The 72,089-nt window shown below is 42.9% G+C and overlaps 3 pseudogenes; all 3 read left to right on the top strand.

The window, feature by feature from the left end:
- LOC131518031 (immunoglobulin heavy variable 3-23-like) overlaps positions 1–4,218 on the top strand; it is a 4,516-nt pseudogene extending 298 nt beyond the window's left edge.
- Positions 4,219–31,559: 27,341 nt separating this feature from the next.
- On the top strand, positions 31,560–33,841 carry LOC131518289 (disintegrin and metalloproteinase domain-containing protein 21-like; annotated as a pseudogene).
- A 31,236-nt stretch (positions 33,842–65,077) lies between these two features.
- LOC131518288 (immunoglobulin heavy variable 1-69-2-like) lies at positions 65,078–65,522 on the top strand (annotated as a pseudogene).
- The last annotated feature ends 6,567 nt before the right edge of the window (positions 65,523–72,089 follow it).

Below are 72,089 nucleotides of genomic sequence, written 5' to 3'. Positions count from 1 at the left end.
CTCACATATATTTATGATGATGGAAGTAGCACGTTCTACGCAGACTCAGTAAAGGGCCGACTCCCCATCTCCAGAGACAACTCCAAGAACACGCTCTATCTGCAAATGAACAACCTGAAGGCCGAGGACAAGGCCACATATTACTGTGCAAGAGACAGGGTGAGGGGACCTCTCTGGGAGCCCAGACACAAACCTCCCTGCAGGAGGCGATCAGCACCACCGGGGGGCACACACTATGGATAATTCTGCTTTGTGTTGCCAGGAGCAGGTGAAGATGGAGGTTACAGGCAGGTTTCCACTCAGGGTCTGGGGCTTCCTGTCCACACAGCAGTTTCTCCAGGGAGCCTCTCTGGACACAGGATTCTGTGTTTACCTATTACCTGTGTGAATTAGATCATTGTTTTCCTAGGAAATCTACCCTAACATGCACAAAGACACAGTTGTTTGCATTGCTTTCTCCTGTCCCTCAACATGAGTGAATTACAGATTTCCTGAGGCACAATAGCTGAACATTTACATGAGTCCCAGATGCACTCCCTGTGCAGCCAGGACCACAAGCTCCCAGAGCTCCCCATTATCTTCACCCAGCCCGTGTCCCAATCAAACAACGTGACACTTCCTTCATGGCACTTCGCTACTCAGGACTTTAAATGAGCTACAACTTTATTCACTTCCTCTAAACAAGAGATAAATCTTCTGCATGTATTAGTCAGGATTCCCTCGAGCAACAGAAACCAAAGCACATTGGTTTCCCTGACAAAATATGTTGAGAAGTCCCATGATCTACACTCACAAGTTGGGGAGCCAGGAAAACCAGTGGTATAAGTCTCGCCTGATTCTGAACTAGTGTCTAGTCTCAGAACCTGCAGAGACTATGATGTAACTCTAAGAACAAGGGCAGGAGGAGACCAATGTTCCAGTTCAAACAAGCACATGGGAAGTAAAAATGAGGGAATTCTTCCTCCCTCTGCGTCGGATTCTACTCAGAACTGTGATGGAATGGGTGATGCCCAGGCAGAAAGAAACCATGGATGGAAATGCCAATCTCTTCTGGAAACTCATCACAGACATACACAGAAACAGTTGTGAATCTGGACACCCCCATAACGCAGTCAAGATGACACATAAAGGTAATCATGACAAGTCAACATGCTGTAAATTTCGAGTTCAAAAACTGAAGATTTAGAAGTCCATGCCATCACTGGGGTGGACCCTGGTGGGCATAGCAGTGCTCCTGTGGGGAAGGAGCCCCGAGCCCATAGGGACTGCTGCGGTTTGAGGATCCCCTGGGTCATATCGGGTGGGACAGTTACCTTCTTGGAGTGCATTTGGGAGACAGGGCATTGCCTCTCATGGGCAGGAGAGCTGACAGACACCATTGCACTGCCCTGGTCATTAGCATAGGAGCCTCTGCCGAGAGCAGCTAACTGAACACTGCCTTCTTGTTGTTCTTCGCCATGAACCCCAAGCCCCTAGTGTTCATGCAACTGCCCTTCTGGGATAACCAGCTCCAACCACATCACAGCAAGACACTGTCCCTAAGGATCAGTGGGGTCCCTGTCACATTGAGTTCAACAATTTGGTGTATTCAAACCCAGCTAGAGCTCCTGAGATAAAACATAAGAGCCCTAAACTGCCAGGTGTGCCAATGAATTGGACAAAGGCAGGGTGAAGGCCGGGTTATGAAGGAAGCCTGGGACCCATGAGTACAGATTGTTCTCTCTATGTGAGGGCTTCCTGAACAGGGGTGGCTGGAAACTCCAACTGCAGGGACTAGAGAAGGAGCTGATGCCAATATTTCCTCCCACCAATTATCATGGACAGAATTCAGTGAGCAGCACAACACCCCCCGGTAGATACTGAGCCACTGACACCAAGACATACCCATCTTTCCTTCCTCAGGTGCTTCCTTACTAGGGAAAGAGTGCCTACAACCCAGATCACCATTGAACCCCTCCCTCCAAAGACCACCATATACCCCCACGGGCACCAAGTCTACTGACCATAGAGTGAGGCATTGCTTCACCTCTAGGGGAAATAGGAATTAGCCTCTTTTAATAAGGAGACCAAACTCACCTAGATAAAACTCACAACACTATGGACAAAGTTGAAAAACTCTCCCCTGGAGGCAAGGAGAACTCTGCAGAGGACTGACCTGAGGGACAGAGCAGCCAATACAAGACAGCACAGTGCACACAGCACATGCAAGAAATGCTTCCAGAATGTCAGGTTGTTAACAGTATGTAAACATTTCTCAAAAAAGACACTACTCTAGAAGCAGAAAACATAACAGGATTTTCCTAAAACACTTAAGAAAGAGGAGACATGGGCATACAGAGTGATAGAGGAATTCATGCCAAAAGAAAAAACCATAAAAGGACATTGCCAGGGATATAATTAAAACACATATAAATAATAAGACTCAAACAGAATTTAATACCTATCATAAGGAAACAGAACTTTTAAAAACTATCATAAGGATACTAGCTATGCTTGAGAAAGCCTAGAAGACATGAGGATACCCTGACTACAGATGGAAAAGACCTAAAACCAGGTCAGGCTGAAACTTTTAAAATGCTGTAACCAAGATGTGAACCTGATTGGATATAATGAACTCAAGGCAGAAAGAAGCAGATGAATGAGTAAGTGCCATGAAAGATAAAATTTTGTGAGAAATGAAGCAGGAAAGAAGAGGAAAATTAAAATACTGCATCACATACTTATACTTAGGGAATCCGCAACTCCATAAAGTGTAATAAAATTCTTTTCAAAGGAGTCCCAGAAGAAGAAGAGAGGGAGAAAAAGGGGAGAAGTTTTGTCTGAGTGCATTAGAGTGGAAAATTTCCACTAAATGGTCAAGGAAACAGACGTCCACATCTATGAGTCACAGAGAACTCCCATTAAAATTAGGGAAAAAAAGCAGGCCGACACTGAGACATAACATAGTAAAATTCACAAAATACACAGATTAAAAAAACCCTATAAGCATGAAGACAGAAGAGTTTGCTAACGAATACGGGAAGATAAAAAAAGACTATGGCAGAAGTGTCCACAGAAACCTGCAGGAAAGAAGGGAGTGGCATAATATCCTCACATGTTCAATTGAAAATCAGGCAGTCAATGGGGGAGGAGACAAGATGTCGGAACAACGTGGAAGATTTTTGTGTGTCTCGCGTCCATGAAATACAGCCAGACCAACACTAAACCATCCTACACACCTAGAAAACTGATTGAGGATTAACACAACAATCTGCACAACCTGAACCACAGAATTCAACAAGTACGTGGCGTGGAGAGGGGACCTTGGGGAGCACGAAGCTGCAGGAAGGGAGGTGCTTTTGCAGGCGGAGAGAGGACGGAGACTGGGGAGTGGGGGAGAAAACAGGAAAAGAACCCCTCCCCAAAAGCAGCTGGAGAAAACGTGGAAAATTGGAAACAGCCACAGGGACTCAACTAAAAAGGGAGAAAGGAGAGTATGTAAATTCCACTAAGACTGTAAACAAGGGGAGTGCAAAGGCTGCAACTCCACAGCTCGATACCTGGAGGTGCTCTGGTGGGAAGGGAGAATCCCAGGAACAGAGTGGGGCCGGGATGTTCTCAGGCCACACGGGGAGAGGCAGTTGCACTGCTGGAAGGACATTTGGAGGAGACTGCCAAAGCCCTCTGGTCCCAGCAGACCCCGGAAAACGGCCACATTCGCTGGTGCTGGAACAAGGTCGTTTAGGGTGAAGCCTGGTGCCAGACGTGTGTTGTGATTGTCCATAATCCACGAAACGCTGCTGCTACAATCTCTCGTGAACTTTTTCTGGGGTGGGCTGGCACCTGGCCACAGTCTCGGGGCACCGACAACAGGGTCCAGCAAGCGTTCCTAGCTGCAGCCGATATTCGGCCATTGCTCATTCGGACATTGCTTGGTGAGACCCTCCCACAGAGGGGCAGAACAGGTCAAAGCTGTGGTCCTTTGGATATAAGGGACCGGGGAAAACAGCCGCGTCTGTGACAAAACTTGGGAGAGAGGTGTGGCCTGGGGCCTGGTCACGGAGAGTGAAGGAGCGAGAAGTGGACAAGGGCTGAAGACAGAGGATGGGTGCGCGATTGCTGATCCAGGAGAACAGACTGTGTACCTGAGTGCCGCCATTTTCACTTCTCCAGCGCATGTGCATTCGCACCTACAAGCACCGCAACAATCCACCCCAGGAGCCTAAAAGTGCCATCTAGTGGAGAGCGGAGCCATTACACTGAGTCCCACCCAACTGGGCCAACAGGGCTCTTCAGGAACACAAGTCTCACTGCCGCTTACTTTATAGACTATAAAGAGCTACATAGACTGACATCTAGGGAATAACGAAGTAATTTCAGTCCTACTTCAATCTGTTAGCAGGTTCATCGAGTCAATTTTCTTTCTCTTTTTTCTTTTTCTCTTTTACACTTCTTTTCTTTTTCTTGAATGCAGAAACAGAAAAAATTATTTTTATTATCAATTATTATTAAAAATATTTTTCTTTAATTTTTATTACTATATTTTTTACATTTCTGTAATTTTTTTTCAAATTCTATTTTACTTCCATCATTTTCTTTTACTCTACTTCAGTGTATTCCCGTTTTCAAATTTCTAAACAGTTTCCTTTTTACTTTTTCTTTCTTTTTCTTTTTTTCTCTTCTTCGTTTCTGTAGTTTTTCTGGAATACAGAATGTGAAAAAACTTCATTTTATTTTCAATTTTATTAAAAATATTTTTCTTTAATTTTTTTACTATATTGATTGCTTTTATGTAAATTTTTTCAAATTCTATTTTACTTCCATCATTTTATTTTAGTCTACTACGGTGTATTCACTTCTTGAATTTTCAAATGATTTCCTTTTTTTCCTTTTTGTATCTTTTCTCTCTTTTTTGTTTCCTCTCTTTTTTCTAGAATACAGAAAAAGAAAAAAATCACATTTATTTTTAATTTTTTTTTATATTTTTCTTTATTTTTTCTACTATATTCTTTACTTTTCTGTATATTTTTTCAAACTCTATTTTACTCCCATCATCTCATTTTAGTCTACTTCAGTGTATTCATTTTTTCAAATTCTCAAATTATTTCCTTTTTTTTTCCTCCCCCTCCCATTTTTTTCTCTAATCTGTCAAACCACTTTCAACACCCAGACCAAAACACACCTAGGATCTAGCATATTCCATTCAATTTGTGTGTGTGTGTTTAATTTTTAATTTTAATATTTCTGTGATTTTATCTTTTAATTTCATTTTTGCGACCTCATTAATTCCTTTTCTCCCTTCAAAATGACAAAACGAAGGAATTCACCCCAAAAGAAAGACCACGAAGAAACGACAGCCAGGGATTTAACAAACACAGAGACAAGCAAGATGTCTGAACCCGAATTTAGAATCACAATAATAAGAATACTAGCTGCAGTCAAAAATAGATTAGAATCCTTTTCTGCAGAGATAAAAGAAGTAAAAAATAGCCAGAATGAAATTTAAAATGCTATAACTGAGCTGCAATCACAGATGGATGCAGCAGTTGCACGGATGGATGAGGCAGAACAGAGAATCAGGGTTATAGAGGACAACCTTATAGAGAATAATGAAGCAGAAAAAAAGAGGGAGATTAAGGCAAAAGAGCAAGATTTAAGAATTACAGAAATCAGTGACTCATTAAAAAGGAAAAACATGAGAATCATAGGGGTCCCAGAAGTGGAAGAGAGAAATAGGGGTGGAAGGGTTATGTGAGCAAATCATAGCGGAAAACTTTCCTAACCTGGGCAAAGACACAGACATCAAAATCCAGGAAGCACGGAGGACTCCCATTAGACTCAACCAAAACCGACCATCAACAAGGCACATCATAGTCAAATTGACAAAGTACTCAGGCAAGGAGAGAATCATAAAACCAACAGGGAAACAAAGTCCATAACTTACAAGGGAAGACAGATCAGGTTTAGCAGACCTATCCACAGAAAGTTGGCAGGCCACAAAGGAGTGGCGGGATGTATTCAGTGTGCTAAATCAGAAAAATATGCAGCCAAGAATTCTGTATCCAGCAAGGATGTCATTCAAAATAGAAGGCGAGATAAAAAGATTCCCATACAAACAAAAATTAAATGAGTTTGTGACCACTAAACCAGCCCTGCAAGAAATTTTAAGGGGGAATCTCTGAGGGGAGAAAACATGAAAATATATCTGTATAAATAAATAAATACCAAAATCAACAAAGGTTAGAAAGACCAAAGAACACCACCATAAACTCCAACTCTACAAGCATCATAATAGCAATAAACTCCTATCTTTCAGTACTCACTCTAAACGTCAATGGACTCAATGCCCCAATCAAAAGACATAGGGTAACAGAATGGAGAAGAAAACAAGATCCATCTATATGCTTTTTTTTTTTTTTTAATTTTTTTTTTTTTAACATTTTTTATTTATTTTTGGGACAGAGAGAGACAGAGCATGAACGGGGGAGGGGCAGAGAGAGAGGGAGACACAGAATCGGAAACAGGCTCCAGGCTCCGAGCCATCAGCCCAGAGCCTGACGCGGGGCTCGAACTCACGGACCGCGAGATCGTGACGTGGCTGAAGTCGGACGCTTAACCGACTGCGCCACCCAGGCGCCCCCATCTATATGCTTTTTACAAGAGACCCACTTTAGACCTAAAGATGCCTCCAGATTGAAAACAAGGGGATGGAGAACCATCTATCATGCTAATGTTCAACAAAAGAAAGCCAGAGTAGCCATATTGATATCAATCTAGACTTTAAAATAAAGACCGCATCACGAGATGCACAATGGCATTATATCCTTCATAATCAAAGGGTCTATCCACCAAGAAGACTTAACAATTGTAAACATTTATGCGCCAACTGTGAGAGCACCCAAATATAGAAATCAATTAATCACAAACATAAGGAAACTCATCAGTAAGAATCCCATAATAGTAGGAGACTTCAACACCCCATTCACAACAATGAACAGATCACCTGATCAAAAAATCAACAAGAAAACAATGGCTTTCAATGACACACTGGACCAGAAGGACTTAACAAATATATTCAAAACATTTCATCCTAAAGCAACAGAATATGCACTCTTCTACAGTGCACATGGAACTTTCTCCAGAATAGACCATACACTGGGACACAAATCAGCCCTAAGTAAGTACAAAAAGATCGAGATCATACCATGCATATTTTCAGACCACAATGCCATGAACTCAAAATCAACCACAAGAAAAAATTTGGAAAGGTAACAAATAACTAGAGACTGAAGGACCTACTAAAGAATGAATGGGCTAACCAAGCAGTTAAAGAAGAAATTAAAAAGTATATGGAAGTCAATGAAAATGATAACACCACAACGCAAACCTCTAGGATGCAGCAAAGGCGGTCATAAGAGGAAAGTATATAGCAATCCAGGCCTTCCTAAAGAAGGAAGAAAGATCTCAGATACACAACCTAACCTTATGACTAAAGAGCTGGAAAAGGAACAGCAAATAAAACCCAAAACCAGCAGAAGGCAGGAAATACTAAAGATTAGAGCAGAAATTAGTGCTATCGAAACCAAAACACAGTAGAACACATCAATGAAACTAAAAGCTGGTGCTTTGAAAGAATTAACAAAATTGATAAACCACTATCCAATTTGATCAAAAAGAAAAAGGAAAGGACCCAAATAAAAAAAATCAAGAATGACAGAGGAGGCAAGGGGAAAAATAGCAAAAATGAACTACTGGGACCTCATCAAAATCAAAAGTTTCTGCATAGTGAAGGCAACAATCAGCAAAACTAAAATTCAACTGACAGAATGGGAGAAGACATTTGCAAATGACATCTCAGATAAAGAGTTAGTATCCAAAATCTATAAAGAATTTATCAAACTCAACACCCAAACCAAAATCCAGTGAAGAAACGGGAAAAAGACATGAATAGACACTTCTCCAAAGAAGACATCCTGATGGCCAACCGACACATGAAAAAATGCTCCACATCACTCATCATCACGGAAATGCAAATCAAAACCCTAATGAGATACCACTTGACACCTGTCAGAATGGCTAACATTAACAAGTCAGGCAACAACAGACGTTGGCGAGGATGCAGAGAGAGGATCTCTTTTGCATTTTTGGGGGCAATGCAAGTTGGTGCAGCCACTCTGGAAAACTGTATGGAGATTTCTCAAAAAACTAAAAATAGAACTCCCCTATGACCCAGCAATTGCACTACTAGGCATTTCTCCACGGGACACAGGTGTTCTGTTTCAAAGGGACACATGCACCCCCATGTTTATAGCAGCACTATCAACAATAGCCTAAGTATGGAAAGAGCCAAATGTCCATTGATGGATGAATGGATAAAGAAGAAGTGGTAAATATACACAATGGAGTATTACTCGGCAATCAAAAAGAGTGAAATCTTGCCATTTGCAACTATGTGGATGGAACTGGAGGGTATTATGAGAAGTGAAATGAGTCAGTCAGAGAAAGACAAAACTCATATGACTTCACTCATATGAGGGCTTTAAGAGACAAAAGAGATGAAGATAAGGGAAGGGAAACCAAAATAACATGAAAACATGGAGGGGACAGAGCATAAGAGACTCATAAATATGGAGAACAAACAGAGGGCTACTGGAGGGGTTGTGGGAGGGGGGATGGGCTAAACTGGTAAGGGGCACTAAAGAATCTACTCCTGAAATCATTGTTGCACTATATGCTAACTAATTTGGATGTTAATTTTTAAAACTAAAAATAAATACTAATTAATAATAAAAAAATTAAAATGTTTTAAGAGAAAATAATGCGTGATCATGCTGTTGAGGTAAATGTTTCTTAAAGATTATGCGAGGCCTCCATTAATAAAGGTAAAAATCCAAAACTGAAAAAAAAAAGAATTCTTCATATTGTCACACCGCCATCCACACAAACTAATGTAGAAGTGCGTCCCTAACCCTGTCATTCACTTTTACACAATTAAATCTAAGTCTGGAGCTTGATACATATGTCAGAGGACATGCAAATGGGGCCCTTTCTGTGCTGATAAAACCAACCCAGCCCGACCGTGCAGCTGGGAGACGTGCCCCAGCCCCAGGAGTCCCAGGTGTTCCCATTCTGTGATCAGCACAGAACACACTCACCTCACCATGGAGTTTGTGCTGGGCTGGATTTTCCTGGTTGCTCTTTTAAAAGGTAATTCATGGTGAACGAGGGACACTGAGTCTGTGAGTAGATATGAGTGAGACAGTGGATGTGTGACAGTTTCCTGACCAAGATGTCTTGTGTCTGCAGGTGTCCTGTGTGACGAGCAGCTGGTGGAGTCTGGGGGAGACCTGGTGAAGCCTGGGGGGTCCCTGAGACTCACCTGTGTGGCCTCTGGATTCACCTTCAGTAGCTATGCAATGAGCTGGGTCCGCCAGGCTCCAGGGAAGGGGCTGCAGTGGGTCGCATATATTGCATATGATGGAAGTAGCACAGGCTACGCAGACTCCGTGAAGGGCCGATTCACCATCTCCATAGACAAGGCCAAGAACACGCTGTATCTGCAGATGAACAGCCTGAAGACCGAGGACACGGCCACATATTACTGTGCGAGAGACACGGTGAGGGGACCTCACTGGGAGCCCACACACAAACCTCCCTGCAGGGGTGATCAGCACCACCAGGGGGCGCACACTATGCACAATTCTGCTTTGTGTTCCCATGAGCAGGTGCAGATGGACGTTACAGGCAGGTTTCCTGTCAGGGTCTGGGGCTTCCTCTCCACACAGCAGTTTCTCCAGGGAGCCTCTCTAGACACAGGATTCTGTGCTTACCTATTAACTCTCTGAATTAGCAACTGGGTTGTCATAGGGAAACTACACTAACATGCACAAAGACACAGTTGTTTGCACCTGCTTACTCCGGTCCCTCAACATGAGTGAATTACAGATTTCCTGAGGCACAACAGCTGCACATTTACAGGATTCCCAGATGGGCTCCCTGTGCAGCCAGGACCACAGGATCCCACAGCTCCTCCTTATCCTCACCCAGCCCTTGTCCCAGTCAAACAACGTGACACTTTCTTCATAGCCCTTTGCTACTCAGGACTTTAAATGAGCTACAGCTTTATTCAATTACTCTAAAGGAGAGACAAACAATCTCCATGTATTAGTCAAGATTCCCCTGAGGAACAGAACCCAAAGGTCATTGGTTTCCATAATTAAATATGTTGAGAAGTCCCATGGTCTACTGTCACCAGCTGAAGACCCAGGAAAACCAGTCATGTAATTCTTGTCTGATTCTGACTAGTGTCTAGTCTCAGAACGTGGAGAGCTGATAATGTAACTCTCAGAAAACGGGCCAGAGGAGACCAATATTCCAGTTCAAACAAGCACATGGGAAGTAAAAATGAGGGAATTCGTCCTCCATCTGCATCAGATTCTATTCACAAACTTAATGGAATGGGTGGTGCCCAGGCAGAAAGAAACCATGGATGGAAATGCCAATCTCTTCTCGAACACATCACAGACATCCACAGAAACAGTGGTGAATCTGGGCACCCATGACACAGTCAAGATAACCTATAAAGTTAATCATGACAAGTCAACCCCCTGTAAACGTGGAGCTCAAAGACTGAAGATTTAACAGTCGATCCCATCATTGGGGTGGAGTCTGGTGGGCACAGCAGTGCTCCTGTGGAGGAGGACAGAGGCCCATAAGGGGAACTGTGGTCTGAGTATCCCCTGGGTCGCATGGGGAGAGAAAATTCCCTTTGTGGAGTGCATTTGGGAGACAGGGCATTGGCTCTCATAGGACAGGAGAACTGACAGTCACCATTAAAATTCCCTGATCACTAGCATAGGAGCCTCTTCTGAGAGCAGCTAGCTGGACGCTGCCTTCTGGTTGTTCTTCACCATGCACTCCAAGCCCCTAGTGTTCATGCAGCTGCCCATCTGGTGTAAACCAGCTCCAGGCACAGCACATCAAGACCCTCTCCCAGAGGATCAGTGGGGTCCCTGTCATATTGAGTTTACACAATTTGGAGTTTTCAAACCCAGCTAGAGCTCCTGACATAAAACATAAGAGCCCTGTGCCACCAGATGGGCCAATGGCTTGGACGCAGACAGGGTGAAAGCAATTCTGACGGAAGCCTGGGACCCACAAGTGTTCTCTCTGTGTGAGGGCTTCCTGAACAGGGGAGGCTGGGAACTCCAACTCCAGGGACTAGAGAGGGAGCTGATGCCAATATTTCCTCCCACCAATCAGCATGGACAGATTTCACTCAGCAGCACAGCATCCCCAGTGCAAGCTGACCCACTAACACCAAGCTCCACCTACTCCAGCCCCCATCAAGTGCTTGCTTACTAGGAAAGAGTGCCTGGCAACCAGACCACCACTGCACCCCTTCCTCCAAAGACCACCGTAAACCCCCACACGCACCAAGTCAGCTGATCATAAAGTGACGCATATCCTCACCTCTAGGGGAGATAGGAATTAGCCTCTTTTAACAAGCAGACCAAACTCACCTAGTTAAAACTCACAACACTGGGCACAAAGTCCAACACTCCCCACTGGAGGCAAGGAGAAACTCTGCAGAGGACTGTCCTGAGGGACAGAGCAGCCAAAACACGACAGCACAGTGCCACGGAACATAAAACAAATGCTTCATGAAGTGTCAGGCCCTGGACAGTATGTGAACACTGCTCAATAAAGATACTACCCTAGAAGCAGAAAAGATAACAGGTTTTTCTAAAACATTTAAGAAGGCAGAGACATAGACAACAACATGATGGAGGAACTCATCCTAAAAGAAAAAATGATAAAAGGTCATTGTGAGGGATATAATTAAAACACATAAACTAATGTGCCTCAAACAGAATTTCTGAAAACTCTCATAATGAAACAGGATTTTCAAAAAGCGTCATAAGGATACTAGCTGTGCTTGAGGAAAATATATGAGACATGAAGGATACGCTTACTGCAAACCGAAAAGACCTAAAAACTAGTCAGGATGAAATTTTAAATGTTGTAACCGAGATGTGAAACTGATTGGATATAATGATCTCAAGGCGGAAAGGAGCAGATGAATGAGGAAGGGACATAGAAGATAAAAGTATGGGGGAAATGAAGCTGGAAAGAAGAGGAAAAGTAAAATATTGCATCACAAACATACACTTAGGGAAATCAGCAACTCCATAAACTGTAATAACATTCTTTTGAAAGGAGTCCCAAAAGAATAAGACGGAGAAAAAGGGGGATACATTTTAGCTGAGTGAATATAGTGAAAATTTCCACAAGCCGGGGAAGGAAACAGACATCCACATCTAGAGGGCAGAGAGAACACCCATTAAAATAAAAAAAAAAATAAAAAAAAAAAGCAGGCCAACACTGAGACATATCATAGGAAAATGGCAAAATATCCAGATAAAGAAAAACCATAAAAGCATCAACACAAAAGAAGTTGCTAACTAACAAGGGAAGATTTAAAAAAAACTATGGGGGAGTTCCGGAAGATGGCGGCGTAGGAGGACGCTGGGCTCACCGCGCGTCCTGCTGATCAGTTAGATTCCACCTACACCTGCCTAAAGAACCCAGAAAACCGCCAGAGGATTAGCAGAACGGAGTCTCCGGAGCCAAGCGCAGACAAGAGGCCCACGGAAGAGGGTAGGAAGGGCGGCTAGGTGGTGCGCGCTCCACGGACTGGCGGGAGGGAGCCGGGGCGGAGGGGCGGCTCACCGGCCAAGCAGAGCCCCCGAGTCGGGCTGGCAAAAGCGGAGGGGCCGGACGGACTGTGTTCCGACAGCAAGCGCGACTTAGCGTCTGGGAGGTCAGAAGTTAACAGCTCTGCTCAGAAAGCGGGAAGGCTGGAGGACAAAGGGAGGGAGAGCTGCTGAGCCCCCGGACGGCAGAGCTCAGCTTGGCGGGGAACAAAGGCGCTCGCCAGCGCCATCTCCCCCGCCCATCCCCCAGCCAAAATCCCAAAGAGAACCAGTTCCTGCCAGGGAACTTGCTCGCTCCGCGCAAACACCCAACTCTGTGCTTCTGCGGAGCCAAACCTCCGGCAGCGGATCTGACTCCCTCCCGCTGCCACAGGGCCCCTCCTGAAGTGGATCACCTAAGGAGAAGCGAGCTAAGCCTGCCCCTCCCGCCCCCGTGCACCTTGCCTACCCACCCCAGCTAATACACCAGCTCCCCAGCACCACAAGCCTGGCAGTGTGCAAGTAGACCAGACGGGCCACACCACCCCACAGTGAATCCCGCCCCTAGGAGAGGGGAAGAGAAGGCACACACCAGTCTGACTGTGGCCCCAGCGGGGGGCTGGGGGCAGACATCAGGTCGGACTGCGGCCCCGCCCACCAACTCCAGTTATACACCACAGCACGGGGGAAGTGCCCTGCGGGTCCTCACCACTCCAGGGACTGTCCAAAATGACCAAACGGAAGAATTCCCCTCAGAAGAATCTCCAGGAAATAACAACAGCTAATGAACTGATCAAAAAGGATTTAAATAATATAACAGAAAGTGAATTTAGAATAATACTCATAAAATTAATCGCTGGGCTTGAAAACAGTATACAGGACAGCAGAGAATCTCTTGCTACAGAGATCAAGGGACTAAGGAACAGTCACGAGGAGCTAAAAAACGCTTTAAACGAAATGCAAAACAAAATGGAAACCACGACGGCTCGGATTGAAGAGGCAGAGGAGAGAATAGGTGAACTAGAAGATAAAGTTATGGAGAAAGAGGAAACTGAAAGAAAGAGAGATAAAAAAATCCAGGAGTATGAGGGGAAAATTAGAGAACTAAGTGATACACTAAAAAGAAATAATATACGCATAATTGGTATCCCAGAGGAGGAAGAGAGAGGGAAAGGTGCTGAAGGGGTACTTGAAGAAATTATAGTTCAGAACTTCCCTGAACTGGGGAAGGAAAAAGGCATTGAAATCCAAGAGGCACAGAGAACTCCCTTCAGACGTAACTTGAATCGATCTTCTGCACGACATATCATAGTGAAACTGGCAAAATACAAGGATAAAGAGAAAATTCTGAAAGCAGCAAGGGATAAACGTGCCCTCACATATAAAGGGAGACCTATAAGACTCGTGACTGATCTCTCCTTTGAAACTTGGCAGGCCAGAAAGGCTTGGCACAATATCTTCAGTGTGCTAAACAGAAAAAATATGCAGCCGAGAATCCTTTATCCAGCAAGTCTGTCATTTAGAATAGAAGGAGAGATAAAGGTCTTCCCAAACAAACAAAAACTGAAGGAATTTGTCACCACGAAACCAGCCCTACAAGAGATCCTAAGGGGGATCCTGTGAGACAAAGTACCAGAGACATCACTACAAGCATAAAACATACAGACATCACAATGACTCTAAACCCGTATCTTTCTATAATAACACTGAATGTAAATGGATTAAATGCGCCAACCAAAAGACATAGGGTATCAGAATGGATAAAAAAACAAGACCCATCTATTTGCTGTCTACAAGAGACTCATTTTAGATCTGAGGACACCTTTAGATTGAGAGTGAGGGGATGGAGAACTATTTATCATGCTACTGGAAGCCAAAAGAAAGCTGGAGTAGCCATACTTATATCAGACAAACTAGACTTTAAATTAAAGGCTGTAACAAGAGATGAAGAAGGGCATTATATAATAATTACAGGGTCTATCCATCAGGAAGAGCTAACAATTATAAATGTCTATGCGCCAAATACCGGAGCCCCCAGATATATAAAACAGTTACTCATAAACATAAGCAACCTTATTTTTTTTTTAATTTATTTATTTATTTATTTTTTAATATATGAAATTTACTGTCAAATTGGTTTCCATACAACACCCAGTGCTCATCCCAAAAGGTGCCCTCCTCAATACCCATCACCCACCCTGCCCTCCCTCCCACCCCCCCATCAACCCTCAGTTTGTTCTCAGTTTTTAACAGTCTCTTATGCTTTGGCTCTCTCCCACTCTAACCTCTTTTTTTTTTTTTCCCTTCCCCTCCCCCATGGGTTTCTGTTACGTTTCTCAGGATACACATAAGAGTGAAACCATATGATATCTGTCTTTCTCTGTATGGCTTATTTCACTTAGCATCACACTCTCCAGTTCCATCCACGTTGCTACAAAAGGCCATATTTCATTCTTTCTCATTGCCACGTAGTATTCCATTGTGTATATAAACCACAATTTCTTTATCCATTCATCAGTTGATGGACATTTAGGCTCTTTCCATAATTTGGCGATTGTTGAGAGTGCTGCTATTGATAAGAATGTGGTCATTGCAGGGGACTTTAACACCCCACTTACAGAAATGGATAGATCATCTAGACACACAGTCAATAAAGAAACAAGGGCCCTGAATGATACATTGGATCAGATGGACTTGACAGATATATTTAGAACTCTGCATCCCAAAGCAACAGAATATACTTTCTTCTCGAGTGCACATGGAACATTCTCCAAGATAGATCATATACTGGGTCACAAAACAGCCCTTCATAAGTTTACAAGAATTGAAATTATACCATGCATACTTTCAGACCACAATGCTATGAAGCTTGAAATCAACCACAGGAAAAAGTCTGGAAAACCTCCAAAAGCATGGAGGTTAAAGAACACCCTACTAACGAATGAGTGGGTCAACCAGGCAATTAGAGAAGAAATTAAAAAATATATGGAAACAAACGAAAATGAAAATACAACAATCCAAACGCTTTGGGACACATCGAAGGCAGTCCTGAGAGGAAAATACATTGCAATCCAGGCCTATCTCAAGAAACAAGAAAAATCCCAAATACAAAATCTAACAGCACACCTAAAGGAAATAGAAGCAGAATAGCAAAGGCAGCCTAAACCCAGCAGAAGAAGAGAAATCATAAAGATCAGAGCAGAAATAAACAATATAGAATCTAAAAAAACTGTAGAGCAGATCAACGAAACCAAGAGTTGGTTTTTTGAAAAAATAAACAAAATTGACAAACCTCTAGCCAGGCTTCTCAAAAAGAAAAGGGAGATGACCCAAATAGATAAAATCATGAATGAAAATGGAATGATTACAACCAATCCCTCAGAGATACAAACAATTATCAGGGAATACTATGAAAAATTATATGCCAACAAATTGGACAACCTGGAAGAAATGGACAAATTCCTAAACACCGACACTCTTCCAAAACTCAATCAGGAGGAAATAGAAAGCTTGAACAGACCCATAACCAGCGAAGAAATTGAATCGGTTATCAAAAATCTCCCAACAAATAAGAGTCCAGGACCAGATGGCTTCCCAGGGGAGTTCTACCAGACGTTTAAAGCAGAGATAATACCTATCCTTCTCAAGCTATTCCAAGAAATAGAAAGGGAAGGAAAACTTCCAGACTCATTCTATGAAGCCAGTATTACTTTGATTCCTAAACCAGACAGAGACCCAGGAAAAAAAGAGAACTACAGGCCAATATCCCTGATGAATATGGATGCAAAAATTCTCAATAAGATACTAGCAAATCGAATTCAACAGCATATAAAAAGAATTATTCACCATGATCAAGTGGGATTCATTCCTGGGATGCAGGGCTGGTTCAACATTCGCAAATCGATCAACGTGATACATCACATTAACAAAAAAAAAGAGAAGAACCATATGATCCTGTCAATCGATGCAGAAAAGGCCTTTGACAAAATCCAGCACCCTTTCTTAATAAAAACCCTTGAGAAAGTCGGGATAGAAGGAACATACTTAAAGATCATAAAAGCCATTTATGAAAAGCCCACAGCTAACATCATCCTCAATGGGGAAAAACTGAGAGCTTTTTCCCTGAGATCAGGAACACGACAGGGATGCCCACTCTCACCGCTGCTGTTTAATATAGTGCTGGAAGTTCTAGCATCAGCAATCAGGCAACAAAGGGAAATCAAAGGCATCCAAATTGGCAAAGATGAAGTCAAGCTTTCGCTTTTTGCAGATGACATGATATTATACATGGAAAATCCGATAGACTCCACCAAAAGTCTGCTAGAACTGATACATGAATTCAGCAAAGTTGCAGGATACAAAATCAATGTACAGAAATCAGTTGCATTCTTATACACTAACAATGAAGCAACAGAAAGACAAATAAAGAAACTGATCCCATTCACAATTGCACCAAGAAGCATAAAATACCTAGGAATAAATCTAACCAAAGATGTAAAAGATCTGTATGCTGAAAACTATAGAAAGCTTATGCAGGTAATTGAAGAAGATATAAAGAAATGGAAAGACATTCCCTGCTCATGGATTGGAAGAATAAATATTGTCAAAATGTCAATACTACCCAAAGCTATCTACACATTCAATGCAATCCCAATCAAAATTGCACCAGCATTCTTCTCGAAACTAGAACAAGCAATCCTAAAATTCATATGGAACCACAAAAGGCCCCGAATAGCCAAAGTAATTTTGAAGAAGAAGACCAAAGCAGGAGGCATCACAATCCCAGACTTTAGCCTCTACTACAAAGCTGTCATCATCAAGACAGCATGGTATTGGCATAAAAACAGACACATAGACCAATGGAATCGAATAGAAACCCCAGAACTAGACCCACAAACGTATGGCCAACTCATTTTTGACAAAGCAGGAAAGAACATCCAATGGAAAAAAGACAGTCTCTTTAACAAATGGTGCTGGGAGAACTGGACAGGAACATGCAGAAGGTTGAAACTAGACCACTTTCTCACACCATTCACAAAAATAAACTCAAAATGGATAAAGGACCTGAATGTGAGACAGGAAACCATCAAAACCTTAGAGGAGAAAGCAGGAAAAGACCTCTCTGACCTCAGCCGTAGCAATCTCTTACTCGGCACATCCCCAAAGGCAAGGGAATTAAAAGCAAAAGTGAATTGCTGGGACCTTATGAAGATAAAAAGCTTCTGCACAGCAAAGGAAACAACCAACAAAACTAAAAGGCAACCAACGGAATGGGAAAAGATATTTGCAAATGACACATCGGACAAAGGGCTAGTATCCAAAATCTATAAAGAGCTCATCAAACTCCACACCCGAAAAACAAATAACCCAGTGAAGAAATGGGCAGAAAACATGAATAGACACTTCTCTAAAGAAGACATCCGGATGGCCAACAGGCACATGAAAAGATGCTCAACGTCGCTCCTCATCAGGGAAATACAAATCAAAACCACACTCAGATACCACCTCACGCCAGTCAGAGTGGCCAAAATGAAGAAATCAGGAGACTATAGATGCTGGAGAGGATGTGGAGAGACGGGAACCCTCTTGCACTGTTGGTGGGAATGCAAATTGGTGCAGCCGCTCTGGAAAGCAGTGTGGAGGTTCCTCAGAAAATTAAAAATAGAACTACCCTATGACCCAGCAATAGCACGGCTAGGAATTTATCCAAGGGATACAGGAGTACTGATGCATAGGGGCACTTGTACCCCAATGTTTATAGCAGCACTCTCAACAATCGCCAAATTATGCAAAGAGCCTAAATGTCCATCAACTGATGAATGGATAAAGAAATTGTGGTTTATATACACAATGGAATACTACGTGGCAATGAGAAAGAATGAAATATGGCCTTTTGTAGCAACATGGATGGAACTGGAGAGTGTGATGCTAAGTGAAATAGGCCATACAGAGAAAGACAGATACCATATGGTTTCACTCTTATGTGTATCCTGAGAAACGTAACAGAAACCCATGGGGAGGGGAAGGGAAAAAAAAAAAAAGAGGTTAGAGTGGGAGAGAGCCAAAGCATAAGAGACTTAAAAACTGAGAACAAACTGAGGGTTGATGGGGGGTGGGAGGGAGGGCAGGGTGGGTGATGGGTATTGAGGAGGGCACCTTTTGGGATGAGCACTGGGTGTTGTATGGAAACCAATTTGACAGTAAATTTCATATATTAAAAAATAAATAAATAAATAAATAAATTTAAAAAAAAATAAAATAAAAAATAAAAAAAATAAAAAAAAATAAAAAAAACTATGGCAGATGTCTCTACAGAAACCTTCATGCAAGTAGGGAGTGGCATCATATCCTCAACATGCGCAATTGAAAATTTTGCAGCTAAGAATACTTTCTCCAGTAAGGCAGTCATTCAGATACAAGGAGTGATAGAATTTCCCAGACAAACAAAAACCAAAGGAGTTCATGGTCTCTAAATCAGCCCTGCGAGAATTTAAAGGGGACACTTTGAGTGGGAAAGGAAGACTAAAAGTAACAAAGACTAGAAATAAACAGAGAAAATCTCCAGAAACAATGACTTTGGAGGTAACACTATGGCACTAAGTTTATATCTATCAATAATTACTGTGAATGTAAATGGGCAAAATGCTCCAATCAAAAGACATAGGATACCGGAATGGATAAAAACAAATACAAGATCCTTCTACACACTGCACACGATTGACTCATTTTCAACCTAAAACACCTGTAGATTGAAAGTGAGGGGAGGGTGAACAATTTATCATGCTAATGGACGTCAAATGAAAGTCGTAGTACCATAGTCACATCACACTAACTACTTTTCAAACCAAAGTTTGTTACAAGAGATCAGGAAGGCAGTATATCATCATAAGGGGGTCTATCCAACAAGAAGATCTGAAGCTTTAAATATTTATACCCCAAAAATGTAAGCACTGAAATATATACTCAATAAGAAACATAAAGAAACTCATTGATAATAGACAATAGTAATAATAGAGAACATTAACACTCCACTTACAACAATGGAAAGACAATCTAAGCTGAAAATCAATAAGGAAACAATGGCTTTGAAAGACACATGGACTGAATGGACTTAACAGACATATTCAGAACATTCCATCCTAAAGCACCAGAATACACATTCTTTTTGAGTGCGCATGGAACATTCTCCAGAACAGATCACATACTATGTCACAAATCAGCCCTCTACAAGTACAAAAAGACTGAGATCATTCCATGCGTATTTTCAGAGTCCAGAGTGCTAACTATTACACAATGGAACTCCATGCGTATTTTCAAACCACAACACTATGAAACTTGAAGTCGACCACAAGAAAAATTTGAGCAACACTGCCAATACATTAGGTTAAAGAACATTGTAGTAAAAGCAGGATGAGATTTTCAGGAAATTACAGAAGCAATAAAAAAATACATGGAAGCAAATGAAAATGAAAACATGCCAGTTCCAAACCATATGGATGCAGCAAAGTTGATGGAAGAGTGAAATATATAGCAGTACAGGCCAAACTCAAGAAAGAAGAAAGGTCTCAAACACACAACCACTTTACAACTAAAGGAGCTAGAAAAAGAACAAATGAACCCTAAAGCCAGCAGGAACAGGTAAACAAAAAAGATTAGAGCAGAAATAAATGATATAGAAACAAAGAAAAACAGTAGAACAGATGAATGAAACTATAAGCTGGTTTCTGTAAGAATAAATAAAAATGAAAACCCATGGGCAGACTTGGCAAAAACAAAAGAGAAAGGACGAAAGTAAATATAATCAGAATTTGAGAGGAGACATCGTGACTGACACCACAGAAATACAACTATGAGAAAATAGTTTGGAGATTTATATGCCAACAAATTGGGCAATCTGGAAGAAATGGATAAATTCCCAAAATAATGTAAACTACCTAAACTGAAAACGGAAGAAATAGAAAACGTGAACAGACTGATAATGAGCAAAGAAATTGAATCATTAATCAAAAATCTACTGACACACAAAAATCCAGGGCCAGATAGGTTCACAGGTGAATTCTACCAGATATTTAACAAGAGTGTGAAATATTCTATTTAAGTAGAATAGAATATTCCTGTCTTCACAAACTGTTCCAAATAATAGAAATGGAAAGAAAACTTCCAAATTCATTCTACAAGATGAGTATGATCACAGTTCCAAACCAGATTAAACCCCAATAAAATGAGACTTACATGCCACTAGCCCTAATTAGCAAGAATACAACAATTGTGAAGAAAATACTTGCAGGGGCGCCTGGGTGGCTCAGTCGGTTAAGCGTCCAACTTTGGCTCGGGTCATAATCTTGTGGTCCGTGAATCTGAGCCCCGTGTCAGGCTCTGTGCTGACAGCTCAGAGCCTGGAGCCTGTTTCAGATTCTGTGTCTCCCTCTCTCTGACCCTCCCCCATTCATGCTCTGTCTCTCTCTGTCTCAAAAATAAATAAACGTTACAAAAAAAGAAAGAAAATACTTGCAAATTGAATCCAACAAGACATTAAAAGGATCCTTTAACGTGACCAGGTGGGATTTATTCCTTGGCTGTAAGGGTGGTTCAATAGTCACAAATAAATCAATGTAATACATACCATCAATCAGAGAAAGGATACGAATGATATGACCCTCTCAATAGATGCAAAAAAAAAATTGACATAGTACAGCATCCTTTCTTGATAAAACCCTCAACAAGGGGTAGAGGAAACACACCTCAACATCATAAAGTCCATACATGAAAACCCCACAGCTAATATCCTCAGTGGGGAAAAAAACCCTTTTCCTCTACTGTCAGGAACACAAGAGGAATGTCCACACCCATCATTCTACTTAACACAGCAGCGGAAATCTTATCCTCAAAAACAGACAACAACAAAAAATAAAGGCATACAAGTTGGAAAAGAAGAAGTCAAACATTCCCTCTTCACAGATGACATGACACTCTATATAAAAAACTCAAGACTCCACCAAAATATTGCAAGAACTGATACACAAATTCAGCAAAGTCACAAGATACAGTATCAACATACGGAAATCGGCTGCATTTCTACACAGCAATAATGAAGAAACAGAAAGAAAAATTAAAAAACTATCCATCCCGTTTACAACTGCACCAAATAGAATAGGATACCTAAAGAGTTGAAATATCCATAATCTGAAGACTATAAAAACGGTGAAAGAAACTGAGGATGACACAAGGAAGTGGAAACACCTTCATGTTCATGGATTTAAGGAGCAAGTAGTGTTGAAATGTCTCTGCTACACAAAGAAACGGTGGCTTCATGATTATGGATTTCATGCTATATTACAAAGCTGTACTTATCAAGACAGTAAGCTACAAGTACAAAAGAGACACAAAGATCAAGAGAACAGAAGAGTAAACCCAGATATGAACTCACAAATGTATGGCCACCTCATCTTGGATGAAGTAGGAAAGACTATTTAATGGGAAAAAAAGACAGTCTTGTCAACAAAGGGTGTTGGGAAAACTGGACCAGAACATGCAAAAGAATGAAACCGAACCACTTTCTTACTCTATACACAGAAATAAATCTAAATGGGTGAAAGATCTAAATGTGAGACAGGAGACCATAAAATCCTAGAGGAGAACACAGGCAGCAACCTCCTGGACATCAGACATAGCAACTTCTTACTAGACGTGTCTCGAGTGGCAAGGGAAATAAAAGCAAACTTGAACTACTGGGACCTCATCAAAATAAAAACCTTCTGCACAGCTAAAGAAACAATCAACTAATCTAAAAGGCATTCTACAGAAATTAAAAAGGTATTTGCAAGCCACATATCTGATAAAGGCTTACTATCCAAAAACTATTAAAAAAACTTCTCAAACTCAACACCCAAAATACAAAGAATCCAGTGGAGAAATGGGCAGAAGACATGAGGAGATACTTTTCCAAACAAAGCATTCAGATGGCTAACCGACACAGACGAACATATGCTCAACATCACTCATCATCAGGGAATTACAAATCAAAACTACAATGAGAGATGACTGCACACCTGTCAGAATGGCTACAATTAACAACTCAGGAAACAACAGATATTGATGAGGATGAGGAGAGAAGGGAACCCTTTTACACTCTTGGTGGGAATGCAAAGTGCCCGGACCATTCCAGAAAACAGTTTAAAAACTAAAACTTAAACAACCTTCCACTCCAGCAATTGCTCTACTAGGAATTCATCCAAAGCATACAAAACTTCTGATTTGATGAAGTACATGCACCCCAATGTTTACAGCAGCATTAACTATGACAGCCAAACTGAGGAAAGAGACCAAAAGTCCACCATGTGATTAATCTGCTATATGTATAGAATGGCATATTACTCAGTCATAAAAAAGAATGAAATCTTGCCATTTGCAAAGATGTTGATGCAGCTACAGGGCATCATGCTAAGCAAAGTAAGTCAGTCAAAGATGACAAACAACATATGATTTCCTCCTACGGGGAATTTAGATCTAGGGGAAGGGGAAAAAGAGCAAGAAATCATAAAAAAAACCAAAACTCTAAGGTTGGAGACCAAACTGAGGGTTGCTGGAGGGCAGGTGTGTGGGGGATGGGATAATGGGTGTTGGGGATTAAGGAGGCCACATGTTGTGATGAGTACTGGGTGTTAATCTAAGTGATGAACCAATAAATTCTACTACTGAAATTAATGTTACACAATATGTTAACTAACAAATATTTAAACACAAACTTAAGAAATTTAAAAAGTGGAAAAAAGGAAGGGAGAATTGTTGTCACAAATTGTCATGAACATGGAATCTAAGGTAGTGAGTCTAACGTCTTGCATTTACTCATTATATCCCTAACTGATGGTGGACATAAATTAACATACTCATGAATTTTCACAGCAGTGCCAGGTGGGCTGGAATTCAAACCAAAGCTGCCCTTCCCAACTCCCCTGTGCCCACACATCATGGGCAGCTTGTCCAGACACCTGCACAAGAACCCAGGTTGGGCCTCAGCAGGGACCCACATCTGCAGAACTGCAAAGTGTGGACAGTTGACGCTTCCTGAGAAGCTCTGGGTTTCCTTCCCCGACTTGCTGTCTCAGCTCCCTTGTCTTCCTTTCCTGTCTCTTGAAGAGAACCATGTCCCCTGTTAGTGGTTCATGAAAGTGAGGGGCTATATGTTCTATAAACATTCAATATGACAGGTAACATACAAGGGGACAGAAAAAAAAACCCCATATGATGCAGCCTGTCTCGCGGCTCCTATCACCCAATGTGGTAGAGTACAAATAAACCTAAGTATTCATTTGGTCAAAAATTGCACAGCACGTTGGAAAAGTATTAAGAGATGAGAAGCCTGGAAGAATTCCACAAATGCAGATATGAGCTCCCCTTGGAAGGAAGAAGAAAAATTACAGTCCCACACACGCAAGAGTAAAATAATTTTAGCAAATGATACAAGAGTTTCAATGTGTTCTATTCATGAAGTGTCTAAAATTGGCAATGCAAAAAAATGGATTTTGAGGGTTTCACATAGAATTGTGAAGGAAAAATTGTGTCAAAAACTCGGTTGTGTGCACAGAGCTCAACGGCTCCTGAGACATATAGAAAGCCCACCACCTGAAAAGGTAAACGTGTTTTTTGGACCCCAGGAGCATATCTATCAAATCTGATGGGCAGTCTGTCCAAAGAGACACAGAATGGAAACTCTTGTGAAATTTGAACTTCAATTTCATATATTTCCACATAATTTCCATATATTAGGAAAAACCATGCCACGAAAATGATTTGCTAGAGTCTATAAATTTAAAAACAAACGACAAAACTCTAAGTCACCAGAGACCAAATAGGGAACACGTCAACATTGAGAGAAACCAGAAAAAAACAAGACTTTTAGTTACATTGTAAGTCAAGAAATCAGTGGGGTGCCTGGATGGTTGAGTCAGTTAAGTGTCTCACTTCAGCTCAGGTCTCGGTGTCACAATTTGAGGGTTTGAGCCCCGTTGTCAGGCCCTATGCTGACAGCTCAGAACCTGGAGCCTGCTTCAGATTCTGTGTCTCCCTCTCTCTCTGCTTTTCCCTGCTCACGTTCTGTTTCTCTATCAAGAATAAACATTTTAAAAAAATATTAGTCACAAGCAATCAATCATCAAGAATAGGAAAACTATAGCTAAGAACACAAGACCCATAAAAAGAAATGGTATAAATAGACTTTGTGAAAATCAATTCTGCTTATCTGCCCACGTGAATACCAATAGTAAGATAAGTTACAGAGTAAGAGACAACATTCACAAATTGCATAACCGCCAAGGGACCTGCATCTTGAATATGCTAAGAACCCTCAACAGTCAATAGGAAGAAAGGAAACAAACCTCCATAAAACAAGCACAGCCTTGTGTAGTAGACATCCTATCCTTGAGGTTATAGACACATTAGTTACTGACTGGAGAAGACTCTTCACACCATCGACTGTCAGGGAAATTCAAATCAAGAACGCAAAAGATTGGGGCGCCTGGGTGGCGCAGTCGGTTAAGCGTCCGACTTCAGCCAGGTCACGATCTCGCGGCCCGTGAGTTCGAGCCCCGCGTCAGGCTCTGGGCTGATGGCTCGGAGCCTGGAGCCTGTTTCTGATTCTGTGTCTCCCTCTCTCTCTGCCCCTCCCCCGTTCATGCTCTGTCTCTCTCTGTCCCAAAAATAAATAAAAAACGTTGAAAAAAAAAATTAAAAAAAAAAAAAAAAAAAAAAAAGAACGCAAAAGATGCCCTATACACACATCCCAATGGCTCCGGAATGAAAACAACACTGACAACAACATCCAGGTGAGCATCCAGCATACCTGGGGCCTCAAACAATGCAGGAAGGTTGACAAACAAACACGAGCTCTGGAAAACCCTTGGCTGTTGCTTATGAAATTATACATGGATGACATAAAAAGGAACCTGGAAATACCACTCCCGAGTATTTGTCCCTGAAGAATGAAATCCCATGCTCAGAAATTAAATGGTGTGTAAATATTTATAGCATCTTTCTTAGTGTTAGAAGCTCAGAATAAGGCAAAAGTCTTTCTAAATATAAAAGAATAAACCAAGTACAAAACTTCCATCAATGGGATGCTTTGCCAGAGAAATGTGACACTACTGATGCACACCTGAAACCAGGTGAAACTCAAAGACATGACGTGGAGGGAAGGGCTGTAGTCCCATAATTACAGAGGTGGTATGACCTGGGACATTCACACAGCCAGACCATGGTGACAGTGGTTTGGCTGGGCATTCCTTATCTCTTTCTTTCCCAAACCACATGATGAGATACTCTGCTTCATTTGAGAGCACTATGTTCAACCACCCTCTGATGTATGGAGTCTCCACAGACTGAACCCTACAACCTCGGACTCCTCTGAATGGAGAGTTGTTGAGATCATATTCTGATGTGTGCTCTGACAGGAGCTGTTCCCTCCACTGTCCCTGGCTCTGGCTCTCTCCTGCAGGTGAGGGGGAGTAGGTTAGGAATCCTCCACTGAAACCATCTGTCTCCTGCACCTGACTCTCCCACAACATGAGGCCCAGACCTTCGTCCTCACACTTAGCTGGAAATGAAGTCAGTTCTATAGGAACAGATTTGCTCCTTGATTTAGAGGATTGCTCCATCTCCCCCTTACCCTGGGCAATACTCTGGGCAAAGGTCTGCAGCTGCAGGGCATGTCGGGGACAAACAGGATTCCAAACAGTTTGGAAACTGAGGGCTCTGTTTAGGGGCGGCTTCACTGCCTTGTGGCTTGCTTGTCCTGGTGGCATGAGACTCCTGCCATACAAGTCAGGTCTGGGGTGATCAGGTTCCCAGCATCCCTAGTGGACTGTGCCCAGGGCAGAGCTTCCTTCCTGGGAGTGGGGCTGCCAACAATGAGTGAGTCGCACATCTCAGGCACCTGCTGGGGCTTGGCCTCAACAGCAAACAGCTTAGGGTCACTGACATCCTGTCCCTCTGGGAAAGAGTCCTCTGAACAGGAGCTGGTCACCGGGAACCGTGTGTATTGGCTACAACAGTCTGGAGAGGAGGTTGCAGCCAGGCTCAGGGGCACATGCCTATAGTCACAGTTACTTGCACTGGAGTTTCTTCTTGCTGATCTGGGGTGGGAAAGGAAAAGAACATACCTTAGTTCAAATAGTCTAGGTATTCTTTCTGGTAGTATATTTTCTGCAATAGATGCTTCTTCATGGGCTGTATGCCAACATGGCCATTTACAGGCACTATAAATACATTATTTGAGTTTTTCTTCAAATTCCAGTTAGTTAACATGCAATGTAATATTACTTTCAGGTGTAAAATATAGTGATTCAACATTCCAATACAGCACCCAGTGTTCGTTATGAGCGCTCCCCTTAATCCCCATCAACTACCTCCCCATCCCTCCACACACCCTCCCCAGGGTAACCATCAGTTTTTCCCCTATAGTTAAGTATCTGTTTCGTGGGGCTTACGTGGTTCCATGGGTTAGGCCCACGACTCTTGATCTGGGCTCTTGTCTTGATCTCATCATTCCTGAGACCGAGCCCCACTTTGGTTGCTGCACTGAAAGCACGACGTTTCCTTGGGATTCTCTTCCCATCTGCCTCTGCCCCACCTCCCATTCTCTCTCTAAATAAATAAGTGAACACTGAAAAAATCGCCTATTTCTTGGTTTGCCTCTTCTCTCTTATTTGTCCCTTTGCCCATTTGTTGTTTCTTAAATTCTACATATGGATGAAATCATATATTTGTCTTTCTCTGACTTATTTCAGTAAATATAATACTCTCTAGGCCCATCCCTGTCCTTAACAATAGCTAATGTCATTCATTTTGCGGCTGAGAAATATTCCAGTGTGCGTGGACGGGGTTATGTAGATATACCACGTATTCTATACCCATTCATCAATCAATGCATACTTCGGCTGGGTTGTTTCCATAGCTGGGCTGTTTATGACATAGCTGCTATAAACATAGAGGTACAATTCCCTTAAATTAGCATTTTTGTATCCTTTGGGTAAATACCTAGTAGTGCATTTGTTCTATCATAATGTAGTTGTATTTTTAGCTTTCTAAGGAACCTCCATGCTCTTTTCCATAGTGGCTGTGCCAGTGTGCATTCCCACCAGCACCTCGAAAAGGATCCTCTTTCTCTGCATCCTCACCAACACCTGTTGTTTCTTGTGCTGTTGAGTTCAGCCTTTCTGACCAGTGTGAGTTGATATTTCATTGTAGTTTGGATTTCTATTTCCCTGATGAGGAGTAATGTTGACCATCTTTTCATGTGTTTATTGACAATCTGTAGGTCACATTTGGAAAAATGCTTATTCATGTCTTCTGGCCATTTTTTAATAGGATTATTCAGTTCTGGAGTTGAATTTTATACCATATATAGAAAACCTGAAAGACTCAACCAAAAAAAAAAAAAAAACCCGCTAGAACTGGTACAATAAACCTGTAAATTTGTAGCATACAAAATCAACATATAGAAATTTGTTACATTTCTATACACCAATAATGAAGCAGGAGAAAGAGAAACCAAGGAATCTATCCCATTTTAAATTACACCAAAAACCATAATATACTAGAAATAAACCTAAGTAAAGAAGTAAAAGATCTGTACTCTGAAAAGTCTGGGACATTTATGGAAGAAATTGAAGAAAACACAAAGAAATGGAAAAATATTCCATGCACATGGATTAAAAGAAAAATCATTGTTAAATGACAATACTATCCAAAGCAACCTAGACATTCAATGCAAATAATTCAATTTCCTGTCAAATAATACCAGCATTTTTCACAGAGCTAGAACAAATAACTCTAAAATTATCATGGAACCACAAAAGACCCCAAATAACCAAAGATCTTGAAAAAGAAAAAAACCTGGAGGCATCACAATTCTGGATATCAAGCTATATTACAATGCTGTAGTCGTCAAGACAGGATGATACTGGCAAAAAAAAAAACATAGATTAATGGAAAAGATTAGAAAACCCTGAAATGGACACATCACTATATGATCAACTAATCTTTGACAGAGCAGGAAAGACTATCAAATGGAAAAAGTCCCTTCAACAACTGGTGTTGGGAAAACTGGACAGCATCGTGAACTTGTAATGAACCTGGACCACTTTCTTACAGTACACCCAAAAATAAATACAAATTGAATGAAAGACCTAAATGTGAGACAGGAAACCATCAAAATCCTAGAGGAGGACACAGGCACCAACCTCTTTGACCTTGGCCAGAACAAGTTCTTACTAGACATGTCCCCAGAGGCAAGGGAAACAATAGCAAAAATAAACTATTGGGATCTCATCAAGATAAAAAGCTTCTGCACAGCAAAGAACAAATCAACAAAACTAAAAGGCAACTGACAAAATGGGGGGAGATATTTGTATGACATCTCAGACAATGGGTTAGTATCCAAAATCTATAAAGAACTTACCAAACTCAACACTCAAAAAACAAATAATCCAGTGAAGAAATGGGCAGAAGACATGAATACATATTTTTCCAAAGAAGACATCCAGATGGCAAAAAAGACATGAATAAAGATGCTCAACAACACTCTTCATCAGTGAAATATAAAGCAAAACCACAATGCAGATACCAACTCACACCTGTCACAATGACTAAAATTAACAATTCAGAAAACACAAAATGTCAGCAAGGATGCAGAGAAAGCGAAACCCTTTCGCACTGTTGATGGTAATGCAAACTGGCACAGCCACTCTGGAAAACAGTGTGGAGATTCCTCAAAAAATGAAAAACGGAACTATCCTGTGATCAAGCAATTGCATTTATCCAAGGATACCAAAGGTATCCAAAGGACACCAAAAGGCTGATTCGAAAGGGCACGTGCATCCCAATCTTTATGGCAGCCTTATCAACAAAAAAAAATTGTGGAACAGCCCAAATATTCATCAACACATGAATGCATAAAGAAGAGGTGGTAAATATATACAATGCAATATTACTTAGCCATCAAAAAGAATGACATCTTGCCAATTACAATAATGTGGATGGAACTACAGTGTATTATGCTAAGTGGAACAAGTCAGTCAGAAAAAGTCAAATATCCTATGATTTCACACATTAGTGGAATATAAGAAACACAACATACAGAAAGGAAAAATAAAATAAATCAAAACAGAGAGGGAGGAAACCAGAAGACACTCTTAAATACAGAGAACAAACTGAGGGGAAGTGGGGGAGGTGGGCTAAATGGCATGTGGCCATTAAGGAGGGCACCGGGTGAAATGAGAACTGGGTGTTATATGTATGCGATGGTTCTCTAAATTCCACCCCTAAAATCAGTACTACACTGTATGTTAACAGATTGAATTTACATTAATATAATACAAGAAAATTATATATAGAGAGAGACTACCTCAAAATAGCAAGCTTCTGCACGGTGAAGGAAACAATCAACAAAACAAAAAAACAACCTATGGAATGGAAGAAGATATCTGTAAATGACATATCCTCAGGGTTAGCTTTCAAAACATATAAGTTTTTTAAAATTTTTTTCAAATTATCAGTAGAGAGTGTGTCCATGCAGTTCAGCACACTGTTGTGTGAGAAGCAAAACTCGTGTCTTCCACTTGTATATTGTGGTAAGATCTCACTAACATGAGACCCACACTCTTCACAAAATTTTAACCATACATTACAGTATTGTAAATTACAGGGGTAATGATGTGGAGACCCCTCTAGAAGTTAATCATCTTGCATTACACAAAATCATAGCCCTTGAGATCTACTCCTCACTGACCCTCCCTGCCAGGCCCTGGAAACTGCCATTTCACTCTCCATTTCATTATTATCAAAACCCAAATTCAGCTGCCTGTTGCTGGAAAGGTCAATGTTCAAAGTTTTAGTTTGGGTGGCAAAGGAATTTGAGCTATATTCAGATGGCCAGCCACTGGGGAGAAGGCAAACTCTTGTCCAAACGCCACCTCTGAGGTTTCTCCCTGACCCAGGGCGTTTTAAAGCATTAGAGGTACTTATTCAAGCAAGGGAGTGCCATGGTCAAAACCATCTTTTGATCATGGGCAGACTCCATGGTGCAAGCTGCCAAAGCAACCTCAACTCCCCTCCATCTCCAGCTGAAGAGGGAACCAAACTACATGGGAGGAGATTGCCAGAGGCCAGGAAAGAACCACCATAAGGGATTAGAGGAGAAAACCCCTGGGGCTCACACATGGTCAGCAGTACTTTCTGTTCTCCCCAGCTGACATAAGAAAATACTAAAATACAACCTTGTAGTTCACCAATCATCACTCAGAATACTGACAAATGTTTTCCTCAGTGAACTCAGAGGAACCTTCAAAGTAAAAACCAAAAGAATCAAATGGCTTGCAAACTAATAGCTAAGGAGAATAAGACACACAAAACTACAAAGCGATTTTTTGCATCACCCATAAAGGTAAAATTGACAATGTTTACCTCCACATCACAAGGAAGCAAAAGCAGTGGTCTCTGTAATGAGGAAAAGTAGTCATCCAAAGAAAGTGACCCAGCAGTACCACAGGACATGGATTTGGTAGAGAAGTTCAGGGTGATATAACTGCATAGCCCATATGCAAGTAGGTGCAGGAAAGATTGAAGGTGTTGACTAGAGCCATGCCTCTGGGTCCAAATCCCTACCCACGTCCATGTGACCACTCTTGACCATGGCCCACCTGACCCTCCCACATCCACCCCAGCTTAACTGATGTGCAGGGTCACACAATGCCACACCCTGGGACTGTTGCCGAACCACACAGGTGGCCCCCAGGTGCAGGGTGCTGGCCACCTGGCACAGCCCTCTGTTCTCTCTGATGGTCTAGACCTGGCTTTGCTGAGGATCCTCCATTTATCCATTCTCACTGGCAGATGTCTCTGAGCAGGGGCATGAGGCTGGCAGAGGGCCAGGTCACCCTGAGGGCACCCCTCTTGCTGTTTGCACTCTGGGCAGTGCTGGCTCCTGTGCAGGGTTCTCAAGGGCATCCCTCATGGTGCTACATCTCCTCTGAGAAGGTAATTCCCAAGAAGGAGCCGCACCACAGCAAGGGCATTCAGATGCCTGGCTGTCCGTCCTATAGCCTGCATTTTGGGGGCAAGAGACATGTTATGCACATGCGGCACAAGAAAATCTTTTGGTCCAGACTCTGCTGATGATGACTCAGGATGCTCAGGGAGCATCCTGACTACACTTTCATGCCTCCAGACTGTTACTACCTCGGCTACCTGGAGGAGATTCCTCTTTCCATGGTCACAATCGACACAGGCTATGGCAGCCTTGGAGATATCATGAAGTTGGATTAACTTGCCTATGAAATGAGACCCCTCGGTGATTTCCAATGGTTTGAACACTTTGTTTCTCAGATAGTCGCAGACATCTGTGCAATGGGACCTACATATAACCTAGGATATAAGGAGGACAGGGGGCCCCCTGTTCCTCAAGGAAATGCCAGTGCAGCCCCAAGGATCTCTAGTAAGTTCTGTTCATCCCATCACAGAATTTTCAAAGGACTTGCTCTCAGTTTCAAAACAATGTATAGTATGTTAACCATATGAAAAAAGTGCCCAATTCCTAGTAAGGCTAGTTAGCTTAATTGAGTCAATATTTCATGGTATTGATGTAAGTTATTGGTTTCATGGTCATTTATACTGAGAGACGTCAAGCTCACACGGGCAATTATGTGTTGCATCAGAGTCCTTTTTTCTCTTCAATAGTATGAGTCAAAGTATTTTCGATTTCTTAAAACACATCCACCCTTAATGTGATTTGAGATGGGCCCCATGAGGTTCATGGCACTCCAGTTGTATATTCTATATGACATCCACCAATGGCTTATATGCCATCATTCTGAGTTATTTAGGCAGACATTATTTACTCTTGTCTGTCATAGCAACACATCAGATGGCAAGAAATTGTGGCTTGTGCATTGACACTGATGAATGTGCTTGCCAAAAAAGGTCCAACTGCATTAGGACCCAATTAACTGGTATAATGGAAGCTTTCAGTAACTGTTCCTTCATTCATATGCAGCACGTAATGAATTGTGGAACAGGCAAGTGCATGTTCAACACTGAAATGGTGCATTTAAATAAAAGCCTGACCCACTATCATTATGGAAACTACATAGTGGATCCAGGAAAGCAGTGTGACTGCGGCTCATTCAACCAGTGCTACAGCAATCTAGACTGTATGCGTGATTGTATCTGAACCCCTGGGGGCAAAGGTAATACAGGCAGATGCTATACAGAGTGCACCAACTCCGCTGCTTGGACACCCTGCAGACCAATCCATAATATACGTGATCTTCCAGAGTTCTGCCATGGGGTGACCTTGGCATACCCTGATAACTTCCAAAAGCAAGATGGAACCGCGTACACTGAAGAGGGCTGCTGCTATCATGGAAACTGCACTGACCACACTATTCACTGCCAAGAAAGCTTTGGCAGAAATTCTGGGAAAGGTGAAGATGTCTGCTATACCATAAATCACAAAGGCAGCCGACATGGACACTGCAGAAGACCCCGGGGAATTCAATGCTGAACCTGTTCCCCTACAGGTGTGCCGTGTGGAAGGCTGCAGTGTAGGAATGTCACACATCTCCCTCAACTGCAAGGGCATGTTGGATTCCATCTGTCGGAGATCCAGGGTTCTGATGTTTGGGGCTGGATTCACAGCGTAGCACAGGAACAACCCAGATTGCTCATGTAAGAACCAGTATTTCCTGTGCTTCTGGAAAGTTCTGTCGGGATACCTACTGCACTGGAAGTGGGGCTCAGCTGAATTATGACTGTATCCCAGAGAAATGCAGTCACAGAGGGATGTGCAACCATAACAGGAACTTCCACTGCCACATAGGCTGGGATCCTCCATGGTGCACGGACAAGGCACTGGTGGGAGCACAGGTTGTGGACCCCTCCAAGAAGAATTCAGCCAGTCAGGCAAAGTCATGAATCCATGGTATATCTCAGAGTGGGTTTTGGTCACATTTATGCCATAATAGCTGCATTCCTCTTTGTTGTTTCTGGAAATGTCAGAACTATAAACACAGAGAAAGTTAAGGAAGAGATTTTTGGAGAAGACAATCCATAATTTAGCCTCCAGACCCCTGAACAACTATAGACAATGCATCTGGTGCATCTGTAAAAATACAGTATTGAGGTGGCACAGGTGACATCCACGTTTCCAAGGGTCTGCGGGAGACACAGGGGTCCTCAGGCACATCACAGCTCTGACACCAGGTCTCTCATGGGTCACCGACCAGCACTCTGAAATAAAACTTGAAAACTGCATGCTTAAGGGATAAACGTGCCCTCACATATAAAGGGAGACCTATAAGACTCGTGACTGATCTCTCCTTTGAAACTTGGCAGGCCAGAAAGGCTTGGCACGATATCTTCAGTGTGCTAAACAGAAAAAATATGCAGCCGAGAATCCTTTATCCAGCAAGTCTGTCATTTAGAATAGAAGGAGAGATAAAGGTCTTCCCAAACAAACAAAAACTGAAGGAATTTGTCACCACGAAACCAGCCCTACAAGAGATCCTAAGGGGGATCCTGTGAGACAAAGCACCAGAGACATCACTACAAGCATAAAACATACAGACATCACAATGACTCTAAACCCGTATCTTTCTATAATAACACTGAATGTAAATGGATTAAATGCGCCAACCAAAAGACATAGGGTATCAGAATGGATAAAAAAACAAGACCCATCTATTTGCTGTCTACAAGAGACTCATTTGAGATCTGAGGACACCTTTAGATTGAGAGTGAGGGGATGGAGAACTATTTATCATGCTACTGGAAGCCAAAAGAAAGCTGGAGTAGCCATACTTATATCAGACAAACTAGACTTTAAATTAAAGGCTGTAACAAGAGATGAAGAAGGGCATTATATAATAATTACAGGGTCTATCCATCAGGAAGAGCTAACAATTATAAATGTCTATGCGCCAAATACCGGAGCCCCCAGATATATAAAACAGTTACTCATAAACATAAGCAACCTTATTGATAAGAATGTGGTCATTGCAGGGGACTTTAACACCCCACTTACAGAAATGGATAGATCATCTAGACACACAGTCAATAAAGAAACAAGGGCCCTGAATGATACATTGGATCAGATGGACTTGACAGATATATTTAGAACTCTGCATCCCAAAGCAACAGAATATACTTTCTTCTCGAGTGCACATGGAACATTCTCCAAGATAGATCATATACTGGGTCACAAAACAGCCCTTCATAAGTTTACAAGAATTGAAATTATACCATGCATACTTTCAGACCACAATGCTATGAAGCTTGAAATCAACCACAGGAAAAAGTCTGGAAAACCTCCAAAAGCATGGAGGTTAAAGAACACCCTACTAACGAATGAGTGGGTCAACCAGGCAATTAGAGAAGAAATTAAAAAATATATGGAAACAAACGAAAATGAAAATACAACAATCCAAACGCTTTGGGACGCAGCGAAGGCAGTCCTGAGAGGAAAATACATTGCAATCCAGGCCTATCTCAAGAAACAAGAAAAATCCCAAATACAAAATCTAACAGCACACCTAAAGGAAATAGAAGCAGAACAGCAAAGGCAGCCTAAACCCAGCAGAAGAAGAGAAATCATAAAGATCAGAGCAGAAATAAACAATATAGAATCTAAAAAAACTGTAGAGCAGATCAACGAAACCAAGAGTTGGTTTTTTGAAAAAATAAACAAAATTGACAAACCTCTAGCCAGGCTTCTCAAAAAGAAAAGGGAGATGACCCAAATAGATAAAATCATGAATGAAAATGGAATGATTACAACCAATCCCTCAGAGATACAAACAATTATCAGGGAATACTATGAAAAATTATATGCCAACAAATTGGACAACCTGGAAGAAATGGACAAATTCCTAAACACCGACACTCTTCCAAAACTCAATCAGGAGGAAATAGAAAGCTTGAACAGACCCATAACCAGCGAAGAAATTGAATCGGTTATCAAAAATCTCCCAACAAATAAGAGTCCAGGACCAGATGGCTTCCCAGGGGAGTTCTACCAGACGTTTAAAGCAGAGATAATACCTATCCTTCTCAAGCTATTCCAAGAAATAGAAAGGGAAGGAAAACTTCCAGACTCATTCTATGAAGCCAGTATTACTTTGATTCCTAAACCAGACAGAGACCCAGGAAAAAAAGAGAACTACAGGCCAATATCCCTGATGAATATGGATGCAAAAATTCTCAATAAGATACTAGCAAATCGAATTCAACAGCATATAAAAAGAATTATTCACCATGATCAAGTGGGATTCATTCCTGGGATGCAGGGCTGGTTCAACATTCGCAAATCGATCAACGTGATACATCACATTAACAAAAAAAAAGAGAAGAACCATATGATCCTGTCAATCGATGCAGAAAAGGCCTTTGACAAAATCCAGCACCCTTTCTTAATAAAAACCCTTGAGAAAGTCGGGATAGAAGGAACATACTTAAAGATCATAAAAGCCATTTATGAAAAGCCCACAGCTAACATCATCCTCAATGGGGAAAAACTGAGAGCTTTTTCCCTGAGATCAGGAACACGACAGGGATGCCCACTCTCACCGCTGCTGTTTAATATAGTGCTGGAAGTTCTAGCATCAGCAATCAGACAACAAAAGGAAATCAAAGGCATCCAAATTGGCAAAGATGAAGTCAAGCTTTCGCTTTTTGCAGATGACATGATATTATACATGGAAAATCCGATAGACTCCACCAAAAGTCTGCTAGAACTGATACATGAATTCAGCAAAGTTGCCGGATACAAAATCAATGTACAGAAATCAGTTGCATTCTTATACACTAACAATGAAGCAACAGAAAGACAAATAAAGAAACTGATCCCATTCACAATTGCACCAAGAAGCATAAAATACCTAGGAATAAATCTAACCAAAGATGTAAAAGATCTGTATGCTGAAAACTATAGAAAGCTTATGCAGGTAATTGAAGAAGATATAAAGAAATGGAAAGACATTCCCTGCTCATGGATTGGAAGAATAAATATTGTCAAAATGTCAATACTACCCAAAGCTATCTACACATTCAATGCAATCCCAATCAAAATTGCACCAGCATTCTTCTCGAAACTAGAACAAGCAATCCTAAAATTCATATGGAACCACAAAAGGCCCCGAATAGCCAAAGTAATTTTGAAGAAGAAGACCAAAGCAGGAGGCATCACAATCCCAGACTTTAGCCTCTACTACAAAGCTGTCATCATCAAGACAGCATGGTATTGGCATAAAAACAGACACATAGACCAATGGAATCGAATAGAAACCCCAGAACTAGACCCACAAACGTATGGCCAACTCATTTTTGACAAAGCAGGAAAGAACATCCAATGGAAAAAAGACAGTCTCTTTAACAAATGGTGCTGGGAGAACTGGACAGCAACATGCAGAAGGTTGAAACTAGACCACTTTCTCACACCATTCACAAAAATAAACTCAAAATGGATAAAGGACCTGAATGTGAGACAGGAAACCATCAAAACCTTAGAGGAGAAAGCAGGAAAAGACCTCTCTGACCTCAGCCGTAGCAATCTCTTACTCGGCACATCCCCAAAGGCAAGGGAATTAAAAGCAAAAGTGAATTGCTGGGACCTTATGAAGATAAAAAGCTTCTGCACAGCAAAGGAAACAACCAACAAAACTAAAAGGCAACCAACGGAATGGGAAAAGATATTTGCAAATGACACATCGGACAAAGGGCTAGTATCCAAAATCTATAAAGAGCTCATCAAACTCCACACCCGAAAAACAAATAACCCAGTGAAGAAATGGGCAGAAAACATGAATAGACACTTCCCTAAAGAAGACATCCGGATGGCCAACAGGCACATGAAAAGATGCTCAACGTCGCTCCTCATCAGGGAAATACAAATCAAAACCACACTCAGATACCACCTCACGCCAGTCAGAGTGGCCAAAATGAAGAAATCAGGAGACTATAGATGCTGGAGAGGATGTGGAGAGACGGGAACCCTCTTGCACTGTTGGTGGGAATGCAAATTGGTGCAGCCGCTCTGGAAAGCAGTGTGGAGGTTCCTCAGAAAATTAAAAATAGACCTACCCTATGACCCAGCAATAGCACTGCTAGGAATTTATCCAAGGGATACAGGAGTACTGATGCATAGGGGCACTTGTACCCCAATGTTTATAGCAGCACTCTCAACAATCGCCAAATTATGGAAAGAGCCTAAATGTCCATCAACTGATGAATGGATAAAGAAATTGTGGTGTATATACACAATGGAATACTACGTGGCAATGAGAAAGAATGAAATATGGCCTTTTGTAGCAACGTGGATGGAACTGGAGAGTGTGATGCTAAGTGAAATAAGCCATACAGAGAAAGACAGATACCATATGGTTTCACTCTTATGTGGATCCTGAGAAACGTAACAGAAACCCATGGGGGAGGGGAAGGGAAAAAAAAAAAAGAGGTTAGAGTGGGAGAGAGCCAAAGCTTAAGAGACTGTTAAAAACTAAGAACAAACTGAGGGTTGATGGGGGGTGGGAGGGAGGGCAGGGTGGGTGATGGGTATTGAGGAGGGCACCTTTTGGGATGAGCACTGGGTGTTGTATGGAAACCAATTTGACAGTAAATTTCATATATTAAAAAATAAAAAAAAAAAAAGAAAACTGCATGCTTGTGGCTTTTATGTAGTTTTTAGGCCTGTAAGAGCCCATACTGAGCCTTCGTTTCTGGGAAGAGGACCTGAGTCAGAGCTGTGTCTTGAGCAGAAGCGTCTTGTTCCAGAATTAAGAAAAGTTGACACAAGCTCCTTTATTGGCAACTTCATGAGTTTTCTCCAAAACTACGCTGTTGTGGACTGAAAAGTTTCTCATTCTCCAGGTAATCTGTCTTCCCCCAGTCCCATGTGGGCTCAGGATAATGGAGGGCTACCACCCACCCATACTGCCTGCCCTACACGGGGGTGTCTGCGGGCTGTGAGGGAAGGGGACTGGCATTAGGATCCACTAGCGCAAGCTGTGCCTCGCTGGAGAGCAAATTTCCAAATGTGGGAGACGGAGACCATGAGGCTGAAAGGAGCACCCTATACATCAATCAGCAAGGTAGGCACAAGTGTCTATGGATGACTCTGGCATCCAGAGGGAGACCGGGAAAGGTGAATCCCTGCTCTCTTTCTCTTGCCTATTTTTCAGTGAGTTTAACCGAAGATAAGAATCTGCCTAGGGTTCCCACTTTGGTTTCCCAAGCACCTTCTAGAATAACACAGAGGTGAGCCTGTGAAAGTTAGCGAATTCAGCCCCATCCGCTCCCAAGAAATCCTGTACTTGCTACCCTGTTTTCTATGTCCTGATCATTGCGAATGTGGGATGGAGGCCTGCCCTTCCCTGGGTCCTTGTGCCCTCTTGTTCCGGGCTCTGTAAGCCATAAATCCTGTGCTTCCATTTCCTTTGTTGGGGGTGTACTGAAACCCCACCTTCAGTCACAAGGGGCCCGCACATCTCATGTACCCCAAGCGAGAGCTCAGATGCCTAGGGAGCTGCCTGTCACCCACTGTGACTTGCTGTTGCCACTTCCTTCAGCAGGTCACAGTCTACATGTTCTTAATTCAGTCCAGAAGCTGAGTCCCACAATACATTTATCCCCAAGGATGGGATTGGGAGCCTAGCTGATGCCCGCCTACAATGCCTTAGACCTAAGAATGGCTCACTCATTCCTCACCCTCACGTCTCACCTGCTGTGGGAAGGAGCTGGTGCTTGCTGCTGGTCTGTAGCTTTGATTTGGGCTTATGCCAGGTGTTGCCAGAAACCCTCACCCTAAATTATCAGTGCCATGAAAGGTCAGACTCCCTGCAGAGACCAACAAGCAGGCACCAGTCTGGGTGCAGGGGTGTGTATTTCCTATTCACCTCCAAAGGAGGACACCGAGAACAGTGTTCCTAGATTAGTGTTGAAGAAGACGCCAGCTGCTTGATCCAGTGTGTTGCGGCCAGCACCGTGGTGTTGTGCTTGATTAGCCAGCCCTAGCTAGTGATGGAGGCAAATCTACAAGGAGCATCATGGCACCCAGGGTGGAGGACTTGGCCAAGGCAACCTCCCCCTAGTGGCTGCAATCCTCGCTGCTGTCACCAATGGCTCCCCACTTGTCAGGTGTTGAGTGGGACACCTCAGTGTGGGAGGCCACAGAACACGACTCTGGGAAGAAATAACTTCTATCCCAGATTTCCCCTGTCACGATCCACTACACCTACATGTCCAAGGACCAGCGTGAAAGACAGAAATGGTGACAGGCACTATACCATCATGGAAATGCAAGGCTTCCTGGAATCATTTGTCCAAAGGGAGGGAGACAAGGACATTGATTGGCTTTTGTGGGTCTTCGTCATTGGCTCCGAGCTGTTGCTTACAGCACTTGACATGCTGCAGCTGGCTGGATTGGTCAAAGACTGCCAAAGTCATCATTCACTGAAAAACTCAAAGTATCCACAGCCTGTTGACAGAGACACCCTAGAGGAGCCTCCAGACTTTTCACTCTATCAAAAGATCATGACAAGCACGCCAAGGCACAGGGCAGGAGACACAGACAAATAAAAAGGGGGGGGGAAGTCTCTGAGGAAGACGCTCCCCAAGCCCCCAGAGCCCACAGAGGTAGGAAGAAAGAAGCTCTGATTCCTGGGACTTGGATTTTTACGGCATGGCAGCACAGGCCCACTGGGAGAGGTCAAGCCCAGGTGACGCCATCCACCTCTAAGTTAGAATGGGGACAATTCAAAGAGTGTGGGTTTTTTGTTTTTTGTTTTTGCCTTGTGTCATGTGCCCAGATCCTTGACCATTTCCAACCTGGAGTAGAGACCCTTGACAACACCATCTAAGGAGCTCTTCATGAAGGACCACTCTGACCTTAAGTCTGTGCCATTACATTCACAGTGTGGGAACAGGACGACATAGGTTCCTGTCCACGTGACAAGAACCTGATCTCAGGACCCACTGTGAAGACTTCCGGTGGAGGAGGGCCCGCGTCCACACTGACCAGAACTGGTTTCGTCAGAACCCGCTGTGAAGGATTCAAGAGGACTAGGGCCCACGTCCAAACCCAGAAGTACCTGGTCTCCACAGGACCCCCTGCGGAGGATTCGGGAGGATTAGGGCCTGTGTCCATGCTGACAAGAACCGGCTTCATCCGGACCCGCTGTGGGGGATTCGGAGGAGGAAGTCCCAGATCCAAACCGACAAGAACCCAGTCTCTACAGGACCCGCTGTGGAGTCTTGGGGTGGACTAGGGCCCACGTCCGAACCAACAAGAACCAGGTCTCCTCAGGATCCGTTGTGAAGACTTTGGGCGGACAAGGTCCCGTGTCCACACCAACAAGAATCCGGCTTTTCAGGACCCGCTGTGGAGGATTCGGAAGGACCTGGACCTGGGTCCACACGGACAAGAACCCGATCTCCTCAGGACCCGCTGGGGAGGATTCAGGGGGATATGGCCCCGTGTCCACACATACAAGAACCCGGTGTCCTCACGACCTGCTGTGGAGACTTCGGGGGGATGAGGGCCCGTGTCCATACCGACAAGAACCCGGTTTCGTCAGGACCCACTGTGGAGGATTCAGGGGGACGAGGCCCTGCGTCCACACTGGGGACATGGCCCTGCGTCCACACTGACAAGAACCCGGTCTCCTCAGGACCCACTGTGGAGGATTCAGGGGGACGTGGCCCTGCGTCCACACCGACAAGAACCCGGTTTCGTCAGGACCCGTTGTGGAGGATTCAGGGGGACGTGGCCCTGCATCCATACTGGGGACGTGGCCCTGCGTCCACACTGACAAGAACCCGGTCTCCTCAGGACCCACTGTGGAGGATTCAGGGGGACGTGGCCCTGCGTCCACACTGACAAGAACCCGGTCTCCACAGGACCTTCTGTGGAGACTTCGGGGAGACGAGGGCCCGTGTCCACACCGACAAGACCCGGTTTCGTCAGAACCTGCTGTGGAGGATGCGGGAGGACTTGGGCCTGCGTCCACACTGACAAGAACCTGTCTCCTCAGGACCCACAGTGGAGGATTCAGGGGGACGTGGCCCTGCGTCCACACTGGGGGACGTGGCCCGCATCCACACTGACAAGAACCCGGTCTCCTCAGGACCCACTGTGGAGGATTCAGGGGGACGTGGTCCCGCGTCCACACTGACAACAACCCGGTCCCCTCAGCTCCCGCCAAGGGAGGAGCAGGCGAGGAGAAAGCCAGGCCCCGGGAAGAGGAGCTTCCGGAACCTGGAGGCTGAGGGGGGCGGTGTTCGCCAGACCCTGGGGGGAAAGGACCCTGCGCGGCTTCGTGCGCGGTGACACTGTGTCCCCCGCGGGGCTTACCTCACCGGCGCCGGGCGGCGGGGCCGCGCGGCCGTCTTCCTGCTCCGCGCCCACTCGGTTCCCGCCGCTGCCTCATGCGGTTCGCGGTCCAGGAGCGGGCTCCCCTGGCGGAGCTCGCACTCCCGCCGCTCTGGCCTCGCGGGTCCCTTCGGCCTCCGCGCGGGGCGGGGTGTCCCTCCCGAGTCTGCCACGGCGCCGTGGGGACTTCTGTGCGACACCCCGGAGCTGCAGATGGCTCCGGGCAGGACAGACGTGCTCACAGGGGCGGTTCCTCCGCGGCCAGGAGCACAGAGCAGCTCTCCGCCCGCGTGCGTCTTCCTCCGTTTCTGTCCCCAGTGCCCTGTCCTGGGACAGCAGGCCTGCCACCTCCTTGCTGAGATTTCCTCTGGGGCACGTCGTTCCTTCTGCCGCGGTGGCAAATGGCACCGTCTCTTCCGTTCTCTTTCCGACGGGTCGTCAGGAGCGTGCAGACGTGCACGTGGTGTGTGTGCTGCTCTCCTATCCTGCGAGTGTCCTCGTTTCCCCTTCCGTTGCCCTTGGAAATAACGCCGCCAGTTATGTTACCAGCCAAAGTGGGTTTCTTCAGGAGTAGCGGAGAATTGCCATCCGGGCCCACAAAGCTGTGGCAAAACCGCGGCCGGGTGGGGAGCACACGGAGAGGAACGCTGTTTCGCTGAGAAGAGGAAGTTGGGAGCGTGGTTTTGAAGCGAAGTCCGCAGGAGGAAAGCAGGGCTGCAGGGCGAGCAGGCGCCTCCTGGGCCCAGCTGCAGGGGCGGTGGGGTTCCTGCAGGGGCCTCAGGGCACAGCTTCCCCTGGTGGGGCCTGAGCCTGGGGCTTCTCTCCGCGGAGGGTTGTAATCTTGGGTCTGTAGCCCTGGGTTGTTCCGAGCCTGACGCTGGGTGGTGGGCTCCGCCTTCCAGCTTCCCCTCCCCGCCTCCCGAGTCCACTTCCGTGAGATGTCCCTTCATTGGTTTTCGCAGTTCTAACAGCTTCTTAGTGGCGTCTTGTGGACAACCGGAATTCCAAATCCCACTGCTTCCGCTGCACCCAAGACACGTGGCCACCAATAGAACCCTCCCACGTGCCTCTGGCTCACGTGCTGCCTCCTGCAGGGCCCGAGGCCTCTCCGCCTGGGTGAGCTGGGTCTGGGCGTGGGCCTACGTCACAGCGTTTGACCCCTCTCTTGCTTCTGTCATGTGGGGCTGACACGGTTGTTTGCAGGAGTACCTTACTCTGTGATTTCAGACGTGCATTGAACGTGTCACGGCAGCGCAAATACGCTTTACCTGGACGCTCATTTCTTTACCGCGTTTGCCACTTCACACGAGATACTTTGGTGCGTTTTAACCCAAACGGGGACGCCCTCCCGAGAAACCACCACAGAACCCCAAATGAGGAAATCCCTGCGTTTCCACATTAGACCCCAGACCACAGGCCCACTTCAAGTGTCCCCACCTGCCCCACTGTGAAATGTCTTTTCCCATTCTGATCTGGTTTCTTTTGGGGAAGTGCACCTGAGACTTTCCCCTATCTGTGTAACCTGGGGGGATTTAAAGAGCAAGGTGGTTCCTGGGGCACCTGAGGTCTCAGTCTGCTAAAGGCCGAGTTCACTTCAGGTCATGATCTCCAAGTTGATGGTTTCGAGCACCTGCTTCTGGCTGTGTGCTAACAGCTCAGAGCCTACAGATTGCTTGAGATTCTGTGTCTCCCTCTTGCTAACCCCTCCCCCTATCATGACCTGTCTCTGTCTCTCTTTTTCAAGAATAAATAATAAATGTTAAAAAAAAAAAAAGAGCAAGATGGTTCCTGAGTGGCCTTTTCTGGATGGCTTCTGTCACTGAGGATGTTTTCTGCATTCACCCATGTTGTGACGTGTATCAGTCCTTCCTTTTTAAATTCTGATTAAATGTATGTAACATAACACTTACCACGTAAGTCACTTTAAGCATACAGTTGTCGGGCATTAACTGCATTCACACTGTTGTACATCCATCTCCAGAACGTTGTCATGTTCCCCTAGGGAAACTCTGTATCTATTAAACCCTAAATCCCAATTCCCCTTTCCCCTCGGCCCCTACAGCCATATTCTACTTGGTGTCTCTGAGTATGACTTTTCTGGACACCTCACTTAAGTGGAACCATAGTGTATTTTCCTTCTGTCACTGGCTCATTTCACTCAGCATAATGACTGCCAAGTTCAGTCGGTGTGCAGGTGTGTGTCAGAACTCTCTTCCTTTTGAAGGCTGAATTATATTCCATTGTGTATATACTACATTTTGTTTATTTACTCACCTGTGAATAGTTACTTGGGTTGCTTCCATCTTTTGGCTGTTGTGAAGAAGCTGCTATGAATACGGGAACATGAATACCTGCTCAAGGCTTTGCTTTAAATTTCCAGATGTAAGTGCAGATGTGGAGTTCTGTGATAGCTTTCTGAGAAACCAGTATTCTCTACAGCCACAACATTTTACTTTATTTCTTTGTATGACAGAATAATATTCCTGTTTAAGGGTCTGCCCCAGGTTGTTTATCCATTCACACACCGATAGGCATTTGCATAGTTTCTACAATGTGGCTATTGTGAACAGTACTGCTATGTATGTGCACATGCACTTTGTTTAAACAACTGTTTTCAATCTTCGAGATATACATCTAGGAGTAGTATTGTTGGGCCATATGGTAATTCTATGTTTTTATCTTTTTTGGGGGGGAGGGGGGAATTGTCAAACTCTTTTACACATAGTCTCCACCATTTTACATTTCCACAAGCAAGGTTGAAGGGTTCCAATTTCTCAACATCTTTACCAACATTTGTTGTTTTGTAGTTGTATTGATTAGAGCATTTTTAGTGCGTGTAAAAGGGTATCTCACTGTGGTTTAAATATTTCAACACGTGCCTCTGGCTCGTTTCCATAAGGACTATTGATGTTTAATATCTTTTCAAGTGGTATTCACCATTTGTATGATTGCACTGGGGAAAGATATATCCAAATCCTTTGTCCATATTAAAAATTGGGTTGTCTTTTTGTTGATGAGTTGTAAAAACTCTTAATACATTCTGCATAACAGGCTCTTACAAGACAAATACTGTGCAAATATTGTCTTCCATTAGGCTTTGTCTTTTCACTTTGGGGATAGCATCTTCTGGTGTACAAAGGTTTCAAATGTTGAGAAAACTAACTTTATCTACTTTTTCTTTCCTTGCTTGTGCTTTGGTGTCATCTCTAACAGCATTGCTAAACCCAATGGTCATGAAGATTTATCTCGATATATTGCTTCCAGAGGTCATAATTTTACATTTAAACTGTTGATCCATTTTGATTTGATGTTTGTATATGGTGTGAGATATGGACGCAATTTCATTCCTCTGCACATGGATAGGCAGCTGCCTAGCACACTTTATTAAAAATACCATTTGCTCCCCAATGTCATGTTGTCTGCTCTTGTCAAAATTCAGTTGACTAAAGATGAAGGGGATTATTTCTGGGTTCTCCATTAAATATCACTGACCTGTACGTATCTTTATTTTGTAATGTTTATTTATTTTTGAGACAGAGAACATGCAAGGCCCAGAGAGAAAGGGAGAGATAGGAAACTGATTGGTGTGCAAAGGAAAGGGTTTGGATAGACCTGAGAAGGATACATTTCTTTGACCTGTGGTTACTCGGTTGTCCTGTAACTTCATTATGTTCATCTAAACTCATAGAATCTTATAATAAACATGGTCATTTACCATATTTAAGTTACTCCTGTAAATATATCATTACTTTCATTATTAGATAAAATTTTATAAAATTATTTCTATAAATACTTATGTCTTCACACTCTGTATTGTGTTCCTTCTTAGCTTGGTGGTTGTCTGATGACCATATAGAGTAGATACATAGGATGGACCAGTTGTGTAGGGGGGACAGATTTAGTTCAGTTCATGAAAGTGACAGTTTATAAGGCAAGACTGTGGGGTCAAGGGGCTGAGATGGGGTGCAAAATAATAACATCATGGGAATGAACTCAAGGCTATTGTGGAGAGAGTCTGTCATGTTTTACCTATACAGTTCTTTCCTCAATGCGAATTATTATTAGGAGACCTGCCTACCTAATAAACTGTTGTTAAATCCACAGGAAATGAATGGAAGAGTCCAGAAGGAGGCTGGCAGGTGGTGGAGGCAGGGAGGGAGCCTGGTGGGCAGAAGCCTGGTGGTTGAGCAAGGGCCTGGAAGGAGCTGTAAATGTTAGGCCAGAGGGACGATGGTCCAGATCCAGGACAGAGCTCTTGTCCCTGCACACCCCAGAGCTCAGGACATCCTGGGAAGGGAGACCCTGGGAACAAATGGGAATGGAAGCCAAAGCCCCAGAGGGAGGAGGAATCTACAAGCAGGCATGTGTTACCCCATGTGGAAGCTGTATTCACAAAATATTGAAGTCATAATTATTTATTTTGTATATCTCAAGTTGGTGTCAAATATTCTTTTCCGTATGAAATTATGGTCTTTTAAAAAATATTGCCAATAGTGGATAATTTCATTCAAATACATTCATCATGATGTGAATCCTCTATAATGACTTTAATATAACATAAAAGTATCTATTATCTATCTATCATCTATCTACCCTCTATCATCCATCACCTATCCACTTATCATCTATCTACTATCTAGCATTCTGATCTCTATTTGAAGTGTATTCAGTTAACTCAGCATTTATCCTCTTGGCACATGCCTTCAGGACTAGGAACACATTTTCTGCAATTTCTATAGGCTCTGAATTTTTATTTTTTTTTTATTTTATTTTTTATTTTATTTTTTTTTATTTATTTTTGGGACAGAGAGAGACAGAGCGTGAACGGGGGAGTGGCAGAGAGAGAGGGAGACATAGAATCGGAAACAGGCTCCAGGCTCCGAGCCATCAGCCCAGAGCCCGACGCGGGGCTCAAACTCGCGGACCGCGAGATCGTGACCTGGCTGAAGTCGGACGCTTAACCGACTGCGCCACCCAGGCGCCCCGTCTATAGGCTCTGAATTTTTAGATTCCAATGATGTCCAGGTCAGCCAATCCATTTTCATTAATGTGGTTGTTTTAGTGCCATTAACTTCTAACCTCAGATACTGGTGGTCTCTGTCCATATCAGTGAAGAGTCCCCCACTTTTCTGTGACATCTGTGCCTCCTCCCTGAGTTAACAGCCCCTTGTGTTGGATGCGGATTTCTCAGGAGATGGAGACACCACCCATGCATGGGAATCATATCTGCAGGTGACAGAAAGGTGTCCATGTCTTGGTGTCTGTGCACTTAAAGATGTCGGCACTGCTTCCAAGCTTTGCAGATGACTGAGGAAGCAAACCCCATCAGAAGAGAACCATCAAGATCAGAAGTCTCCAGGTGTGCCCATGCTTTGCAGATGGTTGTCAGGTGAGGTTAATACATCAGTGTGGAAACTAAAAGAAATATGATCCTGGGAACAAGTGTCCTTTGCTTGTTATATTTACACCAGACTGGACAGCAATATAGATTTTTCCTATGCAGTTATGTGAGGAATGACTGTTAAAATGGAATGTATTTAAAGACTTGATTTGGAAAGTTTTCTGGAGCAAATATGGATCCCTTCAAATATCTTTTGGACAGATAGAGTATAATGAATTGTAGTCCACTCATTTGTTCACTATCTGATCAGAAAGGTGAGGCCATCACTTGACCTGCCTCCAACACAATTCATAGACCAAGTGTTGTCTTCAGCGAGGACCAACAAGCCTGTGGATCCACAAAGAGATGCCCACAGGTGGACCTGGAAGGACAAGGGGAGCCTGACTCAATTTTTGTCCACTTGTAAGGACATGCTCCCTCCCTCACAGGCAAACTTCTCAAGATCTAGAGTAAACTCCAATCTCAGGGAGTGGGAGCCCACAGCTCTCTCCTCAGACAGGGCTGAAGTCCCTGAGGAAGGCAGAACTGTATTCGAGAAACAGAAGAGACTGTAGGGCCTTCCTTGTGCCTGGTGAGAGGTCCCAAAGCTGAGGGTTTCAGATGTCAGATGTGGGATGATGGGAATGGTTGTGACTGCTGGTGACTGGCCCAGGCTGAGTCTCCTTGTCCCCAGGGGTCCTGCCCCAGGTGCAGCTGCAGGGGTTGTGCCCAACTGGTGAGTGCCTTGCACACTCTGCACCTCACTAGCAGCATCTTGGGGTTCTCCATCTCAACCAGTAATTTCTGGTGGAATTGGATCCACCGACCCCAGCAGAGTGGATGTGGTGCATGGTTCACATACTATCATATATTCTATATCACATACTAGGGTCCAGACCACAAGAGCCACATGTCCATCAGTTAGGCAGTTTGTTAGGCAAGAGGAAGAGGGATAAAGCAGGTGCTGGCCACACCCTTGGAGGTTCCCCCAGGATTAACAGCCACACAATCAGAACCCCTCTAAGGGTGAACAGGACAGGATAGGCCTAGCCACAGAGCTGGCTCAAACACCACAAAGGACTTCTGAGAGCTGAGCATCGGCCCAAAAATTGCGATTTGCCCTGAGGTTACCTAAAAGTCGCGAGGGGGCATTCAGGACAGCAGGGGTAACTGAGATCTCCTGGGGTGCTCCGGTTACCAGGGGGAGCTGAGGACACCAGGGTCGCTCAGTTCTGCATGGAGCACTCAGACCTCCAGGGAGATGCTCAGGTCTCCATGGGGAATTGAGGTCACTAGCTGCCACTCAGTTCACCTGGGAGCACTAAGGTCATCAGGAACAAACAGGACACCAGGAGCCACGTAGGGAACCTGGGGGTTCACAGGTCTCCAGGGGGCACCCAAGATCTCAGAATTCATATCCAGAACCAGTGTTTCAGGGACAGGTTTCCTGTGAAGCATCTTTCTCATCATGCCCTGCAAGCTTCATCCTGACCAGTAAACAGTACACACTGTTTCCTAAAACATTTACAAACACAGATGTCTTATAACTCTTAGAGTGAACAGTCATATAGTAGTGCCGACCTTGATAGAGACCAAGCTCGGGGATAAATCAACTCATATACAGACCTGTGCCTCACAAGTACACAGGCCACCATTTAAGATACATGTAAGTGATTTTCAAACAGAGGAGACTGACTCATTCAATTGATCTAAATTTAATATACTTGAGCAGCTCCTCTCTCCTTTTATTTTCCTTAAGGTTTTCCTTTGATGCCCATGAAGAGAGACCATAAGTAAAGACCCTTGTGGTTGTTGAAACCCCACAGCGGCTTCATCAACTCCACGATTTTCTCTCAAGGATTCTCAGTATATACACGTTCCTGTGAGAGAAAAGAGTAGTTTCTACCCTTCACTCCTTTTGTTCTCCATCCAGTTCAGGAAGCCAGAGACAACCAGTGGGGAGGCACACTGAGTCAAGTCTTACAAAACGGTCAGCCAGGGGTCCATTCTACTTAAGTAGTTAAGGAATCATCCACTGGATCCATCTGTCTCTGCACCTACCTCTCCACAGAACATGAGGCCCAGAACTTCCTCACACTCAGCTGGAGGTTACATGCAGGTTTCCAGTCAGGGTCTGGGGCTTCCTGTCCACACAGCTGTTTCCCCAGGGAGCCTCTCTGGACACAGGATTCTGTGCTTACCTATTAACTCGCTGAATTAGACACCTGTTGTCATAGGAAAACTGCACTAACATGCACAAAAGACACAGTTGTTTGCATTGCTTGCTTCTGTCCCTCAACATGAGTGAATTAAAGATTTCCTGAGGCACAACAGCTGAACCATTAGAGGAGTCCCAGATGCACTCCCTGTGCAGCCAGGACCACAAGCTCCCACAGCTCCCCATTATCTTCACCCAGCCCTTGTCCCAATCAAACAACGTGAGACTTCCCTCCTGGCACTTGCTACTCAGGACGTTAAATGAGCTACAGCTTTATTCAATTCCTCTAAACAAGAGATAAACCATCTCCATGTATTAGTCTGGATTCTCCTGAGGAACAGAACCCAAAGCACATTGGTTTCCATGACTAAAGAGGTTGGGAAGTCCCATGATCTACTGTCACAAGCTGGAGACCCAGGAAAACCAGTGGTGTAATATGTCTGATTCTGAACTAGGGTCTAGTCTCAGAACGTAGAGATCTGATGATATAACTCTCATAACAAGGGCCAGAGGGGACCACTGTTCCAGTTCAAACAAGCACGTGGGAAGTAAAAATGAGGGAATTCTTCCTCCCTCTGCATCAGATTCTACTCAGAACTCTAATGGAATAGTTGATGCCCAGACAGAAACCATGGAAAGAAATGCCAGTCTCTTCTGGAAACACATCACAGACATCCACAGAAACAGTGGTGAATCTGGGCACCCATGACTCAGTCAAGAAAACCCATAAAGTTAATCATGACAAGTCAACTTCCTGTAAACGTGGAGCTCAAAGACTGAAGACTTGAATTTAAATTAAAAATAAAACAAGAAAATTAAATACATACATATATGAACTATTGGCAATACTTCAAAATAGCACGCTTCTGCACAGTGAGGGAAAAAATCAACAAAACTAAAAGGCAACCTATGGAATGGAAGAAGATGTTTGTAAATGACATATCCTCAGGGTTAGTATTCAAACTATGCAAATGTTTTTAAATTATTTTCACATTATCAGTAGAGAGTGTGTCCATGCAGTTCAGCATACTGTCATGTGAGAAGCAAAATTCGTGTCTTCCACTTTTGTTTTGTGATAGGATCTCACTGAACATGAGACCAACAGTCTTCACAAAATTTGAACCATACAGTACAGTACTGTTAATTACAGGGGTAATGTTGTGGAGACCCCTCTAGCACTTAATCATCTTGCATAACAGAAAATCATAGCCCTTGAGATCTACTCCTCATTGCCCCACCCTGCCAGCCCCAGACAACTGCCATTCCACTCTCCATTTTATTGTTCTCAAATCCCAAATCCAGCTGAGTATTTCTGGAAAGGTCAATGTTCAAAGTTTTAGTTTTGGTGGGAAAAGAAGTTGAGCTTTATTTAGGAGGCCAGCTACCCGGAGAAAAGGCAGACTCTTCTCCAAAAGCCAACTCTGAGGGTTTTTGCCCAACCCAGGGGATTTCAAAGGACTAGACGGTACATAAACAAGGGAGTTCCATGGTGGATACCATTTTCGATCATGTGCAGCCTCCATGGTGCAAGCTGCCAAAGTAACCTCAACTCCCCTGCATCTATCTCCACCTGAGGAGAGAAACTCACAGGCATGGGAGAAGACTGCCAGAGGCCAGGAAAGAACCACAATAAGGGATTAGAGGGGAAATCCCCTGGGGCTCACACATGTGCAGCAGTACCTTCTGTTCTCACCAGACGGCATAAGAAAATACTAAAATACAACTTTGTACTTCACCAATCATGACACAGAATACTGGGAAATGTTTCCTCAGTAAACTCAGAGGAAGCTTCAAACCAACAACCAAAAGGATCAAATGGCCTGCAAACTAATAGCCAACCAGAATAAGACATGTAACATTACAAAGCGATGTTTTTCAATATGTACAAAGGTAAAATTGACAGTCTACCTCCATATCCCATGGAAGTAGGAAGCATTGGTCTCCATAATGAGGAAAAGCAATCATCCAGAGAAAGTGACCCAGCAGTAACACAGGACATGGAATTGGTAGAGAAGTTCAGTGTGTTATAATTGCATATCCCGTATCCAAGTAGAAGGAGAAAAGATGGAATGTGTTGAATAGAGCCGTGTTTCTGGGTCCAAGTCCCTACCCATGTCCATGTGAGCACTGTTGACCATGGCCCACCTGACTCTCCCACATCCACCCCAGGTGAACTGATGAGCAGGGTCACCCAATGCCACACCCTGTGACTGTTACCTAACCCCACAGGTGGCCCCAAGGTGTAGGGTGCTGGCCACCCGGTACAGCCCTCTGTTCTGTCAGATGGTCTAGATCTGGCTTTGCTGACGATCCTCCATTTATCCATTCTCACTGGCAGATGTCCCTGAGCAGGGGCATGAGGCTGGCAGAGGGCCAGGTCACCCTGAGGGTGTCCCTCTTGCTTTTTGCACTCTGGGCAGTGCTGGCTCCTGTCCAAGGTTCTCAAAGTCGTCCCTCATGGCGCTACATCTCCTCTGAGGTGGTATTTCCCAAGAAGCAGCTGAACCACAGCAAGGCGTTCAGATACCTCGCTCACTGTCTGATAGCCTGCGTTTGGGGGGCAAGAGACAAAACTTCATTTTTACTTTCAATTTCTATTAAAAATATTCCTATTTGGGGAGAGAGGGGAAGATGGAATCTTAGGAGAACACCTTATCATGCTGATCGCTTAGATTCCACCTACATCTGCCTAAATAACCCAGAAAACTTCCAGAAGACTAGCAGAACGGACTCTCCAGATCCAAGCACACACAAGAAGCCTATGGAAGAGGGTAGTAAGGGCAGAGAGGAGGTGCATGCTATACGGACGGGAGGGAGGGAGCCAGGGCAGTGGAGGGGGAGACCACCCGGAAAGGCACAGCCCCCAAAGTCTGGCTTGAAAAAGCTGAGGGGCCGGACTCTGTGAGTTCTGACAGCCAGCAGGGCTTAACATCTGGGATGCTAAAAGTCAACAGCTCTGCTCTCAGAGAGCGGGGAGAGTAAGAGGACACCTGGAGGCAGAGTTGATGAGTCCCGGAAGACAGAGTTCAGCTCAGCAGGAACAAAGGCAGTGGCCAGCGCCATCTCCCCCTCCCATCCCCCAACTGAAATCCCAAAGGGAACCAGTTCCTGTCACAAAACTTGCTTGCCTCAGGCAAACGCCCAACACTGTGCTTCTATGGATCCATCCCTCTGACGGGTCTGCCTCAATCCTGGTGCTTCAGGGCCCCTACCACAGGGGACCACTGATTGCAAAGTGAGCTAAGCCTACCCCTCCCACGACTGTGCACCTTGTGGATCCACCCTGGCTAATATGCCAGATCCTATCGAACCAGCACCCCAAGCCTGGAAGTGTGCAAGCAGCACAGACAGGGGCCACACCACTCCACAGTGAATCTTGCCCCTGGGAGAGGGTAAGATAAGGTACACACCAGTGTGACTGTGGCCCCAGCGGTGGGCTGGGGGCAGACAATGGGTCTGACTGCAGCCCCGCCCACCAACACAAGTGACACCAGACAGCACAGGGGAAGTGCCCTGCAGTTTGGAGCCACCACAGGGACTACCAAAAATGGTGAAATGGAAGAACTCGCCTCAAAAGAAACTCCAGGAAGTAGCGACACCTAACGAATTGATCAAAAACGATTTAAGCACTACAACACAACAAGAATTTAGAATAATAGTCATAAAACTAATCACTGGTCTTGAAAAAAGCACAGAAGAAAGCAGAGAATCTATTACTACAGAGATCAAGGGACTAAGAAATAGTCATGAGGAGCTAAAAAATACTATAAATGAGGTGCAAAATAAAATGGAGGTGGCCGTAGCATGGACTGAAGAGGCAGGGGAGAGAATAGGTGAATTAGAGGATAAAATTATGGAAAAAGAGGAAGCTGAGAAAAAGAGAGAGAAAAAAATCCAGGAGTATGAGGGGAGAATTAGAGAACTAAGTGATGCAAACATATGCAACAATATCTGTATCATAGGAATTCCAGAAGAGGAAGAGAGAGAGAAAGGGGCTGAAGGTATAGTTGAACAAATCATAGCTGAGAACTTCCCTGATCTGGGGAAGGAAAAAGGCATTGAAATCCAAGAGGCACAGAGAACTCCCTTCAGATGTAACTTGAATCAATCTTCTGCACGATATATCATAATGAAACTGGCAAAATACAAGGATAAAGAGAAAATTCTGAAAGCAGCTAGAGATAAACATGCTCTAACTTACAAAGTTAGATCTATAAGAGTAGTGACAGACCTATCTACTGAAACTTGGCAGGCCAGAAAGGAATGGCACGAAGTCTTCAATGTGAAGAACAGAAATGCAGCCAAGAATCCTTTATCCAGCAAGTCCGTCATTCAGAATAGGAAAGATAAAGGTCTTCCCAAACAAACAAAAATGGAAGGAAATCATCACCACGAAACCAGCCCTACAAGAGATCCTAAGGGGGATTCTGTAAGTGAAATGTTGCAAGGACCACAAAGAACCAGAGACATCACTACAAGCATGAAACCTACAGATATCACAATGACTCTAAACACATAACTTTCCATAATAAGACTGAATGTAAATGGACTAACTGCTCCAACCAAAAGACATAGGGTATCATAATGGATTAAAAAAAAAGAGCCATCTATTTGCTGTCTACAAGAGACTCATTTTAGACCTGAGGACACCTTCAGATTGAAAGTGAGGGGATGGATAGCTATCATGCTACTGGAAGTCAAAAGAAAGCTGGAGTAGCCATACGTATATCAGACAAGCTAGACTTTAAATTAAAGGCTGTAACAAGAGGTGAATAAGGGCATTATATAATAATTACAGGGTCTATCCATCAGAAAGACCTAACAATTATAAATGTCTATGCACCGAATATGGGAGCACCCAAATATATAAAATAATTACAAGCATAAGCAACCTTATTGATAAGAATATGATCACTGCAGGGGACTTTAACACCCCACATACAACAATGGATAGATCATCTAGACACAGGATCAATAAACAAACAAGGGCCCTGAATGATACATTGGATCAGATGGACTTAACAGATATACTTAGAACTCTGCATCCCAAGCAACAGAATATACTTTCTTCTCGAGTGCACATGGAACATTCTCCAAGATAGATCACATACTGTGTCACAAAACAGCCCTTCATAAGTATAAAAGAACTCAGATCATTACATGCACAGTTTCAGACCAAAATGCTATGAAACTTGAAATCAACCACAGGAAAAAGTCTAGAACACTTGCAAAAGCATGGAGGTTAAAGAACACCCTACTGGGGCACCTGGGTGGCGCAGTCGGTTAAGCGTCTGACTTCAGCCAGGTCACGATCTCGCGGTCCGTGAGTTCGAGCCCCGCGTCGGGCTCTGGGCTGACGGCTCGGAGCCTGGAGCCTGTTTCCGATTCTGTGTCTCCCTCTCTCTCTGCCCCTCCCCTGTTCATGCTCTGTCTCTCTCTGTCCCAAAAATAAATAAAAAACGTTGAAAAAAAAATTAAAAAAAAAAAAGAACACCCTACTAAATAATGAATGGGTCACCCAGGCAATTAGAGAAGAAATTAAAAAATATATGGAAACAAATGAAAATGAAAATACAACACTCCAGGGGCACCTAGGTGGCTCAGTCGGTTGAGATTCCAACTTCGGCTCAGGTCACAATTTCCCAGCTTGTGAGTCCGAGCCTCACGTCCGGGTCTGTGCTGACAGCTCAGATTCTGGAGCCTGCTTTAGACTGTGTGCCTCCCTCTCTCTCTGCCTCTAACTCACTCGCATTCTGTCTCTGTCTCTCTCAACAATAAATAAACATTAAAAGAAAAGAAAATACAACAATCCAAATGATTTGGGATGCAGCAAAGGCAGTCCTGAGAGGAAAATACATTGTAATCCAAGCCTATCTCAAGAAACAAGAAAAATCCCAAATACAGAATCTAACAGCACACCTAAAGGAAATAGAAGCAGAATGGCAAAGACACCCTAAACCCCGCAGAAGAAGAGAAATAATAAAGATCAGAGCAGAAATAAACAATATAGAATCTAAAAAACTGAAGAGCAGATCAATGAAACCAAGAGTTGGTTTTTTGAAAAAATAAACAAAATTTATAAACCTCTAGCCAGCCTTCTCAAAAAGAAAAGGGAGATGACCCAAATAGATAAAATCATGAATGAAAATAGAATTATTACAACCAAACCCTTAGAAATACAAGCAATTATCAGGGAATACTATGAAAAATTATATGCCAACAAACTGGACAACCTGGAAGAAATGGACAAATTCCTAAGCACCCACACACGTCCAAAACTCAAACAGGAAGAAATAGAAAATTTGAACAGACCCATAACCAGTGAAGAAATTGAATCAGTCATTAAAAATATAACAACAAACAAGAGTCCAGGACCAGATGGCTTCCCTGGGGAATTCTACCTGACATTTAATGCAGAGATAATACCTATCCTTCTCAAGCTGTTCCAAAAAAATAGAAAGGGAAGGAAAACTTCCAGACTCATTCTATGAAGCCAGTATTACTTTGATTCCTAAACCCGACAAAGACCCTACAACAAAGACAACTACAGCCCAATATCCTTGAAGAATATGGATGCAAATATTCTCAATAAGATACTAGCAAATTGAATTCAACAGCATATAAAAACAATTATTTACCATGATCAACGGGTTCATTCCTGGGCTGCAGGCCTGGTTCAACATTCACAAATCAATCAGTGTGATACATCACATTAATAAAAGAAAAGATAAGAACCATATGATCTTGTCAATTGATGCAGAGAAAGCATTTGACAATCTTCAGCATCCTTTCTTAATAAAAACCCTCAAGACACTCGGGATAGAAGGAACACACTTGAACATCATAAAAGCCATTTATGAAAACCCCACAGCTAATATCATCCTCAATGGGGAAAAATTGAGATATTTCCACCTGAGATCAGGAACACGACAGGGATGTTCGCTCTGACTGCTGTTGTTTAACATACTGTTGGAAGTTCTAGCATCAGCAATCAGACAACAAAAGGAAATGAAAGGTATCAAAATTGGCAAAGATGAAGTCAGGCTTTCACTTTTTGCAGATGACATGATACTACACATGGAAAACCCAATAGACTGCACAAAAAGTCTGCTAGAACTGATACATGAAATCAGAAAAGTCGCAAGATACAAAAGCAATGTACAGAAATCAGTTACATTCTTATACACTAACAGTGAAGCAACAGAAAGACCAATGGAGAAACTTATCCCATTCACAATTGCACCAAGATTCATAAAATACCTAGGAATAAACCTAACCAAAGATGTAAAAGATCTGTATGCTGAAAACTATAGAAAGCTTATGAAGGAAACTGAAGAAGATGCAAAGAATTGGAGAAACATTCCATGCTCATGGATTGGAAGAATAAATATTGTTAAAATGTCAATACTACCCAAATCAATCTACACAATCGAAATTGCAATCCCAATCGAAATTGCACCAGCATTCTTCTCGAAGCTAGAGCAAGCAATCCTAAAACTTGTATGGAACCACAAAAGACCCAGAATAGCCAAATACTGAAGAAGAAGACCAAAGTGGGAGGCATCACAATCCCAGACTTTAGCCTCTACTACAAAGCTGTCATAATCAAGACAGCATGGTATTGGCACAAAAACAGACACATAGACCAATGGAATAGAATAGAGACTCCAGAATTGGACCCACAAATGTAAGGCCAACTAATCTTTGACAAAGCAGGAAAGAATATCCAATGGAAAAAAGACAGTCTCTTTAACAAATGGTGCTGGGAGAACTGGACAGCAACATGCAGAAGAATGAATCTAGACCACTTTCTTACACCATTCACAAAAATAAACTCAAAACGGATAAAGGACCTGAATGTGAGACAGGAAACCATCAAAACCCTAGAGGAGAGAGCAGGAAAAAACCTCTCTGACCTCAGCCACAGCAAATTCTTACTTGACACATCTCCAGAGGCAAGGGAATTAAGAACAAAAATGAACTATTGGGACTTCATGAAGATAAAAAGCTGCACTGCAAAGGAAACAATCAGCCAAATTAAAAGGCAGCCAACGGAACGGGAAAAGATATTTGCAAATGACATATCAGACAAAGGGTTAGTATCCAAAATCTATATAGAACTCATCAAATTCCACACCTGATAAACAAATAATCCAGTGACGAAATGGGCTGAAGACGTGAATAGACACTTCTCTAAAGAAGACATCCATAGGGTAAAGTATACCTACCCTATGACCCAGCAATAGCACTGCTAGGAATTTACCCAAGGGATACAGGAGTACTGATGCATAGGGGCACTTGTACCCCAATGTTGATAGCAGCACTCTCAACAATAGCCAAATTATGGAAAGAGCCTAAATGTCCATCAACTGATGAATGGATAAAGAAATTGTGGTTTATATACACAATGGAGTACTACGTGGCAATGAAAAAGAATGAAATACGGCCCTTTGTAGCAACGTGGATGGAACTGGAGAGTGTGATGCTAAGTGAAATAAGCCATACAGAGAAAGACAGATACCATATGGTTTCACTCTTATGTGGATCCTGAGAAACGTAACAGAAACCCATGGGGGAAGGGAAGGGAAAAAAAAAAAAAGAGGTTAGAGTGGGAGAGAGCCAAAGCATAAGAGACTGTTAAAAACTGAGAACAAACTGAGGGTTGATGGGGGGTGGGAGGGAGGGCAGGGTGGGTGATGGGTATTGAGGAGGGCACCTTTTGGGATGAGCACTGGGTGTTGTATGGAAACCAATTTGACAGTAAATTTCATATATTAAAAAATAAAAAATAAATAAATAAATTTAAAAATAAATAAATAAAGAAGACATCCAGACACCCAACAGGCACATGAGAAGATACTCAATGTCACTCCTCATCAGGGAAATACAAATGAAAACCACACTGAGATACCACCTCACGCCAGTCTGAGTGGCTAAAATGAACAAATCAGGAGACTATACATGCTGGAGAGGATGTGAAGAAACGGGAGCCCTCTTGCACTGTTGGTGGGAATGGAAACTGGTGCAGCCATTCTGGAAAATAGTGTGGATGTTCCTAAAAAATTAAAAATAGGTCTACCCTATGTCCCAGCAATAGCACTGCTAGGAATTCACCCAAAGGATACAGGAGTCCTGATGCATAGGGGCACTTGTACCCCAATATTTATAGCACCACTTTGAACAATAGTCAAATTATGGAAAGGGTCTAAATGTCCATCAACTAATGAATGAATAAAGAAATTGTGGGATCTATTCACAATGGAATACTACCTGGCATTGAGAAAGAATGAAATGTGGCCTTTTGCAGCAACGTGGATGGATCTGCAGAGTGTTGTGCTGAGTGAAATTAGTCATATGGAGAAAGACAGATACCGTATGTTTTCACTCTTATTTGGATCCTGAGAAACTTGACAGAAGACCATGGGGAAGGGGAAGGAAAAAAAAGTTAGAGAGGGAGGGAGTCAAACCGTAAAAGACTCTTAAAAACTGAATAAACTGAGGGTTGATGAGGGTTGGAGGGAGGGGAGGGTGGGTGATGGGTATTGAGGAGGGCCCCTGTTGGGATGAGCATTGGGTGTTGTATAGAAACCTATTTGACAATAAATTTCATATTTACAAAATAATCTTATTTAATTGTCATTACTATGTTTTTTTTTTAGTTTTATGTAAAATTTTTCAAATTCTATTTTATTTCCATCATTTTACTTTAGTCTACTACAGTATATTTACTTTTTCAAATTATGAAATGATTTTTTTTCTTTTCGTTATCTTTATTCTCTTTTTCATTTCTTTACTTTTTTCTTAATTACAGAACAAAAAATTCATATTTATTTTTAATTTTTATTAAAAATATTTTCTTTAATCTTTTCCACTATATTCTTTACTTTTCTGTATATTATTTTCAAATTCTATTTTACTCCCATCTACCCATTTTACTCTACTTCAGTGTATTCACTTTTTCAAATTCTCAAATGATTTACTTTGCCCCTGTTTTTCCCCTAATCTGTCAAACCACTTTCAACACCCAAACAAAACATACCTAGGATCTCGCATTAACTATTAGATTTGTGTGTGTGTATGTTTAATTTTTAATTTTGATATTTTTGTAATTTTATTGTTTTATTTCAATATTTCTACTTCATTTACTCCTTTTCTCTCTTCAAAATGACAAAACGAAGGAATTCACCCCATAAAAAGACCATGAAGAAACGGCAGCCAGGGATTTAACCACCACAGGTACAAGCAAGATGTCTGAACCAGAATTTAGAATCACAATAATAAGAATACTAGCTGGAGTCAAAAATAGATTAGAATCCCTTTCTGAAGAGATAAAAGAAGTAAAAAAAATAGCCAGAATCAAATTAAAAATGCTATACCTGAACTGCAATCACAGATGAATGCAGCTGTGGTAAGGATGGATGAGGCAGAACAGAGAATCAGCAATATAGAGGACAAACTTATAGAAAATAATGAAGCAGAAAAAAGGGGGAGATTAAGGCAAAAGAGCATGATTTAAGAATTAGAGAAATCAGTGACTCATTAAAAAGGAACATCAGAATCATAGGGGTCCCAGAAGAGGAAGAGAGAGTAATAGGGGTAGAAGGGTTATGTGAGCCGATCATAGCAGAAAACTCCCTAACCTGGGGAAAGACACAGACATCAAAATCCAGGAAGCACAGAGGACCCCCATTAGATTCAACAAAAACTGGCCAGCAACAAGGCATATCATAGTCAAATGCACAAAATACTCAGGCAAGGAGAGAATCATGAAAGCAGAAAGGAAAAAAAAGTCCCTAACATACAAGGGAAGACAGATCAGGTTTGCAGCACACCTATCCACAGAATCTTGGCAGGCCAGAAAGGATTGGCGGAGTCTATTCAGTGTGCTGAATCAGAAAAGTATGCAGACAAGAATTATTTATCCAGGAAGGCTGTCATTCCAAATAGAAGGAGAGATAAAAGTTTCCCAGACAAACAAAAATTAAAAGAGTTTTTGACCACTAAACCAGCCCTGAAAAAAATTTTAAGGGGGACTCTCTCAGGGGACAAAAGATGGAAAAGAAAAAAAAAAAAAAAAAAAAGAAAAAAAAAAATATATATATATATATATGTATATATAAAGCAAGAAAGTTTAGAAAGGACCAGAGAACACCATCAGAAACTCCAGCTCTAATAACCCAGTGAAGAAATGGGCAGAAAACATGAATAGACACTTCTCTAAAGAAGACATCCGGATGGCCAACAGGCACATGAAAAGATGTTCAACGTCGCTCCTCATCAGGGAAATACAAATCAAAACCACACTCAGATACCACCTCACGCCAGTCAGAGTGGCCAAAATGAAGAAATCAGGAGACTATAGATGCTGGAGAGGATGTGGAGAGACAGGAACCCTCTTGCACTGTTGGTGGGAATGCAAATTGGTGCAGCCGCTCTGGAAAGCAGTGTGGAGGTTCCTCAGAAAATTAAAAATAGACCTACCCTATGACCCAGCAATAGCACTGCTAGGAATTTATCCAAGGGATACAGGAGTACTGATGCATAGGGGCACTTGTACCCCAATGTTGATAGCAGCACTCTCAACAATAGCCAAATTATGGAAAGAGCCTAAATGTCCATCAACTGATGAATGGATAAAGAAATTGTGGTTTATATACACAATGGAATACTACGTGGCAATGAGAAAAAATGAAATATGGCGTTTTGTACCAGCGTGGATGGAACTGGAGAGTGTGATGCTAAGTGAAATAAGCCATACAGAGAAAGACAGATACCATATGGTTTCACTCTTATGTGGATCCTGAGAAACGTAACAGAAACCCATGGGGGAGGGGAAGGGGAAAAAAAAAAAGAGGTTAGAGTGGGAGAGAGCCAAAGCATAAGAGACTGTTAAAAACTGAGAACAAACTGAGGGTTGATGGGGGGTGGGAGGGAGGGCAGGGTGGGTGATGGGTATTGAGGAGGGCACCTTTTGGGATGAGCACTGGGTGTTGTATGGAAACCAATTTGACAGTAAATTTCATATATTAAAAAATAAATAAATAAATAAATAAATAAATAAAAAATAAAATAAAATAAAATAAAATAAAATGAGTCTCTTGTAGACAACAACAACAACAACAACAACAACAAAAGAAACTCCAGCTCTACAAGCATCATCATGGCAATAAACTCATATCTTTCAGTACTCACTCTAAACCTCAGTGGACTCAATGCCCCAATCAAAAGACACAGGGTAACGGAATGGATAAGAAAACAAGATCCATCTATATGCTGTTCACAAGAGACCCACTTTAGACCTAAAGACACCTTCAGATTGAACATAAGGGGATGGAGAACCATCTATCATGCTAATGGTCAACAAAAGAAAGCCCGAGTAGCCATACTTATATCAGACAATCTAGACTTAAAAATACTGTATCAAGAGATGCAGAAGGGCATTATATCATGATCAAGGGGTCTATAGATGAAGAAGACCTAATAATTGTAAACATTTATGCGCCAAATGGGAGAGCACACAAATATATAAATCAATTAATCACAAACATAAAGAAACTCACCAATAGTAATACCATAATATTAGGAGACTTCAACACCCCACTCACGGCAAAGGACAGATCATCTCAACAAAAAATCGACAAGGAAAGAATGGCTTTGAATGACACACTGGACCAGATGGACTTAACAGATATATTCAGAATATTTCATCCTAAATCATCAGAATATGCATTCTTCTCCAGTGCACATGGAACATTCTCCAGAATAGACCATATACTGGGACACAAATCAGCCCTAAGTTAGTAAAAAGTACAAAAAGTACAAAAAGATCAAGATCATACTGTGCATATTTTCAGATCACAATGCTATGAAACCGGAAATCAACCACAAGAAAAAAACTGGAAAGGTAAAAAATACCTGGAGACTAAAGAACATCCTACTAAGGAATGAATGGGCTAACCTAGCAGTTAAGAGGAAATTAAAAAGTATATGGAAGTCAATTAAAATGATAACACCACAACCCAAAAACTCTGGGTCGCAGCAAAGCTGGTCATAAGATGAAAGTATATAGCATTCCAGGCCTTCCTAAAGAAGGAAGAAAAGATCTCAGATACACAACCTAACCTTACACCTTAAGGTGCTGGAAAAAGAACAGCAAATAGAACCCAAAACCAGCAGAAGACAGGAAATAATAAAGATTACAAAAGAAATTAATGCTATTGAAACCAAAAAAAAGTAGACCAAATCAATGAAACCGGAAGTGGGTTCCTTGAAAAAATGAACTGAATTATAAACCGCTAGCCAGTTTGATCAAAAAGAAAAGGGAAAGGATGCAAATAACTAAAATCAAGAATGACAGAGGAAAGATCACAACCAACACAACAGAAATAAAAACAATAGTAAGAGAATATTATGAGCAATTATATGCCAATAAAATGGGTAATCTGGAAGAAATGGGCAAATTCCTAGAAACATACACACTACCAAACTGAAACAGGAAGAAATATAAAAATTTGAACAGACCCATAACCAGTAAGGAAATAGTATTAGTAATCAAAAGTCTGTCAAAAACAAGAGACCAGGGCCAGATGGCTTTCCAGGGGATTCTACCAAATATTTAAGGAAGAGTAAACATCTCTTCTCTTTTTTTTTTTTTTTTTTTTTAAATTTTTTTTTTTTCAACGTTTTTTATTTATTTTTTGGGACAGAGAGAGACAGAGCATGAACGGGGGAGGGGCAGAGAGAGAGGGAGACACAGAATCGGAAACAGGCTCCAGGCTCCGAGCCATCGGCCCAGAGCCTGACGCGGGGCTCGAACTCACAGACCGCGAGATCGTGACCTGGCTGAAGTCGGACGCTTAACCGACTGCGCCACCCAGGCGCCCCAAAACATCTCTTCTCTTGAAGCTGTTCCAAAATATAGAAATGGAAGGAAAACTTCCAGACTCTTTCTGAAGCCAGAATTACCTTGATTCCAAAAGCAGACAGAGACCACATTAAAAGGAGAACTATAGACCAATTTCCTTGATGAACATGGATGCAAAAATCCTCAACAAGATATTAGCCTACCGGATCCTACAATACATTAAAAAAAAATTATACACCAAGACCAAGTGGGATTTATACCTAGGATGCAGGGCTGGTTCAACATCTGCAAAACAATTAACGTGATTCATCACATCAATTAAAGAAAGGACAAGAACCACATGATCCTCTCCATAGATGCAGAGAAAGCATTTGACAAAATATGGCATCCTTTCTTGATTAAAATCCTCAAGAAGGTAGGGATAGAAGGAGCATACCTCGAGATCATAAAAGCCATATATGAATGACCCAACACTAATATCCTCAATGGGGAAAAATTGAGAGCTTCAATGTGCTTAATGCTACTACAATAGTGAAGAACTAAGGTTTCTCTGCACAGCATTCTGGGGCCTAAATTCCTTTTTCTGGTGCTAAGGACAGTTCTCCCCTCCTGGTACAAAGAGGGTGTATTTAACATAGTAGATTTATATTCTGTTTAGGGAACAAAGGATGGTCAGTGCATCTCTGCACTGGCTGTTTCTCAAGCATGTTTCATTCCAGTGGCATATTTGGGGTGGCATATTCTGCTCCCCTCCACCATGTAATGCTAGAGTAGAGACACTGGAATAAATGTCCTGTGAGTCTTGACAGGAACCTCCCTGCAGAGCCGGGCCTAGACTGCAGGGAGCTTTCAGTAGTACCCAGGACCAGGCTGCTACCCCAGGTGAGTAGGTGCACAAGGGGTGAGGAAGGCTTTCCTGTCGGAAGCCAGTGTTTCCTTTTCCAGAAAGCAATCTAAAATATGAGTAGGATGAGGGATGCTAAAGGGTGTTTAAATATCCTGTTCCATCAGAGCATTTAATGAACTCAGGCAGTGAGAAGACACTTGAAGACGCTGCTAGTCCAGGGCTTGTAGATATCTTCATCTAAGAGATGGAAGCCAGGACGCATTTATTATCCGATTTTGTGCAGCAGTTTGGAGACACACTTCTCCAGGAATAAGACGTTCAGATATCAGAGCCAACAACAGGTTCAGGTGGTCTCTGCCTCATTCAATACTGGTCCACAATGGGGAGAATTTTCTGTAAGGTCTTATCACTCAGTGGCAGGAGCTCAGTCTGCACACAGTTCAGGAACCTGGCCAAGGACCCATGTCCTCAAACAAGGATTCGACTGGTGCTCTCTGAGTCCCAATGTACACGGTCTCTGGGACCGTCTCCAGATGGTTCTGGTCCTGTGTATGAAATACTCTGTCTCATGGCTATGCAAATAGTCCTCAGAGCACTAGGTTAAGTATGGGTGTGTCTGTGCCCTGAGAGCATCACCGTACAACGCCATCCTCTACCGGAGACCCTGAGACACATCCCCTCACAATGGACTGGAGCTGGAGAATCCTCTACCTGGTGGCAGTGGCGACAGCTAAGGGTCAGCCAAGTCCCTGGACACAGGAGAGGACCAGGACCAGTCAACATTGATTTCATCCACTCTTGTCCCCTCTCTACAGGCGTGCACTCCCAGGTTTTGCTGGTGCAGTCTGGGGCTGAAGTGAGGAAGCCTGGGGCATCAGTGAAGATCTTCTGCAAAGTATCTGGATATAGCTTCACTGATTACTATATGCACTGGGTGCGACACGTTCCTGCACAAGGGCTTTAGTGGATGGGAAGCATTGACCCTGAAGATGGTTCTACAAGCTATGCACAGAAGTTCCAGAGCGGACTCACTCTGACAGCAGACACATCCACAAACACAGCCTACATGGACCTAAGCAGTCAGAGGTCTGCAGACACGGCCATGTATTACTGTGCAAGGACACAGTGAGGGGTTGTCACTGTGAGCCCAGACACAAACCACCCTGTAGAAGAAGATCAGGACCTCCAGGGGGTGCACCCTATACACCATTCTGTTTGTGTTCCCAGGAGCAGGTGCAGGTAGGCGTTGTTGGAAGGTTTTGTGCCATGGCCTGGGGCTTCCTCTCCATACAGCAGTTTCCCCCAGGAAGCCTCTCTGGACACATGATTCTGTGCTTACCCACTCGGGTCTGGTTTACAAAGTGTTTTACCAGGAACACTATACTTACATGAACCAGAGACTTCAAGCTGTATTACGAAGCTGTAATCATCAAGAAAGTATGGTACTGGCACAAAAATAGACACATACAGGAATGGGACAGAATAGAGAACCAGATTTGCTGAACAGTCTGTTCAGCAAATGGTGCTGGGAAAACTGGATAGTAACATGAGGAAGATTGAATCTGGAACACTTTCCTACAGCAAACACAAAAATATATTCAAAATGGATGAAAAACCTAAATGTAAGACCAAAAAGCATCAACATCTGTAAGAGAAAACAAGCAGAAACCTTTTTGACCTTGACCTCGGCAACTTCTTAATAGACATGCCTCTAGAAGCAAGGAAAACAAAAGCAAAAAATGAATTATTGGGACCTCATCAAGATAAAAAGCTTCTGCACAGTGAAGGAAACAATCAACAATGTTAAGTGACAACTGACAGAGGAGTGAAGATATTTGAAAATGACATACGTGGTAAGAGTTAGTATCCAAAATCTGTAAGAACTTAACAAACACAGAAGAACAAATATCCAGTGAATGATCAAAAGACATGAGCAGACACTTTTCCAAAGAAAACATCTGGATGGCTAAGAGACACATGAAAAGATGCTCAACATCACTCATCATTGGGGAAAAACAATTCAAAATCATGATAAGATACCACCTCACACCTGTCAGAATGGCTAAAATGAACAATTCAGGAAACAACAGATATTGGCAAGGATGTGGAGACAGAGGAACCTTCCTATACTCTTGGTGGGAATGCAAAATGGTGTGACCACACTGGGGAAGAGTTTAAAAAGTTAAAATAGAATTACCTTATGTCCCACCAATTTCTCTACAAGGTAGTTACACAAAGGACACAAAAATTCTGATTCAAATAGCTAAACGGGTGATGGAGATTACGTAGGTCACTTGTTGTGATGTGCACTGGGTGTTAATGTATGTGATGAATCACTAAATTTTATTCCCAAAACTAAAACGACACTACATGCTAACTAACAAAGATGTAAATAAATAAAATCTTCAGACATTAAAAAACAGGGGAAAAAAGGAAGGGGACAGATGTTGTTACAAATGGTCATAACCAATGGGATCTAGGGCAGTGAGTCTAACAACTTGCATTTACCCATTTTATCCCTAACTGGTAGTGGACATTAATTAACAAACATACTCAGGATTCCCAATGTTGGTGCCACGTGACTTGGAATTCAAACCCCAGCTGCCCTTCCCAGTTCCTCTGTGACCACATCTCATGGGCAGTCTGTCTAGACAGCTGGCATCTATGTATTGCCTGTGTGTAGACGTCCTTGCTCCTGGAGCAGGCCCGTTCACCCAGGTCTGTTGGGTACTTAAGAAGCACAGACGAGTGTCACCTGGCATTCCTTGTACTTCCCATTCCTCACTAGGGAACAAGCTCAGCCTTGAGGATGCATGTTTACATGGGCTGTTCCACTGGTCTACACCACCTGACACCACCCATGTATTCCAGTACTTGCTTCTGAAGGGAATTTCCAAACAGATGACAATTTCACTAGTGATTTACACCGAAAAATAATTGGATCCAAGTGAGGGCACAATATTGGATTTTAGCAGAATGTTAAAGGGAACTTTGCTTTCATTCTTAGAAGACAGAGAGGAGGTTTATACCAGAGACAAGGTCACAAGGATGGATCCTCCCAGAACCAGCAGTGGACCATCGCCTTACTGAGAGAGGGTACATTTCACATACAATAGAAGCTGTGAATGTATAACATTTGGAGGGAGTGACCACAGAGGGTGGGGGGCCACAGGGTGGCCAGAACATCTCTTTACCCTCAGGTGGGGACCTCCCGAGTCATGTCACTTGTCCACAATACAGTCAGCTTAGGGTGGCTATGGTTCTGGTCGTACATCCCAGAGCCCAGTTTGTAGGGCTGCCCCCGACCTCCACTGGCTAGTGTCCAACATCGTCCAATCAAGCCTGCAGAAAACAGGATGCATGTAAGCCCCAGAAGTCCTCTCTCAATGGCAATGACACCTTTATGTGTCTTTCCTTGTTGTTATCTGTCTTTCTTCATGTTTCTTTCCTTACCGTTTCTCTTCACCTCAGAGCATTTGGGGGACATCCATGCCTATCCACCTGGGTTCAGTTGGAAACTCAGATCCAGAGGGAGACTTGAACTTCATGCAAGAAAGTGTCTGTGCCTGGTGATGACGGGTTTCATCCCACAATTCTCAAGGTATTCCCTCCCACAGATGTGCTGTCTTCAGGACCTACTCATCTTCAGTTCCGAGATGGACATTTGGTGACTGACCATCTGTGTCCTGAACTCCATCCCCAGACTCATACACATGGCAGTAATATCAATGTGTCAAAATTAATCTCATGTGACAAGTCCCTTTGGCCACATAAGTTATTCTACACAGGTTCAAGAATGACATAGACGACCACAGTCCACACTGATGTCAGGGAAAGTTCACCTCCATCCCACATGACACTCACATTACCACACCCCCAAATCCTCCAACATGTCAAATCATTCAATATTAAGTCAAGTCCAAAACGTACATAATTTCACTACCTCTAAAACCCCAAATCTAACCATGTAGCTTGGGTAGGGTGAGACTGTGGTACCTTCCATCCTGGGGTGAAACTCTCTCCATCAGCCGACCTGCATTTCTAGAAAACCATTTTTGTTTTCTGAATGCTTCTGCATGGTAACTATAACATAACAGGTACTGACATTCCTATGCCAGAAGAAATACAGCGTAATTTAGAAGTGCATCACCAACAAGAAACAATTTGATTATCAATCTGGGGAAACCCGTTAGGTTCAAAGACAGAATGCTCTGAATCTCAGACTCCAACTTGTCTCTGGGATTGACACTTCCTTTTTTCTTGAAGGTGGTGCATGTTTGAAGCTGAGCACATTTATCCCAGTTTCATGAAAGTAGAATTTCTGAGCCCAAAAATCTTTCTTTTGTTCTCTCGATTATCAAATGAAAAGTTCTTCTGACACTTGCCAGCTGATAAGAATAACTATTCAAGATTGTTGCTCACCAATGATTAAAGGAAATATAACTGTATCTTTATAGGCAAGAAGCAGAGTGAAGGGTTCAAAGATGGAAAATATGTAGGAGGAGACATCCTGTGAACAGAAGGGTCTGCAGTGCTCATGATGGAAGTGTCTCACCCTTGCATGTTGCATAAATGGGGAGGGGAATAAAGGAGTCACTGTAACTCTGCAGGGGTCTGTGAAACAACAGGAGCACGGGGACCACCGGGGGCAATCACAACCACCAGGGGGAACTCAGAGACCAGGGAGCTCATGATCCAGGACAAGAGATTGGTTGAGGACTGGTCTCCTCTCAAGGGCTTTCAGATCCAGGCTCTGCACACTTCTTCTGACATAAACACAGCAAAGAGTTTGTAGAAGCTGTGGAAACACACAAGTGTCCTCCCTGTTTAAATAAACCATGATAAGGGGAATACACAGATTTTCCCAGGGTCAGACACTGGGATAAATTCATCTTTGATCATTCTCACATTAACAAGAGTTTAGAAGAATAATGTTCTCCATTTCATAGATGAAGAAATATTTTTAATTAACATCATCCTTCCTGATCTCAGGTGTTTTGCCTTCAACATTTTTTTTTATAAAATTCAACCATTTTAACGTTATTGAACCTTTCTTTTTTTAATGTTTATTTATTTTTAAGAGGGAGAGAGGCAGAGTACATGCAGTGGAGGGGAAGAGAGAGAGAGGAGACACAGTATCAGAATATGAAGCAGTCTCCAGGCTCTGAGCTGTCAGCACAGAGCACGACACAAGGCTCAGACTCATAAAATGTGAGATCATGACCTGAGTCAAAATCGGACACTTAACCAACTGAGCCACCCAGAGGCCCATAATTGAGGGTTTCCATTGATGTCCACATAGAGTTCATGTGTAAATGACCCCTTGTGTTTGTAGAAAACCCCTGGCATTTCCATCAGCTCTGTGAGTCTCTGTTGAGGCTTCTCACTCTCTCCAATATCTGTGACAGAATAAAACTGGCTTCCACCCATCACTCTCCTGGGACTTCTAGAAAGTCAGGAACCTGCAAACCTCACTGGGATGTCCAGCCTTGTCCTGCATGTGGTTCAGGAGGCAGATGGGTCCTCCGATGGGGAGCACAGGTCCAGATACTGGGACTACTCTCACCTCATACGTGATCTTGGACACGCACACAATCCATCTCTGCCGCAGTGTATCTGTTAACCTGTACAATGGTGGTATACTGATTCTTACCTCAAGTGTTTGGGTGCATATGTGAAGATAAGGATTATCATGGGTACTTATAATCACTGCAGCAAAATCACAAATTAATACATCACAATGTCCTGAAAGATATTGTGACACCAAACACTGCCCCATCCCTTACACCTGCCAAGGGTCACTGTTTTCTTGAGGATTCTATTGCAAAATTTGCTATATTGTCAAAGGACATCTGTATGCTGATTAAACCCTCCCATCCCTGAAACTGTAGCTGGGAGAAGAGCCCCAGCCCCTAAGTGTTCACATTCAGTGATCAGAACAGAACACAGACATCTCACCATGGAGTTTGGGTTCACTTTGGTTTTCCGTGGTTCTATTTTAAACAGTAATTCATGATGAACAAGAAACACTGACTATGTTAGTGGATATGAGTGAGAGAAACAGTGGATGTGTGACATTTTCCTGACTTGTGTCTGTAGATGTCTTGTGTGAAGTAGGGCTGTTGGAGTCAGGGGGAGACCTGATGATGCCTGGCAGGGGAGGGGGTCCCTGAGACTCTCCTGTGCAGTCTCTAGATTCACCTTCAGTAGCTAATTGATGAGGTGCATCTGCCAGACTCCAGGGCAGGGGCTGAATGGGGGTCTACATATCTGTATGGTATAAGATAAGGACCAAATGTCATTATTTTACTCACTGGAATTCAAAACCATTTGTGATAGAGGCCATTTTTTCCCTAATTTTAATTCTATGAAATCTCATGGAGGATATGCTGACTGCATCCAGACACAGTTCATTCTGGTCTCTGTAACCTGCTCCACTGGTCTGTGTGTCTGACTGTATGCCAGCAGCACAGTGTTATAGACAATGTACCTATGCAATATACTTAGAAAGAAGGACGTGTGCTGTCTCCAGGTTTGTTCTTCTTTCTCAGGATTGTTTGCTCACTTCCGTGTGCTTTGTGGTACCATATAAATAAGAATTTCCCAGATACATTCATTGGCATTTTTATTAACTCAACTAACATTAGAAATTATTAGAACAGATAAAAGGAATAAGGAGTGTAATAATACAAAAAATTAACAAATCGAAATTGATATCTGGAAATCTAAATGCAATTGAAAAAGCATCTCTACTAGGAAATAAGTAAAACTCAAACAGATACAATCAGAATTAAGGAGGGGACATAACTGATACCAAAGAAGTGAAGAACAATAACAGAAAATCCCTAGATAATTATAGACCCATTATTAGATTACTAAGGGGCAACTAGGCAGTTTCTAGAGTTATACAATCCACAAGACTGTACATGAAGAAATAGAAAATTAACAGAATTAAAGCAAGTAAGATTGAATCTATAATCTAATCATATCCCGCCCCTAAAGAAAAAAATTCAGCTTGGTAACAGAGGACTTTATGAACTGTATCAAAATATAAAGGATATTTAATGCCAATACCTCTCAGACTCTTACCAGAAACTGAAAAGAAAGGAATATGCCCCAACTCATCTACAAGACCAACCTTACTATGATGTGAAATCAAAAGACACCTTAAGAGAAACTAAAGGCCAATATCTCAGATGGACATACATGCAAAACTCCTAGCATAGTGAATGCAACAGCACAATGAAAGGGTCATATGTGACAATGCAGTCACATCTATTGATCACCTATATCATCATCTATTGATATATATAAAACGAGACAAAATTCAACAAATTGTCATTATTAAAAAATCTCAGCAACTGAGGGAAAGAAAGAAATTACCTCCACAAAATTGTGGCCGTAGATGAAAAGCCCACAGCTGACAGCATATTTAACAGTGAAAAACTGACGCTTTTCCTGTCATATTAGGAGCCGGGCAAGGATTCTCATTCCCTACATAGGTATTCCGCATGGTAACATGAAGACCAGTAAAATATGGCACCCAATGTATGTCATCTTGTCACATGGCTTATCTGGAGGAAAGTCACTTGAGTAACAGCTAGTCTAAGGAAACTGTGACCCTCCTTTGTCCCCTTGAGAGCAGGAAATAAATCTCTCCTGGGAAACTTCCTTTCCCTCTACCAGAATGGAAGAA

This window comes from Neofelis nebulosa, chromosome 7 (assembly GCF_028018385.1).
Source record: "Neofelis nebulosa isolate mNeoNeb1 chromosome 7, mNeoNeb1.pri, whole genome shotgun sequence".
Classification (NCBI taxonomy): Eukaryota; Metazoa; Chordata; class Mammalia; order Carnivora; family Felidae; genus Neofelis; species Neofelis nebulosa.
Note: the sequence above shows the minus strand (reverse complement) of the source record. Positions and strands in the feature narration are given on the sequence as shown.